The sequence below is a fragment of the Notamacropus eugenii genome, chromosome 4 (assembly GCF_028372415.1).
Source record: "Notamacropus eugenii isolate mMacEug1 chromosome 4, mMacEug1.pri_v2, whole genome shotgun sequence".
In the NCBI taxonomy this organism is placed as follows: Eukaryota; Metazoa; Chordata; class Mammalia; order Diprotodontia; family Macropodidae; genus Notamacropus; species Notamacropus eugenii.
In genome coordinates this window covers 6928637-7000725 of record NC_092875.1, presented here as the reverse complement: position 1 = coordinate 7000725, position 72089 = coordinate 6928637, and the positions used below count along the sequence as shown (strand labels likewise).

General features: G+C 42.2%; 1 long non-coding RNA gene and 1 gene segment (V, D, J or C); one reads left to right on the top strand and one right to left on the bottom strand.

The window, feature by feature from the left end:
• The first annotated feature begins 21617 nt into the window (after window positions 1–21617).
• Window positions 21618–48683, top strand: LOC140498869 (uncharacterized). Of its 7 annotated transcripts, XR_011965199.1 has the most exons (7): window positions 21618–25077; window positions 27896–28320; window positions 30546–30682; window positions 31061–31161; window positions 43356–43523; window positions 43923–44025; window positions 44756–48683. It is a non-coding gene; the product is annotated as an uncharacterized lncRNA (long non-coding RNA). The 7 variants fall into 7 exon arrangements; XR_011965201.1 differs by lacking the exon at window positions 27896–28320 and having other exon boundaries at window positions 21647–25077; XR_011965198.1 differs by lacking the exon at window positions 27896–28320 and having other exon boundaries at window positions 21647–25077; window positions 30543–30682.
• A 12679-nt stretch (window positions 48684–61362) lies between these two features.
• On the bottom strand, window positions 61363–62912 carry LOC140502140 (immunoglobulin lambda variable 2-14-like). The segment is given in 4 exon segments: window positions 61363–61509; window positions 61769–61947; window positions 62211–62534; window positions 62699–62912. Coding segments are annotated over 4 exon segments (696 nt in total).
• Window positions 62913–72089: the final 9177 nt, after the last annotated feature.

Below are 72089 nucleotides of genomic sequence, written 5' to 3'. Positions count from 1 at the left end.
AATGAGTATCAGTGATGAAGGGGCCAGAGGAGCATTTATAGATAGTGTGGACAGATTGAAATTTATAGCTACGAGAATCCTTTTGTACAGAAAACTTTTACAGATAGCAATACAGAAGGAGGTAAAAATACAACTGATCTGTTACCTTTGGCTCCAGAAGGGTGCAGTAGCCAGTATCCTACTGACTGCGTGTGGCCTAGGGGAGACAGACCCTGGCATTCAATTGGGGACTGTATAAGAAAGTTAAAGGAGAAGTCATTCCCCAATTGATAAATGGTCAAAGGATATGAACAGGGAATTTTCAGAGCAAAAATTTAAAACTCTCTATAATCATCTGAAAAAATGCTCTAAATCACTATTGATTAGAGAGATACAAATCAAAACAACTCTGAGGTGTCACATCACTTCTATCAGATTGACAAACATGATAAAACAGGAAGATGATAAGTGTTGAAGAAGAAGTGGGAGAGTTGGAATACCGGTGCATTGTTGGTGGAGCTGTGAGCTGATCCAACCATTCTGGAGAGCGATTTGTAACTACATCCAAAGGGTTACAAAAAATGGACATACCCTTTCACCCAGCAGTACATTTCTGGGACTCTATCCCAAAGAGATCATAGAAATGGGAAAGGGTGCCACATGTAACTTTAGCCAACATTTATAGCAACTATCTTTGTGTTGTCCAAAAGCTGGAAGTCAAGGGGATGCCCATCCATTGGGGAACGCCTGAACAAGTTGTGGTACATGAATGGAATGTAATACTATTGTGCTATGAGAAATGATGAGCAGGAAGACTTCAGAGAAGCCTGGAAAGACTTATATGAACTGATGCTGTGTGAAAGCAGCAGCACCAGGAGAAATTTGTTCACAGCAACAACCACAGTGTTTGAGGAATTTTTCTAGGAGACTTGGTACTTCATTGACATGCATGGACTTCGATAATTTTCAATGGACTCTTAAGGTAAAACACCTTCCACCTTCAGAGAAAGAACTATGGAATTGGATCTCAGGCAGAAACAGACCATTTTCTTTTGTATTATGTTATGTTTTGTCTTGTTTTATGGTTTCCCCCATTCAGTTTTATTCTTCTATGCAACATGCATTTAATAGGAAGGTACATGTCAGACCTATATAAGATTGTAGACTGTCTCAGGGAAGGAGTGGAGAGAGGGGGAAGAGTAAGGGGGAGGGAGTGGCAAAAAATCTAAGGTACATGGAAGTTATTGTGGAACACTGAAAACAAATAAAATAATTCAATTTAAAAAATAAATAAAGAAAAAGAAAGTTAAAGGAGGAGTTAATGATGATTGCTATAACGATCAGAAAAGGAGATGGGTACTGTGATACTGCCTTTGCAGTTTGCCCTAGGAATATAATACAGAAGACAGGTTCTCCTATTTGTAAGCATTAATTTATAAACACTTAATGATTTTTAATAAGCACTAAAAATTCGGGAAGTAGAGCACCCTCTCTCTGAGGTGCTGGACAAGATTTCACAGTTAAGTGACTTAAGGGACTGAGGAAAAGAGAAAATTCCTAAAGAGAGGAATAAATAGTGTTAGAAGTGAGCCCCTTTAACAAGCCCCCACAGTGAGAAAGATGCTCACCTTGAATAAAGAACAATGCTTGTTCTGAAATCAGGAAAACTTTAATTAATCTTTACATCCATTCCCCCCGAATGGACGGGTAGCCTCCCCAGCAAGGTTACAGGAGAAATACAACACATGCAGAAAGATGGAGTTTTTATACTGTTTTCTGAACTTTGGATCTCCCACAATACCGTCCCCTGGCTCCATGTGACTCCATGTTCTCATCTCTGATAGGCCATTCTTCACACAGCAACTTGGGACTGCACATTAGTTTCTGACTTCTATCCTGTCTATGTTAGGTCACAACCTTTGTCACCTAGGAATGTGTAAAAGAGAACTTTCTTGTCTCCCTCAAAATCCCCCTCTTTTTTTAATTAAAATTCCTATTTCCACACCTAAATCCAATCAATAGATACTTCCTCACATTCTTTCCCCTGTGTATTCTTCCCTTCATTTTTCTCTTCTTTATATAAGTACGGGAAGGGAGCAAAGTTGATCGACATTCACAAAGTACAAGGGGTCAGTCCCCTATCATCAGTACAGATACACAGACTCAAAAGGAACAGGTAAATTAATGAATTGTCCATTTAGAAGTTCCATCTAATACAACAGTCTGGGGAGGAGCATCATCTGATGCAGTTTTCTGGTCTGGATGCTCCTTCAAGTCGTCTTCAGCAAAGCATCTCTGTATCTTCTTTCCTTTATCTTTTTGCTGAAATTCAGGTGTCCACGCTCCTAGCAAACTGACCTTGATAAAATTTTAAATGACCATCCCTAAGTTTTATACACGTGTCACTCTTACAAAATCAAAATTGAAACTTTAGCCAATTGTGCTGTTTAAGAAATTCACATTAGAACCCAGTTTTTACACTTTACATTAATTCACTGTTCATTTCCAACATCAGGAGGATGATATTTCAGCAAACATTCAACAACAGGCTCCAGTACTTACATAAATACAACAAATAATCATTTATAACACAGTACATACAACATCATAAAACAATTCCACCTTCTGGTCACGTGATGCTTCTTTTAAAGCATTTTTATTTTAACATTTTCCAGCTGAGATAAAAATAATAATGACTATTCATGCTAATCTCATGAGCCCTTGACTGAATTGTCTCCATACTATCATTAAGAATTAAAGGCCCTAATTTATTTTTGTTAAGTCTGAAATTCTAAAACTAATAACTTAATTTTAGACTCAACATCAGATGTTCCGCTGCCAACAATCTATTATTTAATCAATCTGGTATTAATTTTACAAAACTTTTGATTTTAGGAATTTACCACTGAGTAGGGACATTTCAGGGAAACAGTATCCCCTTAACTTCATGTCAATTCCAGGAAGGAGTAGATTGTCATTTCGCATTCAGCCAGGCTTAAAGTCTTCCAGGTATCAGTGGGGAAATTAGGTCAGGAGAATCCTACTGCAGCCTAGGCTGAACAGATGTTTTCCTAACTTTCCCATGAGATCACATTTTTGCAGTTCATACCAGCATCTCACAGGATTACTGGCATCATGAATCAATGCCTCAGACTGCTTTTCTTCCTATCCATACCTGGGGGTAGACTCAGTAGAACAATCAGTTAACAGTCCCATAAAATCATAAAATAGCAAGCTCCAGCAACCAGTTTCAGACATGACTACAATTTCACATTGGCTAAGGAACTTCTTTTGAAGCAAGTCTTCAGTAGCTTACATGCCTTTCTATCCATGTTCTAGTTCCTGATTAAATAACAATCACAAAATCAAATTTACCATAAAAACCCTAAGTTATTGCTCTAATAGATATACACCTGTTTCCCAAACTACTCTACCCCTTTCTAATCCTGCTCAGTCTGAAAGAAGAGCTGCACATATAAGTTTAAACACCAATTTCAGCTTATGTTCATGAAATGAATTCAAATCAAAACAAACATCTAACTTCTCCATTAATGCAAAATATTACCAGAGGTTACCTGCCTCTAAGAAATTTAGACTGAAATTTTTTCCTCAAACTAAAAGCGTCTCTGATTTAGTGTCAGTAACTTGATTCAGTCAATTGTATTTACCCAATTTCTCTCTGTAACATGTAAAGACTTTATTCCAAGTTAGGACCTTTGTCCCTTAATCCAGTGGAGTTTTAGTCCCATTTGTCTAAAAGGTCCCTGGAAAATCTCATCCTAAAAAATTCTTGGTTTTCCCCACGTGAACTGGCTCTCCTGATGCCCATGAGATTTTCTATTACTATGCCCAAATCTGTGTTCTACTTCCCACTCTTAATCCTATCAATCCGAATCCCAGGTTACTGGCAACTCTCATCAAGACCATTCCTGGAACCTCCAGACTGCCTGGGACCACCCAGCCTCCTTCCCCAGAGTCCATCTGTAAGAAAGTTACATCTTGTTTTAGCATTACAAATGCTCAGATCCCCTAAAAATCCACCTAATATTGAGAAATCTCAACAAGGTTTTAGCTTCTTTGGTTGGAAGAAGGCTTGGGGTGAATTCATTTGAGCAGGACTCAGCATGTTATTTTGGGTTCCCAAGTACCCCTAACCTCAACAATTCCATACAATTACAGCTAACTCTAACTCCCAATCTTGTTCTAATGAACAATGATTCAACCTAACATTTATACCTTGGTTTTCTTTCCTTACCTAATCATTCCCATTACAATCAGAAAGAAAGTTCTGTTTCAGGGATTTTGTCTTTCACGAGATGATACCACAATACTCATTTGCCCAATTAATTGAATACAACAAGATTCCACTACTTGCATTTGTGCTTGCATCTTACACTATCTGCTTGGATTATAGAAACATGCCATGTAGATGAAAAGCAAGGACCTAATCACATATCATCTCCACCTTATAATCAGACTCAGAAATAGCCAAGGGGAAAACATCCCTTTTCAGAGGACATAAACAACTTTAGCAAAGTTCCAGGATGCAAAATGAACCCACATAAATCATCTGCATTTCTACATATGATTAAGAAAACCCAACAGAAAGACCTAGAAAGAGAAATGCCATTTAAAATTATAGTAGACACTATAAAATGTCTGGTAGTCTACCTGCGAAAGCAAACCCAAAGATCATAGGAACACAACTACAAAACACTTTCCCCACAAATAAAGTCAGATCTAAATAGCTGGAAAAACATCAGTTGCTTATGGGCATGCCAAGCTAATAAAATAAAAATGAAAATTCTACCTAAATTGATTTACTTATTCAGTCCTATGGCAATAAAAAACACAAAAAATTATTTCCATGAGCTGAAAATATAATATCAAAATTCATCTAAAAGAATTAAAGGTCCAGAATATGGAGGGAATTAATGAAAAGAAATGCTAGAGAAGGTGGTCTAGTCACACTAGACTGCAAATTGTATTATAAAGTAGCAATCATCAAAACCATTTGATATCAGCTAAGCGAAGGAGGGGTAGATCAGTGGAATAGGTTAGGTACACAAGACACAGAAGTCAATGACAAGAGAAGTCTACTATTTGATAAACCCGAGTACCCCAGTGTCTGAGATGAGAACTCACTGTTTGTCAAAAGCTCCTGGGAAAACTAGAAAATAGGATGGCAGAAACAGGGCATAGAACAATGTCTGACACCGTATACCTGAATAAAGTCCAAATAGGTACACAAAGTGGGTGTAAATGCTGATACTATATGCAAATAGGGAAGCAAGGAATAGTTTATTGGTCAAATTAATGGAAAATGGAGGAATTTATAACCAATCAAGAGACCGAAAACATTCTGAAATGAAAAATGGATAACTTGGATTACATTAAATTGAAAAGTTTTTGCACAAATAAAGCCAATGCATCCAAAATTAGGAGGGAAGCAGAAACCTGGGAAAGAATTTTTACTAGTATTTCTGATAAAGGTCTCATATCTCAAATCTGTAGAGCACTGAGTCAAATTTACAAGAATCGAAGTCATTCCTGAAATGATAACTGGTTAAAGAATATGAACAGGGAGTTTTCAGAGGAAAAAAATGAATGCTGTCTATAGTCACATGAAAAAATGCTCTAAATCACTATTGATTAGAGAGATGCAAATCAAAACAATTCTGAGGTACCACATCATACCTATCAGATTTGCTAAAATGACACAACCAGGAGATGATAAATGTTGGAGAAGATGTGGGAGAGTTGGAAAACTAATCCATTGTTGCTGTAGCTGTGAGCTCATCCACCTGGATGTGGAAAGCAGTTTGGAGCTATGTCCAAGGGGCTATAAAGTGACCCAGCTATATGTCTAGGACTGTATCCCAAAGAGATCATAAAAATGGGAAAAGGATCTCCATGTACAAAAATATTTAAAGCAGCTCTTTCTGTGGTGGCCAAGAATTGGAAATCTAGGGCATGCCCAACAATTGGGGAGGGGCTGAACAAGTTGTGGTATATGAATGTAATAGAATACTATTGTGCTATAAGAAATAATGAGCAGGAAGACTTCAGAGAGGCCTGAAAGGACTTATATGAACTGATACTGAGTGAAATGAGCAGAAGCAGGGGAACATTGTAACATTATAACATTGTAACATTGTAACAGTAACAGCCACAGTGTGAGAGGACTGTTTCTGATTAACTTGGCTCTTCACAGAAAACATGCCCAGAGGACTCTTGAAGCAAAATACCATCCACATCCAGAAAAAGAACTCTGGTATCAAAATACAAAATGAAGCAGACCATCTTTTCTGCTGTAATGCTTTGTGTTGTTTTGTTCTCCTCAAGGTTTCTCCCATTGGTTTTAATTCTTCTATGCCACATGACTAATGTGAAAATGTGTTCAATAAGAATGTTTTTGTAGAGCCCATAAAAAATTTCATGCCTTGTTGGGGAGAGATGGGGGAGGGAAGAGGAATGCCCCACCCCCAGGCAGAAAAGCAGGGAGGGAGAAGAGGGGGGAAGGGATCTGAGGGACCAGTTGGTTCTGTCTGGTGTTCACCAGCCATCACTCTGGCGCCTAGGAGGTAAGGCACAGGGGGAGCGGCCCTGGCAGGGTTTCTGTCTCACTTCCCCATCAGTCTATGTCAGGGTGAGAATCAGTATCATCATCCCCCACATGACAATAATAATCAGCCTCGTCCTCAGCCTGGAGCCCAGAGATACTCAGGGTGGCTGTGTTTCCTGACTTGGAGCCAGAGAATCTGTCAGGGATCCCTGAGGGTTTGCTGTTATCATAATATATCACCAGCTTTGAAGCCTGGTTATGTTTCTGCTGGTACCAGTGTATACAGTAGCTACTAATTCCATCCCCATTGCAGGAGATGGAGGCCGTCTCTCCCAGGCTTTTGGAGAAGGAAGGTGGCTGAGTTAGCACATAAGAGGCCCCAGAACCTGCAAGGGAAGGAAAAGAGAGATTGGGCAGAGGCAAGGGCTTCTCTCCACCAAGGGGATGCTGACCCCTCAAGAAGCTTCAAAATGAGATCAGGGCAGGACTAGGTCTGGCCTGAGACACTGTGTGTCCTGAGCAACAGGGAGGAGTCCCTGAGCAGCCTCACCTGTATAGACAGTCAGGAGGAAGAACAGTAGAAAGATCCAAGCCATGGTAAAGGTTCCTTCCAGAGTTCTGTGTCCTGAGGCTCCCCAGCTGGGGCTGGACTCCCAGGGCTCCCTTAAGACCAGCCCAGGTCCTGCTGGGAGGAGGCCCCCACATGTGAATCTGCCCCTGCTCTGGACATCTAAAGGAGGGGCCTCAGGTGATGACTGACTGACCCTGTGGGCTCTTGGGGCAGAGAATGCAGGTCATTCTTCTGGCAAGAGAGGGTCATGAGGACCCCTGAGGTCATTTCCTCCTCTGACATACTGGGAGTCATGTTCATTCATCCCTAGGCCTGTGTCTGACAAGCCATTACCTTGTCACTGTAACTGAACTGTTTTCTCCTTCTGGACCTTCCCTATGCCCTGGGGCCTTCTCCCCATGGGCCATCCCTCCCCAACCATGCTGTCCCTTCCCCACATTGGTGAGTTCCCCCAGGTCCTGCCAGTAACTTCTGCTGGCTTAAGCTGAATAAGTTCTGTCTTCTTGGGTTTTTCTGAAAGCCTCTAACTGTGTTCTGATTGGTAAGGGCCACCTGCAGTTTTTATTCAGTAACCTTAGGGACTAAGGACCTTTGTGAACATGTAAGCTGTCTTGTACGAGTTTCTGACCTTCTTTATCTGACTGGTAGGTCACAACTGATCAGGTATCATCACTGATAGTTTTGACTCCGTGGAAACAGAACTCCTTTCTCTATTTCTCACACTCTGTATAATGACATCATTTGCAAACTTGACTTTGTTTTGAGTGAGGGTGGGCTGTGCAGGCTAAGTGGTGCAGGAGTCAGGAGGAACTGAGTTCAAATCTCACCTCAGACACTTGACGCACACTAAGTGTGTGACCTTGGGCAAATCACTTAACCCCAATTGCCTCATCCTGGGTCATCTTCAGTCATTCTGATGAATGTCTGGTCACTGAATTCAGAGGGCTGTGGAGAAGTGAGGCTGCTGACCTGCAGAGCCCTCTCTCATTCAAAACAAGGTCAAGTGCAAGTCATGTCATTATTTCTCTGATGGCATGGTCTTCTTCAGCAATGAAGGATGAGCACACACACTCTGTATCTTGGTGAAAGGAGAGGACAGGCTTTGGGAATCCTAACCCAGTCCTTAGGACCTCACCCTAGCAGATTGCCTCCTTCTCATATTAGTTAGACTCTGTGGCTGCTGGATGGTCATCATGTCTCCAGGTGCAGAGTAAATGCTCAACAATGGCTTCGACTATTCTGCACAATATTAGTGTCTGAAAATGTTGTTCAAACAGGGTTCTAAGGGATTTCTGAAGTGTCCCCTACAAAGGTGGGCATTGGGTGGGGCAGCTCTGCATCTGCCCCCACCTCAGGTGGAGGGACTGGGAAGGCAGCATCAGTTGAGCTTTCCACAGGCCACATAGTGGGAGAACAGAGTACAGGGACCAAGATCTCCAAGGGGCATTTCCTGCACAAGTCAGCCCTAAATTCATTCCAATGTCTCCCTCTGGTGGCCTCAGGGCCAATGGCATCCCTAGGGAAGGCCAGGAGAAAAGTCCTTTTTTTTATTGCCTTTCCCCTTTGCATGCAAGGTCCTTGAAACTGGGGACAATTCTTTTCTTCCTCTTAAATTTATCTTTCCAACAACAGTTGGAAAAGTATGGTGGAAGGAAGAAAAGGACCCTTAAGTACATTAATGTTTAGAGACTTTTCATGGTTGCCAAAAATGGAATTAGAATATTAATTTCCAACATGGAATAGACACTAATTTATTAGAATATGAACCATTATTTAATTGAAAAAATTGTCCTACTATACAAATAGCCAGTTTTCAGAAGAAAAAATTGAAATCATCAATAGTCAGAGCAATGTCGGCTTGTGTTAAGTAAAATAACAATTAGGACAATGCTATTGTTCTCGGGAAAGATGGTGGAAGAGGTCAGAAATTTCCAGACTCTCCAGATTTCCTCCCCAAACGAGATGATAATAGCACCTTGGGCTGGACATAGAGCGGTAAAAATACAAAATACTCAAGGTAAAAGTGTGATCCTCCTGGGACACTCAGAGAACTGAAGAAAAATCCTCACATGAGGTTTGGTTCCTGTGAAGAATAAATATCTTCGGGCTAGGTCTGTTTAAACAACAAGCAGCAAGCCTTGGGTTGAGAGGCTGCCTCAGCCCCAGCCCCAGGAACTTTTATCCCTGGTACAGTGAGGGGAGTCCAAGCTAGAGAAGAGTGAGGGAACCTCTGCTGAGAGGGAAGGCCAGATGCAGCTGGGCTGTGGAGATGTGGCAGGGCATGCGAAGGAACCAGTACATGCTGTGGGTATGGAAGCAGTAGGGCAGGGACTCTGCTAGCTGTGGCCACTTACAGGGGCCTGGAGGTCTTGGTTTCTGTTCCAAGGTAGAGGAAAGAACTGAAGGAGGACCTGAATACAGAAGCACCATCCTAAATTCGCCAGGGCTGGAGGTAATTACAGAAACTTTGCTACTGCAAACAAAAAAAATGAGCAGGGAATAGATAAAGAATCCAAACACAGAGAATTACCATGGGGACAAAGAAAACTAGGGTTCTTCTTCAGAGACGGAAGCTAAAGCAAAGAAATGCTCCCCTCCTCCAAAGGGTAGCATAAAAAGGTCACCTGCCCACAAAGAGTCCATAGAGAAATTTTAGGAAGACTTTAAAAATCGCATGAGATTGAGGAAAATACTAAAAACCAAAAAAATAAAAACAAATTAAAAAAAGCAAGATTATGAAAAGAAAGTCAAACAATTAGAAAAGGAGATCTAGAATCTTAAGAAAGAAAACGTCTTTGATAATTAGAATATGGCAAGGGGAAAGTAATGAAGTTATAAAAGATAAAGAAATGATAACAAAATACATAGAATTAAAAATAGAAGAAAATTGAAATATCTCGTAAGAAAAACAACTGATCTGGAGAACAGATCAAGAAGAGAAAATATAAAAATAATTGGACTACTTGAATGCTGTGATCAAAAAAAGAATCTTGACACAATAAAACAAGAAACAAAGAAAATTATCCTGAAACATTAGGACAAGAGAGAACAGTAGCAACAGAAAAAATCCACCTATCACTACCTGAAAGAGATCCCATAAGGAAAACCCGCAGGAATATTACAGTGAAATTCTGAAACTCTCTCATCAAGGATAAATCATTACCAGCAACAAGAAAAGAAAAATTTCAGTATGGTTAAGCACCCACTCAACTCCTGCACTGAAAGCCAAGAGCAAAGTAAGAGGTTTGAAAATTGATTTCCAGAAATTGTCCAGGACTACTGCCCCCTATCCTGAACCTAGAACTCCATCATTCCTCAAGGTAATTTTTTTCTTCCCTCTCTTCCCTCCTCTCAGCCCCCAAACTGAACACATAGCAAGGGGGGTTGAGGTCCTTGAAACACCACTTGGAAAATGTTGTCCCATTTGATTGTCCACACAAAGCACTGCTTTTTTGCTGGAAAGAAATAGAAGAAATGAATCCATTGAAAGACCAAACTATATAATTTTTTATTTGAAACTCAGAAACACTCCAAAGAGACCTGAGAGGGAAAGCACTGCCCCTTCTGGCCTGCAGTAGACAGCTGTGTTGACTAGGGAGAGAGCCTATCCAGAGTCAGAGAGTCTCCATCGGAAACATGGCCTTTGTGACCATTTGCTGCACTTGGACCTAATCAAATGGGGAGAAATTCTGAGAATAGTAGGGAGGGTGCCCTCTTTCCCTATCCTACCGCTTTCTCCACCTCTTTCAAACCACAGTGGCCAGGGGATCAACAGAAGCAAATCTCTGAGACCAACTTCACTTATGAACAGAGGCAAGCAGCCTGCTAAGAAAGGATGGGTTGAACTACCCAACTTTGGCAAAAAGATTCCCTACCCAAGAGGCAGCTTCTTTTCCTCAACCTGGGTCCAAGAGCAGTCCCAATCCCACCTAGAACTGGCCAGCATCAGAAACATGAATTTTGCTCATTGGAGAGTTCTGAGGACTTGTGCTAAACCCTCAGCGTCCAAGAAAGCACCACCTCTCTCCAGTTCTGAGGAACACCATTGTTAATTGATGAACATATCAGTTGGTGCTAGCTCTTAAATTCCCAGGCTTGGTAGGCTAACCGGCAAGCTAACTTGGTAGGCTAACTTAGTAGGCAGATCAGGAGATTAACTCCTTAACTGATACAATTGGGATATAGTTCTCCCAACCCCCAGGATGGGGCAGCTGAACCAGAACGTGCAGAAGTTCTTTTTCTCAAAGAAATGACAAGAGTACCATGGTTACACAAGAAAGTCTCAGAGTTTAGTCCTGGATAAATTGCGTCATGTCTCATTAATTTCCTCTTGGCCTGATCTGCCATAGTGGTCTTGGCCAATGGGAGACCTGTGCTGGGAGCATTCATCTCTTGGTTCATAGCTCTATATGCAACTTCCATGACCTGGTTCACAGTTCTGAGAAAGTCTGGACAGCTTTTGTTTGGACAGCATAGCTCTGAAATGGAAGCCAGCTGAAGAACTGAGACAAAAAAAAATGGCAGGGGAAGGAAATTCAGATGGAGAAGCTCTGAAAAGTTCAGGAGGCAGCAAAGCACAAGAGAAGTGAAGTGCAACCAGACAAAAGGGGGATAAGGGAAAGCATTTCTGTATCTGTCATCTCACTGGGCAAAGGAGGGAGGAGACAAGAGACAATGTAAGCTCGAACCCAGGAGTGAGCTTTTTTCTCACTTTCCCATATTTTTCTTTTTTTCTTGTGCACAGTACCTAGTTATCACTATTCCACACCCAGAATAATAATCAGCCTCCTCTTCAGCCGTGCACCCAAGTCCCTCAACTCCTCCCTATTTCCAGGGCTTGTTAGAGAATTGAGCAGGGACCCCACAGATCAGGGACTAGAATCCTAAGCCAACAGGAGTAGCCTGGCAAAGTTTCTGTTGTATCAGGATGCAAAAGAATTCTCAATACTATCCTTAGTACAGTATAGGCTGGATGACCATTGCAGTCTTAGACCTAGAGGGTGGCTGAGTGAACACATAGAAAGTCATGGAACCTGGAAGAAAGGGAAAGAAGAGAAAGAGTGGACAATTTTCCAAGAAGACCCTGACCCTCCAGAAGCAACAGGGCAAACTTCGGGTCCCTGAAGGTGACTAAATTGGTGCTCTAGAACACTTGGCGCCTAGTGAAACTGCAAAGACACCTAGGCCATCCACAGCATCCCATGACATGACCAGTCCTCCTGACTTTTGTCCTGCCATTGGAAGAGAGAGTGAGACAACTCTGCCTCACGTTAATTCTAAGCTCCTGCGAGTCAAGATATTCACTTTGATGTCCCTGGTCCTCTTAAAGTCTAGGACAGCATCTCTCATATTCAGGGGCATCTTATCTCTTCCAATGTAAGAGAAGGTCCTTGAGGAAAGAGAGTGCATGCTTTGGTTACAGCAGCCTCAGCACCTGGCACTTAGTAGTGCATCCTTAAGAAAAGGTTATTGCTTGGTTGTTCTATCTATCATTTTTTTGTTTTTTGAAAAATTGATTAAGTTACTTTTAGTTTTCAACAGATACTTCCAGAAGACCTTGAGTTTCAAATTTTCTCCCCATCTTTCCCCTTTGTCCACCTCAAGACATGATGCATTCTGATTACCCCTTCCCCCAATCTGCCATCCCTTCTATCACCACCTTGTCTTATCTTCTTCCCTTCTATTTTCTTGGAGGGCAAGATAGATTTCTACACCATACTGCCTGCTTATTTTATTATCCAGTTGTATGGAAAACAATCTTTTAAAAAAAATACTCTTCCATCTCATTTAGGTGGTCGAATTTGTGGGCATTAAGTTGGCTATAGTAATTTCTAATTATTGCTTTAATTTCCTCCTCATTGGAGGTGAGTTCACCCCTTTCACTTTTGATATTAGTAATTTGATTTTTTTCTTTCTTTTTTTAATCAAATTGACCAAAGGTTTATCAATTTTATTAGCGTTTTCCAAAAGCTAACTATTGGTTTTATTTTTTAATTCAATAGTTTTCTTAATTTCAATTTTATTAGTCTCTCCATTGGTTTTCAGTATTTCTAATTTGGCATTTATTTGGGGATTTTCAATTTGTTCTTTTTCTGGCTTTTTCAGCTGCATGTCCAAGTCATTGATCTCCTCTTTGTCTATTTTATTTATGTAGGGATTCAAAGATATAAAACTTCCCCTAAGAACTGCTTTTGCAGTATCTCATAAGATTTAGTATGTTGTCTCAGGAGCTGCTGCGGCTGATATCTGGGGTTAACTGGCTGTCACTCGCTCGGCTCTGTTGGTCTCTCACCCTGGACTGCCACTCCACTGGTTCCACCTGCTGCTGTTTCAGGTTTCCCAGGGGCCTTCTAGCTCCACTGCACTGGACGTGCTGTGCTGTGGGCTGTGGGCTCACCCCCATGGAATAGATCCTTCCCGTGGACCTTCCAGTCTGTCCTGGGCTGTGAATCTGCCACAGTCTGTCTCCTACTGGATTCTACACCTCTGAAATTTTGCCATATTCTCTTTTTAGAGGTATCGGAAGGAGTTTGTCTAAGAGCTTAGGTGAGTAGCTGCTCACATTCTACCATCTTAGCTCTGCTCCCCAAAACAATTTTTAACATTTATTTTTAAATCTTTGAGTTCCAACTTTTCTCTCTCCCTATCTTCCTACTCATCCCTACTGAGAAGGCAAGCAATTCAATATTGGTTATACATGTGTAGTCATGTAAAACACTTCCATAATAGTCATGTTGTGAAAGACTAACCATATTTTCCTCCATCCTCTCCTGCCCCCTATTTATTCCATTCCCTCTTTTGACTTTATCCCTACTCAGAAGTGTTTACTTCTAATTACCTCCTCCTCCCATTTGCCCTCCCTTCTATCATCCTCCCATCCTTCCACTTATCCCCTTCCTCCCACCTTCCTGTAGTGTAAAATAGAGTCTCAAAACAAATTAAGCATGTTATTCCCTCCTTCAGCCAAATCTGAACAGAATAAAGTTCATTAATTCTCTCTCACGTTGCCCATCTTCCTTTCTGTTGTAAAAGCTTTCTATTACCTCCTTTATATGAGAGATTATTTACCCAATCCTATTCCTTCCTTTCTCCTTCTTCCAATATATTCCTCTCACCCCTTAATTTTATTTTTTTGGATATCATCCCTTCATACTCAACTCACCCCATGTCCTCTGTCTATAACATAATGCCTCCAACTACCCTAATATTGAGAAAAGTCTTAAGTGTTACAAATATGACCTTTTCATGTGGGAATGTAAACAGTTCAACTTTAGTAAGTCCCTTATAATTTGTCTTTCTTGTTTACCTTTTCATGCTTCTCTTGATTTTTGTGTTTGAAAGTCAAATTTCCTATTCATCTCTGGTCTTTTCATCAAGATTGCTTGAAAGTTATGTATTTCACTGAATGACTATTTTTCCCTTAAAGTATTATACTTAGTTTTGCTGGGTAGGTGATTCTTGTTTTTCATCTTAGCTTCTTTGACCTCTGGAATGTCATATTCCAAGTCCTTAGATCCCTTAGTGTAGAAGCTGATAAATTCTGTGTTATCTTGATTATATTTCCATGAGACTTGAATTGTTCCTTTCTGGCTGCTTGCAATATTTTCTTCTTGACCTGAGAATTCTAGAATTTGGCTGCAATATTCTTAAGAGTTTTTCTTTTCAGATCTCTTTCAGGTGGTGATCAGTCGATTCTTTCAATATTTATTTTGGTTCTAGAATCCTGGTTCTAGAATATCAGGGCAGTTTTCCTTGATGATTTCTTGAAAGATGATGTCTAGGCTCTTTTTATCATGACTTCAGGTAGTCCCATAATTTTTAAATTGTCTCTCTTGAATCAATTTTCCAGGTCAGTTGCTTTTCCAATGACATATTTCATATTGTCTCTATTTTTTGGTTTTGTTTTATAATTCCTTGATTTCTCATAGAGTCGTTAGCTTCCATCCACTCCATTCTAATTTTTAAAGAAATATTTTCTTCAGTTAGCTTTGTGCCTCCTTTTCCATTTGTTCTATTCTGCTTTTTAAGGAATTTTTCTCCTCATTGACTTTTTGGATCTCTTTCTTCCATTTGAGTTAATCTATTTTTAAAGTTGTTATTATCTTCAGCATTTCTTAGGTCTCCTTTAGCAAGCTGTTAACTCATTTTTCATGATTTTCTTGCATCATTCTCATTTCTCTTCCCAATTTTTCCTTCACCTCTCTTCCTTGATTTTCAGAATTTTTTTGAACTCTGCCATGGCTTGAGTCCAATTCACATTTTCTTGGAGGCTTTGGATGTAGGAGCTTTGACCTTGCTGTCTTCCTCCAATTGTATGCTTTGATCTTCCTCATCTGATAGGAAAGAAGAAAATACATTTTGATCAAAAAAGCAACCTTCTATAGCCTCATTTCCCCCCTTTTGAGGCCTTCCCCTAGCCAATTACTTGACTTTTGAATCCTTTGTCAAACAGAAAGTATACTACCTCAGGCTTCAGAGTTTTTGTGCAACTGTTCTCTGAGATACCTCTAGGGACCTGTAAGTTTTCAGTTCCTGACAGTGGCATAGTCAAGGGAGAGGTGTTTAGTCCTCTTTTGGCCTATGCTCTGGTCTGTGAGCAACAACAAGCACTCTTTTCCACCCTGAAACTGTGAGTAGGATTCCCTGTCTACAGCCACCACCAGCTCTGCCATACCAGCTCTTTTCCTCACCCGAGGACTGCCATTCAGGACTGAGACCCAGATCAGCAGCTTGATTCCCCTAGGATCTGTAGGCTGAGAGCTCCAGAAGCAGCTGTTGATTGAGCAGTGGCTGCTGCTGCTCTGGGGCTGAGCTAGCATCCACCATATTCTCCTCTCACCCAGTTGAAAGAGCGTTCTCACTGACCTTTGAAGTTGTCTTTGACATTTGTGGGTTGAGAAATACGGAAATTGCAGCAGTTGCCTGCGATTCAGTGCCCTGAAGCTTACTCCACTCCTGTCTGTGCCAGGCAGTTCACACTGGACTCTGCTGTGCTCCAACCCTGGTGCAACTGACCTTTCCTGTCTGCCTTCCAGGCTCTTTTGGGATGGAAATCTGTTTCATTCTATCATTCTGTCATGACTTCTGATGCTCTAGAATTTGTTTAGAGCTATTATTTATAGATATTTTAAGGGCTTTGTGGGGAGAGCTTGAGCAGATCTGTGTTTCTACACTGCCATCTTAATTCCACCTCAAGGAATTATTTTCTTTTTAAAAATTAATTAATTTATTTTTAGTTTTCATCAGACACTTCCACAAAATTTTAATTTCCAACTTTTCTCCCTTCCTCCCTTCTCACCTATCTACACTGAGAAGACATGCCATTCAATATAGGTTATACATATGTAGTTAGACGAAACACTTCCATAATAGTCATATTATGAAAGACTAACTAAATTTTCCTCCGTCTCTTCTTCCTCCCATTTATTCTATTCTCTCTTTTGACCCTATCCCTCCTCAAAACTGTTTACTTGCAATTACTCCCTCCTCCCATTTGCCCTCCATTCTATCATACCCTCAGCCTCCTGCTTATCCCCTTCCCACCCACTTTTCTGTGGTGGAAGTCAGATTTTCATAACAATTTGAGTGTGCATGTTATTCCCTCCTTAAGTCAAATGTGATGAGTAAGTTACACTCTTTACCTCTCACCTCCTCCTTCTTTCCCTCCACTGAAAAAGCTTTTTTGTTGGGGTGTAAGCTCAGTTTTCATGTGAACGGTTTTGGGCAGGTAAAAGTGAGGGCTTCTAAACCTCAGAGCTCTCACGAGGCCCCCGAGGGAACAGCTGGGAACTGAGGCATGAAACACGAGCTTTCCACCTCTTCTCAGTGGCAAACTTGCTGGGGAGAGCATTTCACCCTTGATATGGTTCCATGGTCTGAGCACACCTGTTTTTAATTGGCTAGGGGCTGCAAGCACCCGTGGTGTTCACGTGCAAACTATGAGGCTGGGAGAGTTTAAGTAGGGACAGGAAAGCCTGAGGGCCTTCTCCTTGCTGCAGGGTCCCCTCTGGGGGGTCCCTCCCCTCTTCCGCTCCCGTCCTCTTGCTGTATGATCCTTGCCCCCTGGAAGGAGGAGGATTCCTTTCTCCTGGGGAAGAATTTGCCCTGCATATGGATACATAACTAAAACCCTGAATAAATCCTAACCCTTGTCTGACTCTGGAAAGTCTCTTGTCTCGATACATTTATCCAGCTGGCCCCCAAAGACCTGCGAAAGGTAAGAAGACTCGGGTAGCCCATTGGCCTCTAGGCGGAACAATATTTCTTCCCTCTTTTGTATGAGATAATTTGCCCCATTCTATTTCTCCTTTTCTCCTCCCAATATAATCATTTCTCATCCCTTAATTTTTTGTTTTTCGATATCATCCCCATCTGTTCAATTCCCCCTGTGCCCTCTTTCTATATGTAGATAACCACTCCACCTACCCTAATACTGAGAAAAGTTTCAAGAGTTACAAATATGATCATTCCATGTGGGAATGTAAACAGTTCAACTTTACTATGCCTCTCATGATTTCTATTTCTTGTTTACTTTTTCATAATTCTCTTCAATCTCGTGTTTGAAAGTCATACTTTCTATTTAGCTCTGATAGGTTCAACAAGAATGCTTGAAAGTCCTCTATTTCACTGAATGAAATTTTTACCCTGAAGTATTATACTCAGTTTTTCTGGGTAGGTGATTCTTGGTTCTAATCCTTGCTCCTTTGACCTCTGGAATATTATATATCAAACCCTTAGACCCTTTACTGTAGAATCCACTACATCTTGTGTTATCCTGATTGTATTTTCACAATACTTAAATTGTTTTTTTCTGGCTGCTTACAATATTTTTTTCTTGACCTGGGAACTCTTGAATTTAGCTATAATATTCTTAGGAGTTTTCCTTTTGGGATCTCTTTCAGGAGGCAATGGGTAGACTCTTTCAATATCTATGTAACCCTCTGGTTCTACAATATCAGGACAGTTTTCCTTGATAACTTTTTGAAAGATGACATCTAGGCTGTTTTTTGATCATGGCTTTCAGAGAGTTCAGTAATTTTTAAATGGCCTGTCTTGGATCTATTTTCCAGGTCACTTGTTTTTCCAATGAGATATTTCACATTGTCTATTTTTCATTCCTGTGGTTATGTTTTATAATTTCTTGAATTTTCATAAAGCCATTAGCTTCCATGTGCTCCATTCTAATCTTTAAGGAATTATTTACTTCAGTGAGCTTTTGGAGCTCTTTTTCCATCTGGCCAATTCTGCTTCTTAGGGAATTCCTCTCCTCTTGGGCCCTTTTAATCTCTTTTGTCATTTGGGCTAGTCTATATTTTAAAGTGCTATTTTCTTCAGCATTTATTCGAGTCTCCTTTAGCAAGCAGTTGACATGATTTTCATGATTTTTTTTTGCATCACTCTCATTTCTCTTCCCAATTTTCCCTCTACTTCTCTTACTTGATTTTCAAAATTGTTTTTGAACTCTTCCACGGCCTGGGACCAATTCACATTTTTCTTGATGTCTTTAGATGTAGGAGCTTTGACTTTGTTGTCTTCTGTCTGTATACTTTGGTCTTCTTTGTCACCAAAGTAAGATTCTATAGTCTGATACTTTTTTCCAGTTTTTGCTCATTTTCCCAGCTATTTATTTGACTTTTGAGCTCTTTGTGAAGGTAGTTCCCTGCTTATAGTTAAGGTGTGGGGCTTTCCTGTCAGCTGCTCAATCCGCACCACTATCTATAGGCCCAGAGTTCCAGAAACAATCTTTTCCCCTACCGCTGTTGCTGCTGCCATAGTGTCCTCCTACTCAGGCTCCTCCTCCCCCTCTGCCACCCTGGGGTTGGTGTCCAACCATTCTACTTTCTCACACAGGTCCCACAGCATTTTTCCCCCACTTACCTTCCAATTTGTCTTTGGTGTTTTGGAGTCGCGAAGTCTTGAAAACACCACTTGTGCCTGAGATTGAGTTCCCTCAAGGCCTTCTCAGGTCCTGTCTGTGCCAGCATGGCCCACACTAGACTATGCTCTGCTCCCAGTGCGGGGAATAGGCACTTCCCAGCAACCTTCCAAGCTATCTTGGGCTGGTTATTTGCTTCACTCCATCATTCTGTGAATTTGGCAGCTCCAGAATTTGTTTAGATTCATATTTACAGGTATTTGGCTGGGTTTGGGGGTAGAATGCTTGAAAGTCCATTCTGCTACTCCACCATCTTCAAAGAATTATTTTCTTCAGTGAGTTTTTGGACCTCCTTTTTTCATCTGTCCAATTCTGCTTTTTAAGGCACTCTTCTACTAATTGGCTTTTTGTATCTTTTTTGCCATTTAGGCTACTCTATTTTTTAAGGTGATATTTTCTTCAGCAATTTTTTGAGTGTCTTTTAGGAAGCAGTTGACTTGTTTTTCATGATTTTCTTCATCACTCTGATTTCTCTTTCCAATTTTTCCTCTACTTCCTTAACTGATTTTCAAATTATTTTTGAGTTCTTCTATTTTCAGAGATGAATTCCTATTTTTCTTGGAGGCTTTGGATGTAGGAAGTTTGACTATATTGTTTTCTTCTCTTTGTTTATTTTCTTCTTCCTTCTCAACAAAGTAAGATTCTAATGTCTGATTCCTTTTTCTGGTTTTTGCTCATTTACCCATTTACTTGACTTTTGAACTCCTTGTCAAAGTAGTTCTCTGCTTCCCATGGGTGTGGAGGGATGCACAGTCAGGAGCTCAATACCCCCACAATCTGTGGGCCTAGAGCTCCAGAAGAGTTGCTGCCTTTTCCCCTGCTGCTGCTGCTGTGGGCTCCTCCATCCCTCTGGGTCCAAACCACTCTGCTCTCTCACATGAGTCCAACAGTTTTGTTTCACTGACCTTCCAATTTGCTCTCGGTGATTTGAACTAATGAAGTCCTGAAACAGCCACAGGTGCCAGAAATTCATTTCCTCCAAGGCATGCTCATGTCCTGTCCATTCTGGCACAGTCCATGCTGGATTATGCTCTGCTCCCAGTCTGGAGTGACTGGCCCTTCCCTTCTACCTTTCATGCTGTCCTGGGCTGGAAATTTTCTTCACCCAGTTATTTGCTGAGTTCTGTAGCCCCAGAACTCGATCATTGTCATTTCCTACAAGCATTTGGCTGGTCTTGGGGGAGAGCTCTGGAAGTCCCTGCTTCTACTCCACCATCTTGGCTCTGCCACTTACTGTTTGTTTTATTTTGTCCTTATTCTTCAATACATTTTTTAGTTTATAGGTCTGGCCATTTGAATTAATTGAGAGTTTACTCTCTGTTTAGTTTTCTTGATTTTTACTTTCCAGGGACTATTTTATGTTCCAAGTTTTTTAGGCCAAAGGTGGTTGTTTTGGGCAGAGAAAACAGAAGCCAAAGAATCTTTGAGCAGACCAGCCTTCTCTTTGTCTCAGGCACCTTTCTCTCACACCCCATTAGTACACATCGTCTGCCTTCAGTGTCCTCATTCTCCCAACATTGACTGAAGCTACACCATTTCTGTGATCTTGAACATCACTCACCATGCTCAGCTGTGGGTGGGAATTCTTCCTCATCCCAGTGAGATTGCCCCCCTAGAGCTGACCCTTCCTTTTATCTAGTTCCTGCAGCCATGGAATATCCTAGACCCAGATGCAAAGATTCTGGGAATGATCTTGGACTATGTAGCTTCATGAAGGAAAGGGTTGTTTTCAGGATTCTACAGACCTTTATGGGTAATTTTAAAAATTTCCTTTATTAGATTGTATTATTCAGGACTTATATGCATTCCTTCTACCATATAGATTAACTGAAGCATACCTTCTAATAATATCAACCTCACCCGATAAAAATCTGATGCATGGAATCAGAATTTTAATAGAGGATTATTTCATATTCCTCAGCTATGAAGTCAAGAAGGATTTTTGAGCTTCCCAAAGCTTTTTCACTATTTGTGGAAAGGATTCCACTACCTAAACTTATGAGTAAAAATTTCCCTAACCTAACTTCTTGGTTCTCTTTGAGACACAACTTATTTTCCCCTTATTAATTCATTGCAACATCTTTGACATGAAAACTTTCAGTTCCATGACAGGAGGATATTGCAAACTCATTTTTGAAACATGCAACTTTCCTTAGGGAGTTTATGGAACCCAGGACTGGCTCACTCTTTAGGAATCCATCAGTCAAAAAATCACCTTGACCATGTGCTAAATTCTAGATCATAGGCTGAAGATGCTCAGATGTGTTTCACTTGCAATCCCTGCCTAACACCACCCCTGTTTCTACAGCTGTAGTGTCCCTCCTTGTACCCTTGGTGACCTCAGGTTTCTTTGGTGAGGCTCAAACTTGAGATCACCAAGATCAGCACAAACCAAAGCTGTGCCACATGTCTCATGGAGTAATTAGTCATCACTAATTATAGTAATTAAAGCAGTTTACAGTCATACGAAAAAATAATCTGATTCATTACTGATTAGAGGAATGCCAATTACAAAAATTCTCAATTATTACCTCATACCGATTACATTAGATAATAGGACGGAAAAAGTAAGTTGGAAGAAATGTGGGAAAAATGAGGTATTAATGGACTGTTGCCAGGTTTGTGAATTGATAAAATCATTTTATGGAGCAATTTGAAACTGTCCTTAAAGGGGTATAAAGCCATGCATACCCTGTGACATAGCAATGCCACTATCAGGTCTCTATCCAAAAAGAGATAAAAAAAGAAAAGAAAAAGAACTTATATGTGTAAAAATATTTATAGCAACTCTTTTCTGGGGATAAAGAATTAGAAATTTATAGGATACACATCAATTAGAGAGTAGATGAATAAATTTTGGTATGTGATTATGATTGACCACTGTTGTACTATAAGAAATGATGAGCAGGGTGCTCTCAGAAAAACCTAGAAAGACTTAGATGGGTGACGCTAAGCAAAATGTAGTGGGTACAAAGTCACTGCAATATGGCAAAGTGATTAGCAGTGAATTCCTTAACTATTCTCAGCAACACAAAGATCCATGAAAACTCTGATGGACTTAGGATGAATAACCCTGTGCATCCTCAGAGAAAGAACTGATGGTGTCTGCACGTATGTTGAAGCAATTTTTTTTCACTTCATTTATTTTTCTTGGTTTTGTTTCTGCCTATGTTTTCCTTCACAACATGATTATTATGGATAATGTTTGAATGACTCCACAAATATGACCTATGTGGTATTGCTTGAGTTCTCAGTGAGGGGAAGTAGGAAGGGATAAAGGGGGAGAACTAAAAGTTTTAAAAGCAAATGCTAAAATCATAAAAAGGAAAAGAAAGAAATGGAAGCTGTGAACAGTCTTTTAAAGAAAGGCACTAAATCAGCAGTGATTAGACAAATGCAAATTGAGACAGCTTTGAGGCACCAACTCATACCCACCAGTTTCGGTCAGAGGACAAAACATATGATCAACGTGTGAAGGGCTATGGGAAAACAGGTATATAAAGTCATTGTTGATGTAGCTGTGAAACTGGTTTAATCATTCTGGAAAACAATTTAAAAGTATGCTCCCAAAGCTGCTGAATTGTCCTTTCACCCTGTAATACCACTTTAAAAGCTAGACCTCCAAGAGATTTCTTTTAAAAAAGAGTAAAAGGATTCAAATTTATAAAATTATTAATAGTAGCTCCTTTTTTTGGTGGCAAAGATTTAGACACTGAGGGGTTGCCCACCAACTGAGAAATGACTGAATAAGTTAACAAATATTAAAATAATGGAATTGAACTGTGTTATAAGAAATGAGAGAAGGGACAGTTTCTGTTTCCAGGAGCCGAGATGGTGGAGTGATCAGTAATTGCTATCTACCTCTCCTTGTTGACCATGAAGAGCCCAAAGAATATCTCCCTGGGAAAACTTTGGAACACTGGGAGCAGCAGAAGGGGTAAATAGACTCTTAGCTCATGAGGCTAGAAAGATCGCCAGGGAGGGTTCCTCTGGCTGTGGTTGAAGGTGACCAGTGCAGGATCAGAGCTGTCCCAGACAGCCCCACCTCAACAAACCAGGAGAAGATCCTGAGCTCCAAGGGCGTGAAGACAGCAACTGCCAACACCAGGACCCCAGATGTGACTCAGCAACCCAGGGGAATTGGGAAGACACTGACACAGGCAGCTGAGATTGGCTGTGCTCTAACTCAACAGAGGAGACCTCTGGTGTCCAGACCACCCCTCCCCCACACTTAACCAGCTAGCTACAGGGTAATTGCAGGGAAACTCAAAAAGACTTCACCTTGCCTCTGTTTTCCAATACCAGTCAGCTCAGCACCATGTAAGCTTCAGCATTGTAGCTTCCAGCTGAAAAAACCAGAGGCCACAACACACAAAACCTCAAGTTTTAGGCACTAGAACTGTGTGACAGAGCTCCCTGTGCCACAGAAGAAGAAATCTACTTTAAAAGCCAGGAGAAGGGTTATTATCATGAGTAAGAAGCAAAGCAGAAAAGAAAAGACCATAGACTCTTTCTATGGGCAAAAGGACCAAAACACAAACACCAAAGAGGTCAGCATTGGGACTGTACTCCCATATGAAACTTCAGAAGGCAACATGAACTGATCTGAAGCACAAAGAGCCTTCTTGGAAGAGCTCAGGAAACATTTTAAAACCTAAATTAGAGAAATAGAAGAAAAACTGACTGATGACTTTAAAAATATGAAAAAAGAAATCACAGAAGAATTAAAAAAGACAATTGGATAAATGCAAAAGGAAGTACAATACCTAACTGGTGAAAATAACTCCTTAAAGGAACAATTGGACTGATGGAAAAGGAGATGCAAAAGTTAACTGAAGAAAACGATTTGATAAAAAATAGAACGGGGTAAGTAGAAGCTAATGAATCTATGAGACATCAAGAACTGGTCAAACAGAATCTAAAGAACAACAAGATAGAAGGCAATGTAAAATATTTAATTGGAGAAAAGACTGACCTGGAAAATAGATCCAGGAGAGAAAAGCTAAGGATTATTGGCCTATCAGAAAGCCATGATGAGAAAACAAGCCTGGACTATATCATCCAAAAAATCATCAAGGGAAGTTTCCCAGAAGTCCTAGACCCAGAGGTCAAAGGAGTCATTGAAAGAATCCACTGTTCACTTCCTGAAAGGGACCCCTAACTAAAAACATCAAGAAATGTCATTGTCAAATTCCAGAACTATTAAGTGAAGGAGAAAATACTGTAGAAAGCCAGAAAGAAACAACTCAAATATCAAGGAACTACAGTTAAGATCACACAGGACCAGAAGGTATCTGCTCACCAAGAAAGTAACCTTCTATAGTCTTATTTTTTTTTCTTTTTTGGACGTTTTCCCAACCAGTTACTTGACTTTTGAGTCCTTTGTCAAGGGTAGGGTATACTCTGGGAATCTTTAAGTCCCCAGTTCCTCCAAGGTGGCACAATCAAGCGTGTACACTGATCTGGGAGCAGAAGAGATTTTTGTGCCCAGAATCTTAGCAGTTTCCTCTCGACAGACACCTGGCTTCCAGTTCCACGAAGCCAGCACTGGAGGCCGATTTTTAGATAAGCTGCATGGGCATGGCTGCCATTCAATGTGAGATAAAGATCAGCTCCCTCAGGGTCTCTATACAAGGTTGAGGTAAGAATAGGCTGCTCAATGCCCCCAGGAGTTTGATGATCCAACAATGGATGTGGGCTGCTGTAGGGGCTGCATTGGGAACTGCTGCTGCTTGCTTGATGTGGCCTTTGAGGCCACTGTCTGAGGCTGGAGCTATGAGAAGGCCCTTCTCCCTTCCAGGCCAACTGAAAAAACCCTGTCACTAAACTTTGCACCTGTGGGTTGATGGATGTGCCAATCCCCTGCTTCAGCAACTGGGGATTCCCTGCTGCTGTGACTGGAGATTCTGCTCCCGAGGTGTCCTCCACTGAGAGCCACACTGCATGTCCAAGGCTGGCCTGGGCTCTGCTCTGCATCTAGTGCAACAGACGTTTCATGTGGGCCTTTCAGAGAGTCCCTCTCTACAGGTATTTTACAGGCTGTGTGGGGAGAGCCTGCGTATGTGTGTCTTTCTACTCCACCATCTTGTCTCCACTTAGTATATTTTTTGTTTTAGCTTTTGAGTAGGCAGTTTGAAATTCTCAAGAGTACCTTACTCTGTGCTTCATTTTCTTGATTATTAACTCTCCAAGGACTATTTTCTGTCTCAATATTTTCAGGTCAAACTTCTTTGTTCTGGGGAGAGAAAACAGAAGCCAAAGCAGACCAGCCTCCTCTTTGTCTTAGGCACTGTCCTCTCACCCCACCCAAACCCCATCAATATACAACCTCTGTCATCAGTGCTCTCATTCCATCCCCCAACAATGACAGAAACTACTTTACCTCTGTTGTCTGGAACATTCCAAACCAGCTTCAGCTGTGCCAGAAAATGATTCCTGGCCCCAGTGAGATTACCCACTCAACAGCTGACCCTTCCTGATGTCTTTCCTGCAACGAGGGAATTCCCCAGACCCTCTCCCAGAGATTCAGGGAATGATCTTGAACAGTTTACCTTAATGAGGGAAGGGGCTGTTTGAGGATTCTATAAACTTTTATGGGAAATTCTTATTTTTCTTCATTGGATTCTATTATTCAGCACTTAGACCCATTCCTCCTACCATTTAGATTAACTGAAGCATATCTTCTATTAATATTAGCCTCATCTGACTAAAATCTAATGCACGAAATCATGGTTTTAGGGGAAGACTATTTGATGTTCCTCAGCTAAGAAGCCAAGAAGTGTTTTGAGATTACCAAAGAGGTTTCACTACTTGTGGAAAAGATTCTAATACCTAAAAACATGAGTACGGATTTCCCTAACCTACCTTTTTGATTCTCTTTAGGACATTTAACGTATTTTCCCCATTAATCCATTACAACTTCTTTAAAATGAAAACTTTCAGTTCTGTGAAGGGAGGATTCTGCAAACACAGTGTTTAAATGTGCAACTTCCCCCGAGAGTTTATGGGACTCAGAAGTGGCTGAATCATTAGGTATTCATCAGTTAATCAGTTAAACACACCTACTATGTGCTGGGTTATGGACCAGGCACTGGAAATGCTCAGATGTAACTCTCTTTCAGTCCCTGCCTAACACCACCCCCATTTCTCCAGCCTCAGTATCTCTCCTTGTACCCTTGGTGATCCCAGAATTCTTTAGTACGGCTCAAACTGGAGACCATCCAGTTCAGCTTAGACCAAAGATTCATTCACAGAGTGTCTCACAGAATAATTAGGTATCACTTGCTAAATTCTCATTTTTAAAGAATTATTTTCCTAAGCAAGCTTTTGTACTTACTTTTTCATTTCCCCATGCTATTTTTTTAGGGAGTTATTTTCCTCCACAAATTGTTGTATCTGCTTTTCTGTGCTATTGACTCTTTTACTCATTTTTTTCTTCTACTACTCTCCTTTCTTTTCTCAGCATTTCTTCTATATCTCTAATTTGTAAAATCCATTCTAAAGTCTTCCAGGAACTCCTTGTTGGCCTGAGACCAAATTCGATTTTTCTTTCAGGATTCGCATGTAACTATTTTGATACAACTGTCCTCATCTAAGTTTAGGCATTGATCCTCCCTATTGCCATAATAACTTTTTAAAGTCCAGCTTTTTTTCTTTTCTTTTCTTTTTTTGCTCATATTTTTGCAGTCTTTTGGGACTTGGTGTTTTCAGTGGGAGCTGGCCTCTGGTCCTGCACAGTCCTAAGCTTTTAGTGTTGGGGCTTTGGGTCTTACTGCAGGCGTTCACTGGGCATCTGGGCTAAGCTGTCTGCTGTCTCTGGAGGGTAGACTTCCCTTCTAGATTGTACCTGGAGTGGGACCTCCCTGCGGGTCTCACCAAGGCCTGGGCTTAACTGTTGACCTGCAGGGGTTGCAACAGAGACATAGACTGTTTTTGGCCAGTCCTGAGGTGGGACTACATTACTGTTGATCAGGGGGGTCAAGGCCTCCCTGGTGTCTTGTGCTATGGGTAGTATCACTGGGGAGTGGCTTTATGGGCTGCTCAAACTGCTCTCTTTACTGGGGGCTGCTGGATTTCAGGACGGTGGGGTCTTGCTGGGGGAGTGCCCCAGACTTGGGGCCTTTTTTTTTGTAGGCCCCCTGCTGTGAGCATGGCTGCTATTTCTGCTACTTCTTCTCTTGGACTCTTCTCTCCCCATAGTACAATGCTACAAACCTTTCCAGCCTGGCTGCTAAGCTGCTTCCCTGCTCTTAGATCAATCTGAGTCAGTTTTCTATTTTTTTTTTTTGTAGGAATTTTGGGAGGGCTTCAGGGGCTGGGACATGTCAAAATTGACTTTGGGGGCAAAGCAGAACTAAAGTACTGAGAAGGGAGCAAATTGAGGGAGGGAGCAGATGAAGGCATGGGGAGGGAGAAGGAGCCTCAGCCAGGGAGGGCCAGGGAGGGGTAGGGGCTCCCCAGGCAGAAGAGCAGGGAGGGATCAGGGGGAGGGATACGAGAGTAAAGCTCTTCCTGTCCTGTGCTAACCAGGAAACTCTCTGGAGCCCAGAGGGGAGGGCTCAGGGAGAACAGGCCTGGCAGGGTTTTTGTCTCACTTCCCTCTCAGTCTGTGTCACTGTGTACATCAGCACTACTATCCCACACCTGACAGTAATAATCAGCCTCATCCTCAGCCTGCAGCCCAGAGATGCTCAGGGTGGCTGTGTTCCCTGAGTTAGAGCCAGAGAATCTCTCAGGGATCCCCGAGGGCCTGCTGTTATCACTATAAATCACCAGCTTAGGGGCCTGGCCAGGTTTCTGCTGGTACCAGTCTACAGATTTTCTACCAATTCTATCCCCAACACAGGTGATGGAGGCCGTCTCTCTCAGGCTCTTGGACTCTGAAGGTGGCTGAGTCAGCACATAGGAGGCCCCAGAACCTGCAAGGAAGGAAAGAAGAGATTTTTCAGATGCAGGGAACTCTTCCCCTCCAAGGAGATGCTGACTCCTCAAGCAGCTCAGGGCAGGACTAGGCCTGGCCTGAGACACTGTGGAGTCTGAACCACAGAGAGGAAACACTGGGCAACTCCACCTGTATAGACAGTCAGGAGTGAGAGGAGGAGAGATATCCAAGCCATGGTAGAGCTTCCTCCCAGAACTCTGTGTCCTCAGGCTCCCCTGCTGGGGCTTGGCTCTCCCAGGGCTCCCTTAAGACCAGCCCAGGCCCTGCAAGGAGGAGGCCCCCACATGCAAATCTGCTACTGCTCTGAACACCTGAAGGAGTGGCCTCAGGTGATGAATGACTGACCCTGTGGGCCCTGGGGCAGAAGGGGCAGGTCATTTCTCTGGTAGGGGAGGGGTCATCATGAGGCCTGAGATAATTTCCTCCTCTGAGATTCCAGGATTCTGGAAGTCAAATTCATTTTTCCCCAGGCCGGTGTCTGGAGCTCCAAGATCTTGTCACTCTAAATGAACTGCTTTCTGCTGCTGGGCCTTCCCTGTACCCTGTGGTCTTCTCCCCATGGATCTTCTCTCACCCATGCCACCACCTTCTCCCTATTGGTGAATTCCCCCATGCCCTGCTTGGAGAAAGCCAGGCTACATTCCCTCCAGCTGTGCCTCTGACTCTGGAGGATTCAGACACACCATGGAATGAGGACTTCTCTCCTCCAGCACTGTGAGTCCGTTTCAGGGGACGTTGTCTCCATTAGGATCTGAACTCCATCAGGGCAGAGACTGTCTGTTTATCTGCTTTGGAATACTCAGCATTTAGCACAGGGCCTGGCACAGAGGAAGGAAATAAGTAAGAAATGCTTCTTGCCTTGCCTGACCTCCAATTCAGAGCTACCTCTTCACCGTTATTGGAGCAGCTTTTCCCCCCACATCCTCAGGGCTCCTGCTGCTCTGGCCTCCCAAGAAGCTAAAGAAGAAGAAAGCCAGGCACATCCTCACTCTGGGCCTCACTTTCCCATTGGTAAAACGAGGTCCACTGAAAAAGGGGGTCTTTAACCTCCCATCCAGTTGTGGCCTCCAGCCATCAAGACTCAAGGCCCTGTTTTCATGCAGATATTCCAAACCTTGAGGCCCTTAGAGAACAAAAGTTGTGGGCAAAGTTTCAGAAAATTTAATTTTTTCATTTACATTTCAAAATTTATTTTCTATTTAAGAAAACAGGAGATTGGCTGGCAAGCTCTTTCTCAGTTTCAGGTTATTTTCTTGAACTGCCCCATCCCCTGGTTTCTTAGAATGATGCTTCATGCCAGAAGGGGAATGGGAGATCTTTCTGGACAGCCAAAGCCCCATCTTTGGATTGGGGAGGCCACCCAGACCCCAGTCCTGTGACACATGTTGAGCCTCAGAGGGCCTGGGGACATCCTCTGAGCCTCAGCTCATCCTGGGGTTCAACCCTCCTGAGAGTCCTCTCTGGGTTGGATTTCCCTTCTCTTTCCATCCTGAAGCAGGGAAGGATTGAGATGTGTGTGCATGGAGAAGGAATTCCTCAGGGAGGTTATCACTGATCTTGGAAGCAAGGGTGGATCTTGAACAACTTTGGGCTTTGTCTGAGAAGGAAAAAAAGAAAGAGAGAAAGAGAGAACCAGTCTTGCCTCTTCTTTGATGTCAGCTCATCCTCCCCTCCAGCCTGAACCCTGATCCTCTCTCTCCTTTGGTCTCTGTCTTTCCTCCTTTCCCTTGTCCTATGATTTCCTCCCCACTGGGCCCAGATGACTCTGGAGGAGAGAGTGAGGCTGGCAACTTCACACAGCCCTGCCTCACTTAAAGCCCATTCACTTGCAATTCAAGGCATCACCTTCCTGATGTCATTCTTTCTCTTCTAGAACCAAAAACAAACAACAACAATTCCCAGCCTTAGCTCCTTCTGGGCCTTAGACCCCTGGACATTGTCCCCCCTGTGCCAGGCCACAGTTCTCTACCCATCCTGCCACTTGGTGGTGTAGTGGTTAGGATGGGGTACAAGCCCAAGCCAAGACCTTTTCCCCTTCGATCAGGAGGGCATTTGACCCATTGGTCTGAAGGGCCCTAGAAAGTCTGGTCTTGGAGGAGCTCCTTGGATTCCCCTTCCATTTCTCCCAGCCCAGATACTCCCTATTTAGGAGTTTTTTAAATTTACTCCCAATTTAGCATTGATCCTAACATCCTTTTGATATTCCCGACTACTTAGCATTCTCCTGAAGTCCAAGGTGCCCAGCCTGGATTGTGGATTGTCTAGACTACCAGCCAGTCCCATCAAGATTCTCCCTGGGTTTGATCTATCAAGACCATCCCTGGGTCCCCAGACTACTTGGCAATACCTGGATTCTTCCCCCAGTCTTTTCTGTATTTAGGTTGCATCTAACCTCCAAGAAGAGGCTTAGGTTGAATACAGCACAGACTCTGTCTAGCTGAGATTCTATCTGACCAACTTATCAATATGAACGTTACAAAAGCTTATTCTTCTTAAGAGTCAACCCAGTTTGCCAAGTCTTTAATAAATTTTGTTTTCCTTTGGCTTTAAGAAGGCTTGTGACAAATTCATTCAAGCAGAACCTGGCATGTCCCAGAATCCCGAACCGCAATAGGTGGAAATTATGATTTGAAGTCAAGAAGACTTATTTTCAGTTCCTGTGTCTGAAGCTTATGACCTGTGTGACACTGGGTAAGTCACCTAACCTTTGTGGGCCTCTGCTCTCAGGTGTGTGTAAAACAGGAGCATAATTGCCCCCATCTCCCAGGGCATGTAGTGAGACCTAAATGACCTAACACATGTCGTTGTGTTACCAGTCCCAAAGTTCCCAGTAAATACTCCATATTGGCCATCCCTCTGGGCCTGAGCCCACTCCCACACACAGGCAGATCACAAAGATCTGGGAATTGAGGGAGACGTGGGGAGGAGAAGTGGAGAGACCTTTCCTAGGGCTTCTTACTCCAGCCACCTCTTCTTTCTGAGGCCTTTCCTCATGCCCCAACCCCCAGCTGAGAGGGCCCCTCCTTCCTAACCTCCCTGGCATTTCTCTGTATTGTTCTTCCCTTTCAGGGGCATCTGGGATCCTCCCATAGAAGGGAAGAGTCTTGAGAACAGAGACTGCTGCTGTTTTTGATTGTGGCCTCTGCACCTGGCACTGTGTCTGGCACAGGGTAAGTGCTGAACAGTGGCTCATCATTGGATTGATTGGCACCTTTTTAGTACCTGAGGAAGTTGTTCATACTCTGGGGCCTAAGGAAATTCTGAAGTGTCCCCCAAAAAGTGGAACATTGGGAAGGGCAGCTCTGCATATGCCCCAGCTCAGGGGGTGGGCCTGGGAAGGCAGCATTAGCTCAGCTTCCCCCATGTCACAGGGCAGGAGACTAGGAGCCCCAGGGGGCATTTCCAGCCCAACTCAGCCCCAAACTCATTCCAAAGTCTCCCTCTGGTGGCCACAAGGTGAATGGCAGCCCCAGGGAAGGTCAGGGAAAAGGTCCTTCATTGTTGCCTTCCCATTTTGGAAGGGAAGGTCCTTCAGAACAGGGACTGTCCTTCCTCTTGCATGAATCTTTATTCGCAGCTCTTAATCCATTGGAAAGATGAAAAGGACCTTTATGTTCATTAGTGTTCAACCAAAAGATAACCAAAAATGGGATTAGATACTGTAGATCACTTCCCAAACCATTTTGAATCCCCAGAACCTGAGAAAAAACAAAAACCTGCATTGGCCAATCAAGAGACAGACATTTTGACCCAAGCTGAGCTGACGGGCAACCACAAGCTCTCTTATCCTTCACGGTCCACGGGCATGCAAATCTTTCCTTTCCTCAGTCTCCTCAGTCCCTGTGGGCTGGTCTTTGGCTCCTACTAGAGCACAGACTGAAGGGACACTGGGGCATTAGCTCCTTGCTCAGTTGGGGAAGACCCCAGCTTGTCCAACAGTGACCTCCAGTGACCAAGGCTAGTAAATGCTACTTCTTCAGAGAAGTATGTTCCTGTAATACTCGTCTTCCTGTGGGAGTGTAACACCAGGTAATGTTACTTAGGAAAAAACAATAATAGCCCAGAAGAATCCATCACCTTGGGCTTTTCGAGCCTGAAACAGCTAGAGGTTCCTGGAGGAGGTCAAATGAGCTGGGATCTCATCTCCTAGAAGACTGGAGAATTTTAGCCCTTTTTTGACTCACACCTTGGGAATCAATGAGTTTGGTGAAAGGCTGACAAAGATTTTCAGGGTTAAAATAATAAAAAGGCATTGAGATCCAGTGGTAAAGGTGGAGTTGAATGAATTTTCAAGAGATCTCTTTGGCCTGGTTTGTGGTTTGCCTTTAGACAGTTCAAGATGTGGATTAAGAAGGAAGAAAAGATCAGAGGAGGGAGGACAAAAGCATGTGAATAGGTGGAGTAAGAATAGTGGAGAGTTCAAATGTCTTTAGAATCCAGGATCCCCAGTTCCCTGTTGAAAGATTTAATTTCAGTAGGATCTGTGCTCCAAGAGAGACGTGTTCTTCAAGATAATGAAGGACACTGAGAACATACAGTGTAAAGGAGCCTCTCAGGGACTGGAAAGGATTGTTCCTCTCTGCAAGAAAGAAGGGAAGGTCTGTGTGCTGCCAATTACACTGGGGAAGAGGCAGCCCCCCATGCATTCTGGACTGCCAGGCTGATCCAGAGCCTGAGACTTGGCCCCACCAGATGGCACGGAATTAGGAGGGCATCTCTGTCTACATGGAAGCAAAAGCAAAGGGTCCAACCTCCCCCAGATACGGATCTCTGAAAAACTGAAACACAGTGTGAAGGAAATACATTTCAAACTGCCTAATGACAGCCTGAAATTAAAAGAAAAAATACTACCCTCCAGCCCTTGGTGAATCCCTACAATTGTAGAAAATTTGAGAATCCCTTTTGAACATTCACAGTGCATACAAATACTCTGAAATAGGGATGGGGAACCTGTGGCCTCATAGTGACATGTGACCCTCTAGGTCCTTGGGTGAAGACTTTTAAGTAAATTTTACAGAACTAATCCTTTTATTAAGGGGATCTATTCATGAAGTTTGGATGAAGTCAAGGGACCATACCTGAGAACCTAGAGGGCCATATGTGAACTTGACTCCACAGCTTCACCATCCCTGCTCTGCACTAACCCTCCTCCTCCTCCTCCATCTCCCTTGGCCCCCTTCACGTCCCAGTTTAAATCCCACCCAGGACAGGAAGGATTTCCTGATCTTTCTTAACTCTAATGCCTTCCATCTCTTGGTTATTTCCCTTGTTTCCTGTCTATAATGTATTTGTACATAGTTGTTGGTACTTTGTCTCCTCATTAGACTGTGATCTCCTGCGCAGCAGACTCTGTTTTTTGACTTTCTTTATATTCCCAGGGAATAGCAACCAGTAGGCTTTTAATGACAGTTTATTGACTGACTGATTGAAACTTTTTCTCTTAGGAGGCAATCCCCTAAGGTTCCAAGTTCTCTGTTGAACTGCACTCCTAGACCCACAGATCATGGGATCTTACTGGGGCATTTTCTTAAGTAGTAGTAGGAAAATGATAGTTGAAGGCTAAGGCACTGACTGAGAAGACCTCAAGTCCTATAGCAGTATAACATCTCCCACAAAAACCTGGGGCTCACTTTGCCACAAATTCCTTCAGCTTGGTGAGAAGAGTCCACTTCCCAGTCATGTAACCATGAAGTAGAAGGACTAGACATTTCCTCTAACTCCTATGACCTCTCAAGTTTCTCCAAAACAGAAATGATTTGACAAAATAAAGCAACTTCAGCTATCTCCATGGTTTAGAAATCTACAACCAAAAGAGAAGTAAAAGAAAAACAATGAACTGACATTTATTCTGAACTCACTTCTTTCTTCTCCACCTACCATGTTACCAGCAGCCAGGCTGCATGAGCTGGCAGAAGGACCCAGTATAGGAGCTTGTAACAAATGCTAGCTCTTTGCTCTGATTTCTCCTCTTTCTTTTCAGTGCCATGGAGATGGCTATAGGCTGAAGAAGTGTGTTGAGGCCATGTCACACTCCACTATGCCTGAGGAAAATAGCTCAGCCTCCAGTTCAGGTCAGTTGAGCCTGTCTGAAAATCACTTGGGGCAGAGACCAAACTCTGAATTCCCCAACATGGGAAAAGGTTGAAATGCTTTGATATGAATCCCCTAGGAAAACCACCTTCCAATGGAAGGAAATCAGAAAGTGAGCAAGAGGGAATATAAGGGAAAAAAAGATAGAAATCTATAAAGAGAACATCCAAACATGATGAACATGAGTAGAAATCTTGATAGGTAAAGCATTAATAATAGGATTAAATATAACATCCAGAACTACCAAATGAGTTCAGATATCTATGAGTAAATCCTGTAAAACAAAGAAAAAAATCAACTTACAGAAAAACAAAAGCAAAAATGCATCTAATTAAAAGACATAAGGAACCAAAATTATATCTTGCTAAAACGTTCCATAGACAATGAAGTAATATCACCACTAAACATCCATGCACAGAGAAGTATACCATCCCAGATTTTTTGAGGAGAAGTTAAGTGAGTTGTAGGAAGAAATAGATGGCAAATATGTACGAGTGGGGTTAAGTAAAAAAGACCCAGTCGTCAATGACTATAACTACTGTTTGATAAACCGAAGACTCCAGTTTCTGGATAAGAAAATACTATTTGAGAAAAATGACTGGGAAAATGGAAAATAGCTTGGTAGAAACTAGGCAGAGACGAACATCTCACACCCTACAACAACATAGGGTTCAAATGGATACATGATTCAGACGTAAGGGCTGATACCATAAGCAAATTAGGAGACCAAGGAATAGTTTAACTGTCAGATCTTCAGAGAAGTCGTGAATTCACAACCAAATAACAGACAGAAGACATTATGGAATGCAAAATGGATAATTTTGATTACATTAAATTATAGTTTCTGCATGATCAGCACCATCGTCATCAATATTAGAAGGAAAACAGAAAGCTGTGAATAATTTTTACAACCAGTGTATCTGTTACAGGTCTGATTCCTAAACTAAATAGAGAAGTGAGTGAAACTTATAAGAATTCAAGTCATTTCCCAGTTGATAAAGGATTAGAGGATACGAACAGGCAGTTTTTAGATAAAAAAATTAAATCTCCCTATAGTCATATGAAAAATTGCTATTAATAACTATTGTTTGAAGGAATGCAAATTAAAACATATTTAGGTACCATGTCACACCTATCAGATTGGATAATATGACAGAAAAGGAAAATCATAAATGTCGGGAATGATGTTGAAAATTTGAACACTAATGCCTCTTTAGTGGAGTTTTGAACTGATGCAACCAGTCTGGAGAGTACTTTGAAATGATGTCCAAAGGGCTATCCAACCTTTCAATCCAGAAACACCACTGTTATGTCTGTATCCCAAAGAGATCTTAAAAAATAAAAAGCACCACATGTACAGAATTATTGATAGCCGTTCTTTTTTGTAGTGGCAAAGAATTGGAAATTGAGTATAAACACATCTGCTGAGGAATGACTGATTGTGGTATATGAATATGATGAAATACTACTGTTCTACAAGAAATGAGGAGGAGGCAGATTTCAGAAAAGCCCGGAACAACTTATATGAACTGATGCTGAGTGAAGTGAGCAGAACCAGGTAGATGCTGCACACAGCAACACCAACACTGAGCCGTGATGAACTGTGACAGACTTAGCTCCTCTCAGCAATGCAGTGATCTAGGACAGTTCCAAAGGACCCACCATGGAAAATTCCAGCTCCATTGAGACACAGAGCTATGGAGTCTGAGTACAGATGGAAGCGCAATCTTTCAACTTCTCTGCTTGTTTTTTGTTTTATCGTTCCTGTCTTTTCTTGCTTCTGTTCAGATTCTTCAGTGTTGAAATGTGTTTAATATGATTGCACATGTAAGACCTACATCAGAATGTATGCCATCTCAGAGCGGGGGAAATTTAGAACTTAAAATCTTATAAAGTTGAATGTTTAAACATAAAGTAAATTTTTATAAAGAGAAAAAAAGAAAACAAAAAAATTTTTGAAAGATGTCATCCACACTTTTTTTTCCCATCATGGCTTTCAAGGTAGACCAGTAGTTCTAATGTTATCTCTCTTGTATCTATTTCCTAGGACTGTTTATTTTTTTCCCAAATGAGGAACTTCATATTTTCCCTTTTTTCTTTTTTTTTAATTTAGTATTTTTTATCTTACCTTGATATCTCACAGAGTCATTCTTCTCTGCTTGTTCAGTTCAGACTTTAAGGAATTCTTTTCTTCAGTGAGCTTTTGTCCTTCCTTTTCCATTTGGTCCATGCTATTTTGTAGGGAGTTATTGTCCTTGGGAAATTTTTCTATATCTTTTTTCCAGGCAACTGACTCTTCTTTTTTTCATGTTTCTTTTGTATTACTCTCATTCCTTTCCCCAGTTTGTTTTTACTTTGTTAATTAATATTTAAAAATACTTTTTAAGGTTTTCCAGTAATTTCTTTCAGTTCTAAGACCAAATTTTGTGTTTCTCTGAGGCTTCATTTGTAGCCATTTTGGCACTACTGTCCTCTTCTAAGTTTCTGCCTTGATCCTCCTTATCATCGCAGTGACTTTCCATAGTCAAGCTCCGTTTGTCATTCTCTCATTTTTTCTGCCTTTTTTTTGTGACTTGGTGTTTTTATGTGAGAGTCTGACTCTGGTCTTGCACTGTCCCAAATTGTTAGTGCTGGGGTTCTTACTGTTGGCTTTCACTGGGCTTCAGGAAGGGTAGATTTTCCATCTGACTTGTACTGGGTGATTGGGTCTCCCTGCTGGTCTCCTTGGGTGTGGGGTTTAGCTTTTGGCCTGAACCAGGGTTGGGTCTAACTCCTGGGTTACTATGGAAACAGAGCTTCTCTGCTGGTAGGACACAGGATTGATGTCTGTTTGGCAGCCAAGGGGTGGGGTATCACTACTGGTCAACAGTAGGATCACAGACTCCCTGATGACTTGTCCTGGGGCTGTGGTCATTGGGGGTTTAGTGCTTGCTGACCTGCACAGACTGCTCCCTTGCCTTGGGGGCTGCTGGCTTGCAGGACAGTCTGTCCTCACTGATGCCTTGTCCCAGGCTTGGAGCCTTGCTGCAGGCCCCCTGCTGTGATGCTGGTGCTTCTGCCCTTGGTCCTCATTCCTCTTCCAGCCCAGTGAGAAAGACCATTCCTGCCAGGCTGGTTAACTACTTCCCTGCTCTGACATCAATTCTGAGGATGCTTTCTGGTGATTGGAGGGGAGTCTGGGAGCAGGATTCCTTCCTGACTCCACCATATTGACACAGGAACAACGTTCAAAACTGGGAAGAGGTCACAATATACTTTTGAGGGGAGCAGAAGAACTGAAGTAATGAAAGGGGAGTGGGCTTGGGCAGGGTGAAGGAGCATTAGAAGAAGAGGGTCAGAGAGGGGGAGAGGGCCTCCAGGCAGAAGAGCAAGGTGGGAAGAGGGGAGGAAGGTGCCCGTGGGAGAAGCTGTTTCTGTCCTGTGCTCACCAGGCACCTCTTGAGAGCCCATAGGGGAGGGCAAAGGGGAAACAGGCCTGGGAGGTCTTTTTGTCTCACTTCCCCCTCAGTCTGTGTGTTATGGTGCGCCACTATCCCACACCTGAATAATCAGCCTCATCCTCCCCTTGGACCCAAGAGATGTTCAGGGTGGCTGTGTTCCCTGAGCTGGAGCCAGAGAATCTGTCAGGGATCAGCTTCCTGTTAGTGTGATAAATAAGCAGCTTAGGAGCCTTGCCAGGTTTCTCTTGATACCACTGAACAAGTTTACCACTCATTCCATCCCCATCACACGAGATAGAGGCCATCTCTCCCAGGCTCTTGGACCCTGAGGGTGACCGAGTCAGCACAAAGGAGGCCCCAGAACCGGCAACCTATATTAAATTGATTGGCTTCTCAGTGGGAGCAGATGTGGGTGGAGGAAGGGAGAGAAGTTGGAACTCAAAGTTTTCAAAGTGTGTGTAAAAATGGTTTTTACATGCAACTGGGAAATAAGACATAGAGGTAAAGAGGTATAGAAATCTATCTTATCCTGCCAGAAAATAAAGGGGAAGGAGATAAGAGAAGAGGTGGGATGCGATAGAAGGGAGGGCAGATTAGGGGACAGGGTGATCAGAATGTGCACTGTCTTAGAGTGGGAGGAGGGAAGAGAAGGGAAGAAAATTGAGAACTCAAAATGTTATGCAACTGAATATTGAAAACTAAAAATAAATAAATTCATTAAAAAATTTCAAACCTCAAAGCAAACCAGTGACAGTTCCAAGAGCTTTTATCTCAAATGGGAAGTTTCACCAACCACAACTTAGGATTTTTTTAATGTATAAATGATTTATTTTTAGGTCTTAACATTCATTTTCACAAAAATTTGAATTCAAAGTTGCATCCACTCCTTCCTCCAGTCTGTCCTCCCTTCTATTGCCCACCCTTCTTCCATTCCCTTTCCTTTCTCTTTTTTTGTAAGGCAGATTATATTTCTGTTCTCCATTGCCTATATAGATTAATTTCCAGTTGCATGCTCAAACAATTTTTAAAGTTCATTTTTAAAGTTTTGAGTTCTATATTCTCTCCCTCCCTCCCCATTCACCCTCATGGGGAAAACAAGGAATTCAGTATAGGTTATACATATGTAACAATGCAAAGTACTTCCTTAATGGTTATGTTGTAAAAGACTAACCACATTTCCCTCTGTCCTATCCAGCCCTTCATTTATTCCATTCTCTTCTTTCACCTGTCCTCCCTCAGTAGTGTTTGCTTCTGATTATTCTTTTCCCCAATTTACTGTCCCTTCTATTATCTTCCATCTCCTATCCTCTTCCCCCTTGCCTTCCTGCAGGGTAAAATAGGGCAAAATAGATTCCCATATCCAGTGGAGTGTGTGTTATTCCCTACTTAAACCAAATCCCATGAGAGTAAGGCTAAATTATTTCCTTTCTTCTCCCCCTTCCTTCCCCTCCATTGTAAAAGCTATTTCTTCCCTCTTTTATGTGAGGTGATTTGCTACACTCTGCCTCTCTCTTTCTCTTGCTCCTAGTACATTCCATCCAACAGTAAATTTTTCTTTTAGTTATTCTCCCTTCATATTCAGGTCACTCTGTGCCCTCTGTCTATGTATGTATATAAGTATGTATGTTCGTATGCATACACAAACACAGTCATGTACATATACATACTTACACACATATAAAAACACATGCACACATACCCATACCCACATACACACACCCACACACACACAAACACACACATATATATATATATATGTATGTATGTATGTATGTATTCCCTCTAACTACCCTAATACTGAAAAATGTCTCATGAGTTACAAATAGCATCTTTCCATGTAGGAATGCAAGCAGTTCAATGTTAATTAATTCCTGAAGACTTCTCTTTCCTCTTTACCTTTTCATGTTTCTCTTGATTCTTTTATTTGAAAATCAAGTTTTCTATTCAGCTCTGGTCTTTTCAAGAAGAATCCTTTGAAGTCCTCTATTTCAAGGAAATTCCATTTTCTCCCCTGAAGAATTATACTCACTTTTGCTAGGTCGGTGATTCTTGGTTTTAATCTTATCTCCTTTGACCTCTGGAATATCATAATCCAAGCCCTTTGATCCCTTAGTGTAGTGCCAGGCCTAGAGGCCTGAGGGCTACCCGAGTCTTACCTTACCTATCGCAGGTCTTTGGCTGGCCAAACCGGATAAATGTATGAGAGAAGAGACTTTCCAGAGTTGAACAAGGGTTAGGCTTTATTCAGGGTCTTGGTTACATGTGCAGGCGGAACTCTCCCTTAGGAGAGAGGGGAATCTCCCAAGGAGGCAAAGATCTTACAGTAAGAGAATAGAAGTGGAAGTGGAAGTGGGGAGAGAGGGGAGAGGGAAGAGAGAAGAGAGAAGAGAAGAGAGAAGGAAGAGGGGCCTTCTGTCCTCTAAGGGCCCCTCAGCGCTAAGAGCGCCTTCAGGCTTTCCTGACCCTACTTAAGCTCTCCTGCCTCATAGTTTGCACCTGAATACCGTGCCTGTTAGACAACAATAGGTGTGCTCAGACCCCAGGCCAATCTCGAGGTTGGGGATGCTCTCTCCCAGCACGTTTCCCACGGGAAGAGGTGGAAATGCACAAGATAGCCCAGTCTCACACCTCAATTCCCAGCTGTTCCCTGGGGGGCCTCCTGAGAACTCTAAGGTTTAGAAGTCCTCACCTTTACCTGCCCGAGACTGTCCACATGGAACTGAGCTTACACCCCCAACAGTGTAGAAGCTGTTAATTCTGTGTTATCCTGATTGTATTTACACAGTACTTGAATTGTTTCTTTCTGGCTGCTTATAATATTTTCTCCTTGTCCTGGGAACTCTGGAATTTCACTATAATATTCTTAGGAACTTACTTTTGGGATCTCTTTCAGGAGTCATAAGTGAATTCTTTCTATTTCAATTTTACCTTTTGGTTCCAGAGTATCAGGGCAATTTTCCTTGATAATTTCTTGGAAGATGATGTCTAGGCTGTTTGTTCCATCATGGTTTTGAGGTAGACCGATAATTTAAAAATTATCTTTCCTGGATCTATTTTCCACATCAGTTCTTTTTCCAATGAGATATTTCACATTGCCTTCCATTTTTTTCATCCTTTTGGTTTTGTTTTGTAATTCCTTGATTTCCCATAAAGTCATTGCTTCCATCTGCTCCATTCTAATTTTTACAGAACTATTTTCTTCAGTGAGCTTTTGAACCTCCTTTTCCATTTGATCCATTCTGCTTTTTAAGGCATTTTTCTCATTCCCCTTTTTGGGCCTTTTTTGCCATTTGGGTTACTCTATTTTTAAAGTTGTTATTTTCTTCACTATTTCCTTGGATCTCCTTTAGCAAGTTGTTGACTTGCTTTTCATGATTTTCCTGCATCACTCTCATTTCTCTTCCCAATTTTTCCTTCACCTCTCTTACTTGATTGTCAAAATCCTTTTTGAACTCTTCCATGGCATAAGACAATTGCATATTTTTGTTTAGAGGTTTTGAATGTAGAATCCTTGACTTTGATGTCTTCGCCTGACGGTATGCATTCTTTCCTCACCCAAAAGAATGGAAGAAAATGCCTTTCAACCAAGAAAGTAATCTTCTATATTCTTATTTTTTTCCCTTTTTGGGTCATTTTCTCAGCCAGTTATTTGACTTTTGAGTCCCTTTTCATGTGAAGGGTATACCTTGGAGATCTGTAAATTCTCAGTTCCTCCATGGTGGCACAATCAAGTAGGGGAGTTTACTCCTCTCTTGGTCTGCACTCTTGTCTGTGAGCAACAGCAAGCACTCTGTTCTGCCAAGTATCTGAGAGCAAGTTTCCCTCTCCACTTTCACCACCAGCTGAGGTGAAGAAGGGAAGAATTTATGACCAAATGAGAGAGAACATTATGAAATGAAAAATGGATAATTTGATTACATTAAACTAAAAAGGTTTTGCTCAAATAAAATCATTGTCACCGATATTTTAAGGAAAGCAGAAAGCTGGGAAAAAATTTTTACCTCCATGGTTTCCGATAAAGGCCACATTTGTCAAATGAATAAAGAACTGTGATAAATTTATAATAATTCAAGTCTTTTCCCCAACTGATAAATTGTCAAAGACTATGCACACACAGTTTTGTGATCAAGAAATTTGAACTATCTATAATCATATGTAAAAGAAATGCAAAAATCACTATTGATTAGAGAAATTCAAATTAAAACAACTCTAAGGTAATAATATCTCTCACCTAAGAAATTGGTTAATATGGTCAAAAAGGAAAATTCTAAGTGTTGGAGAAGATGTGGGAAATTTGGAACACTAATTCATTCTTGGTAGAGTTGTGAACTGATGCAACCTTTCTGGAGACCAATTTGGAACGATACACAAGAGGCTCGAAAACTGCGCGCATATGATCCAGTAATAACACTTCTGGGTCTGTATCCCAAGAAAATCATAGAAATGGAAAAGGGACCCACATGTACACAAATATTTTTGGCAGCTCTTTTTGTGCTAGCTGCTGATGCACCTCTTGGCCCTCACTCCCCTTTCAGCTTAGTGAGACAAACTTTTCCTGCCTGGACAGCTGCTTCCTTGTTCCTAGGTCAATTCTGAGGTTGTTTTGTAGTGTGTTTTATTTTTTTCTTTGGGAGTGCTTCAGGGGTTTCCTTCCTTACTCTTCCCTCCTTGTACCTGAACAAAATTTAAAGTTGGGGAGAGGCCAGAATAGGTTTTAAGGAGGTCAGCAGAACTTACAAAATGAGAGGGGAGCAGGTGGAGGGAAGGAGCAGATGAGGTGGGGAGGGAGAAATAACCTTAGAGGGGCATGATCAGTGGGAGAAGGTTCCTCCCTCCCCCATCCCCAGACAGAAGAGCAGGAAAGCAGGAGGGGAGAAAGGGGCCTGAGGAAGAATCTGTTTCTGTCCTGAGCTCACCAGGAACTTCTCTGGAGCACAGAGGGAAGGGCAAGAGAGAGCAGGCCTAGGAGGGCTTTTTGTCTCATTTCCCCCTCTGGGTCTGTGTCACTGTGCACAGCACCACTATCCCACACCTGAAAATAATAATCATCTTCATCCTCAGCCTGGAGCCCAGAGACTGTCAAGGTGGTTGCCTTCCCTGACTGGGAGCCAGAGAATCTGTCAGGGATCCCTGAGGGCCTGCTACTAGTGCCATAAATCACCAGCTTAGGTGCTTGTCCAGATATCTGCTGGTACAAGTTGATAATCCTTTAACATAAACTTTAGATTTTGTGAATGCCAGAGTTTGAATTAAGAAGAGCCTGGATCTAATAATCTCCCTTGCTATCTTAAGTAAACTCATAGAAAGCCTTTTGTCAGCAAAGAAAATAGGGTTGACTTAATAACTTCCTTAGAAGACCCTATTCCTGGCCTCTTAGTGATAAGGAAAAACACAGATATCCTGATTTGTAATTTCAATTGCAACTTTGCTAAAGGTACCCTTTCCTGGGTCAGCAATTTCAAGGACCTTTTTAGGACATCATGCCTGTCATCAGAGTGGTGGGATTTTTTCCTTATCATGTATCACAGAGACATATACTATAGAGAGGAAATTCACACAGCTTATAATCATAAATCCCAACTGACACTACTTTGTTAATTGTCCTTTATTACTAAATTTATGATTTGTTCAAGTAAGACAGTTCCTTTCTCAAGGCAAAATGTATTTAAGACAGACTTTTTCTGTACCAGGTAGTCAGATTAACCTCTGACACCGTAGCACTATGACTGCTACCTTTAAGAGGGAATTAATTAATAAGTCACACATGCCTTTAGTCTATTGTCTTTTCTTTAACCAAGTTTTCAGGTTAACACAGTATATATTTCCCAGCACAGGAGATGGAGACCATCTCTCCCAGGCTCTTGGACACTGAAGGAGGCTGAGTCAGCACATAGGAGGCTCCAGAATCTGCAAGGCAAGGAAAGAAGAGATTGTGCAGAGGCAGGGTCTTCTCTCCCCCAAGGGGATGCTGACCCCTCAAGCAGTTTCAAGATGAGCACAGGGTAGGTCTAGACCTGTGCTCACTGAGACACTGTGGGACCTGATCCACAAGGAGGAGACCCAGGGCAGCCTCACCTGTGCAGAGAGTCAGGAGGGAGAACAGCAGAGTAATCCAAGCCATGGTAAAAGTTGAGCCCAGTGCTCTGTGTGCTGAGGCTCCCCAGATGGGGCTGGGCTCCCCCAGGGCTGTCTTCAGATCAGCCCAGGCCCTCCACATGCAAATCTGCTCCTGCTCTGGACACCAGAAGGAGGGGCCTCAGGTGATGACTGACTGACCCTATGGGCTGCTGAGACAGAGGGGGCAGGTCTTTCTTCTGTCAGGGGAGGGTCATCATGGGCCCTGAGGTCATTTCTTCCTCTAAGATTCTGGGATTCTAAGAGTCAGGTTCGTTTCTCCCCAGGCCTGTATCTGATGCTCCAAGACCTTGTCACTGTAACTGAACTGCTCCTGGACCTTCCCTGTACTCTGAAGTCTTCTGCCCATGGATCCTCTCTCCCCCATTGGTGAGTTCCCCCAGGCCCTGCTTGGAATCAGCCAGACTTCATCACTTCCAACTGTGCCTGGGACTCTGGAGGATTCAGACACACAAGGAATGGTGCCTTCTCTACCCCATCACTGGAGGCCCCTTTCAGTGATGTCTTCTCCATTAGGACTTGAGCTCCATCAGGGCAGGGACTGTCTGTTTATCTCCCATAGAATCTCCAGCACTTAGCACAGGGCCTGGCCCACAGGAAGGTATTGAAAATTGCTTGTTGCGTTGCCTGACCTTCAATCCAGAACTGCCTCAGGACCATCCAAAGGATCAATTAGAACAGTGAGGGAACCCACCTTCTGCCCCCAGTTACCCATGCCTCTTGTTGCTCAGGCCTCCCAAGAGGCTGCAGAGGAAGGAAGCCAGGCACATGCTTGTTCTGGGCCGCAGTTCTCCCTTATTAAAATGATGGTGATGCCTCTCTTCCAGCTTTTTCACTTACCTGACAAAGAGGGTCTCAAGATTGTGAGCAAATTCCCCAGAGAATGAGAGCCTTAGGAAGTCAAAGGTGGGGTGAGATTTAAGAAAATATATTTCTTTGTTTATTTAAATTTAGTAAATAAATAGTCAAGAGCACAGGAGATCTGCAGGTGAGCACTCTCTCAGTGTTCTGGGTATCCTCTCACTCTGTCCTATCCCCGGGCTTCTGGGAATGATGCTTCAAGCCAGATCGCAAATAGGAGTTCTCTCTGTGCCCCTAGAGACTCATCATTGGAAGCAGGGAGACCACCTAGACCGCAGACCTGTGAAACCTATTGAGCCTCAGAAGGTATGGGGATGGCCTTCCAGCCACAATTTGTTCTGGGGCTCAGTCCCCCTGAGATCCTCCTCCCTGAGCCAATCTCCCTTTTCCATCCTGAAACAGGGAAGCATGGAGATGCATGTGAATGGAGAAGGAACTCCACACATAGGTTACACTTGATCTTGTAAGCAAGTGTGGATTTTGGACACTGTTCTTTGACTGAGCAGGAAAAAAGAAGGGCACTGTGATCCTCTCCCTGCTTTGTCCTCTATCTTTTGCCCTTTTCCCTTGTCCTTTGCTTTCCTTCCCAGACACATCTAATTCAGGGACTCAGCCCTCCTGACATTATCCCCACTGTGCTAGCCTCACTTTTCTACCCATCCTGCAGCTTGGTGGTGCAGTGGTAATAGCTTAGAACTTGGGACAAGAAGCCCTGTTTTCACTTCTTGTCTCTGAAGTTTGTGAGCTCTGTGACCCTGAGCAAGTCAACCTAACCTGTCTGGCTCTCTGTTTCCATGTATGTGTAAAATGGGAACATAATAGCCCCTACTTCCCAGGGCAGGTAGTGAGGTCTAAATGACCTAACACATGTCATTGTGTTGCAGACCACATAGTGCCCATTAAATACTCCATGCTGGCTGTCCCTCTGGGCCTGGGCCCACTCCCACACTCAGGCAGATCAAAAGATTTAGTAATGGAGGGAGATATGGAGAGGGAGTGGAGGGGGTGTGGAGCGGGTCTTTTCTAGGGGTTCTTTCTCCAACCTCCTCTACTGCCTGAGGCCTTTCCTCGTCCCCCAACCCCCAGCTGAGAAGGCTCCTCCTCCCTCAACACCCTAGCATTTCTCTGTGTTGTCCTTCCCCATGCAGGGGCATCTGAGTTCCTCCCATGAAAGGGAGGGGCATGAGAACAGAGACTGCTGCTGTTTGTTACTGTGCCCCCTGCACCTGGCACTGTGCCTAGCCCAGGGTAATGCTGAACAATGGCTAGTTGTTGGACTAGTCTGAACATTTTTAATAACTGAGGATATTTTTCACACTCTGGGTCCTAAGGGAATTCTGAAGTGTCCCATAAAAAGTGGGGCATTGGGAGGGGCAGCTCTGCGTCTGTCCCCAGCTCAGGGGAGGGGTTGGGAAGGCAGCACCAGCTGAGCCTCCCTCAGGGCACAGGGCAGGAGACTAGGAGCCCCAGGGGGCATTTGTAGCCCATCTCAGACCCAAACTCATCCCATTGTCTCCCTCTGGTGGTCACAGGGACAATAGCCATCCAAGAGAAGGTCAGGAGGAAGGTCCTGTTTTTATTTACGTTCTCCTTTGGAATGGGGGCTCCATGGAAACAGGAACTGTCTTTTTTTGGCTTGAATTTATGTTCCCAGATGTTAGCCCAGTGCCTAGGGCAGAGTCCGCACCTCATGAGTGCTTGGCACCTTGTCATTTTGAAGGAATAGTGCCCCTGGGACCTGAGCACACCAGCCCATGTGTGAACATGCTCAGTGCACTGGGCACCCAGGAACTTTGTAGTGGTGGGCCTGCTGGGGAACGACAGTGGCACCTTGGGTTAAGCAGGGAGCAAATCCACAGAAGGAGGAAAGATCAGGGTGAGGAAAATCATAGAGGAGGAATCATCTTCAGGAAGTACCCTGCCTGAGCTGTCCAGTTGAAGTCCAGGAGAATGGAAGGAGCAGAGAACAAACATGGTGGTGAACCACAGGAACTTGAAGTACCAAAGAAATGGACCAACCCAAGAAGAAAATGGCCCATAGAAATAAATGTTTAGGGAAGCTCTTTTTGTCATGGCTAAGAATTGGAAATCAAAGGGATGCCCATCAGTGGGGGAATGGCCAAACAAGCTGTGGCATATGATTGTGATGGAATATTATTGTGCTCTAAGAAATGAAAAGCAGGATGATTTCTGAAAAACCTGGAAAGACATGAACTGATGTAAAGTGAAGGGTAAAAGCTTTTGAGACTTGAGCACTGTAGGAACTGAGTGTGCGTCTTTTCTTTCATGACGGCATATAAAACATGTGTTTGCCATTTTTGCCCTTTTACATTGTCAGCCTGAAAGTTTGGCTAAAAGAGGGAAACAGAGTAGGTGGTAGATCAATTCATATTGCTTATTCCCCTAAAGCTAGCAAAGCCAGTGCACATGCATGTGCATGGAGCAAGATATTAATTCTGTCTGATTAAATGAATGAGAACTTTATCCTAACTCAGGATGTCTGTCACTGAAATTTATCCTCTCCATATATGTTTAACCATAGCATGAGAAAGGAGTTTTCCCCACTGAATAAATTGTAAATACGATAAAATAAGAACGTTGACAAAGTGTCAATTGAAATTACAACACAGGGTATTTGTGTGCCTTTACCATTAATATAGCAAAACATATTATATGTCCATAAAATACTAAGATAAGAAAATTCCATTATTCAAGATTGTTGGGGGTGTAAGCTCAGTTCCATGTGGACAGTCTCGGGCAGGTAAAGGTGAGGACTTCTAAACCTTAGAGTTCTCATGAGGCCCCCCAGGGAACAGCAGGGAATTGAGGTGTGAGACTGGGCTATCTCGTGCATTTCCGCCTCTTCCCGTGGGAAAAGTGCTGGGAGAGAGCATCCCCCGACCTCGAGATTGGCCTGGGGTCTGAGCACACCTATTGTTGTCTAATAGGCATGGTATTCAGGTGCAAACTATGAGGCAGGAGAGCTTAAGTAGGGTCAGGAAAGCCTGAAGGCGCTCTTAGCGCTGAGGGGCCCTTAGAAGACAGAAGGCCCCTCTTCCCTCTGTCCTCTCTTCTTTCTTCCCGCTCCCCTCTCTCCCTCTTCCACTTCTGCTTCCATTCTCTTACTGTAAGATCTTTGCCTCCTTGGGAGATTTCTCTCTCTCCTCAGGAAGAGTTCCCCCTGCACATGTAACCAAGACCCTGAATAAAGCCAAACCCTTGTTCGACTCTGGAAAGTCTCTTCTCTCATACATTTATCCGGTTTGGCCAGCCAAAGACCTGCGACAGGTAAGGTAAGACTCGGGTAGCTCTTAGGCCTCTAGGCCTGGCACAAGATAAAGTCTTGGGTTTAGGCTCCTTATTGTTAATGGACACAAACAGAGAATGCTCTTTGCTTCTTCTGGCTTTGTAGTTATTGACACCGGAAGAGGCATTCCCTGGATTTACTCAGAGAACAAAGAAGGGCATGTCTACTAGGCCAAGGTTCATCTTCTTGTTCACTAGTTCAACCTTTGACCCCTAATGGGGTTCAAATGATCTGGAGTGACCATCAGCATTTATTTGCAATATGTCTGTGTCCTGTGTTGACCTGAAAACTTTGTTAAGAAAAGGCAACATGGCTAAATGCATACATTTTATGATTTAATTAATTAATCAATTCCCTATTAAAGAAAACGGTAACATAATGCATTATGGAGCCAGAAATGTTCTGGCTACCCAGTGCAGAAATCTTCTGGTTTATATACATTTTGTCATGAGAAAGAAACTCTCCTAATTAAGCAAACCATAAATTCAGTAAGACAGGACAATTAACAAAGCAATGTTGGTCAGGCCTTGGGATTCCAGCTGGGTAAGAAAATCCCACCAGGCTTCCTGTCCTAAACAGGCCTTTGAAGTTGTTATCTTAACAGAGTTTGACAAAAGCTGAAGTTACAACCCAAGGTATCTGTGTTTTCCTTTCTTCACACTAGGATGCTAGAAGAAGGGTCTGATAAGGGAGTAAGGGAGTCCCATTTTCTTGACATCAAAAAGAAGAAGGGTCTGATAAGGGAGTAAGGGAGTCCCATTTGCTTGACATCAAAAGGCATCCTCTAAACAAAGGAGACTATTAGGCCCAGACTCTTCTTAATTCAAACTTTGGCCTTTATTAAAGTCTAAAATTTATATTAAACATTATCACCTGTTAATACTATGGATTTTTATAAAGTTTATAAATGATGTTGAAAAAACATACATTCTTTAGGAGTCCAACTGAGAAAGTGTTATCAGATTTTAGTTCTAATTTACAAGACTTTTTTCCATTTTCTGTTTTTCCTTTCTTCATCTTTCTGTTGGTGTTATCTAATTCTGAGAAAGGGATCTTAAAGTCTCCTACTTTTATTAAGTCACTATTTGGGAAATTCTATTAATTTTTGCTTTATAGATTTACCCATTTAGACTTTTGGATTGTACAAAGTTAATGCTGGCATTTGATTGTGGTGTCTGATTCCTTTTAGCCAAATTTAATTTGTTTTTCTCTGATTATATTGTGATTATCTTTCTTTCACCTGAGAGCATGATTGAATCTTCTGTTTTCTAGACTCACGTCATACATGGTGAAGCATGTCCTAGCTTTTTATAGTGTATTCATTTCTTTTTTAGTCATGCTTAGCTTTATTTATAGATGCACAGTGTGCTTAGCATAATGCCTGGTACATAGGAGGCACTTCTTAAGTGTTTATTGATTGATTACTGACTGATTGATAAGCTTTTTTAAGTCAACATGTTGGTGCTTTTTCTTTTCTTAATCAATGCATCGCTCCTTATCATATCACTGAATATTTTAATTCATTGAAATTTAAAATTATAACAATTGGGTGCATATTTTCCACTATTATTGCATTTAATATTTTTCAGAATTATGGGTTTTTTTCTTCCCCATAAGTTTCTGAAAAAATGCTTTACCTCACAATTATTATTCCAGAATCTACTTTGAGGAGACATTAGTCTTCAGACACTCTTCTCACTCTCCATTGTTTTCCTTCTACCATTAAATGTTCCCCAAGTTTTAGAGTATTCCCCCATGATTGCTTATGCTTTCTTCCTTGTACTAAGTTATCCAATTTTTCCACCCCTTTTTTCCTCTTTCTTTGTTCCCTCTCAGTTATGTACTTAATTCAAAATACCTCTGATCACTTTCCATCCTCCTTTTGTTCAGCTGCATATTCTTGAAAAACAAATTCCCCACTAGCTGTGCCCACCTCCATGTTTCTCTCACCATTTTAAGTTCTTCTGTCTATCAAGAAGTGACTGACACATCTAATCTTCTCTCTTTGGGACTCCTAGTTTTATCATTATGTTGGTCTGAATTCTGAAATCTTTCAAAGTCACTTTTCTCTACAATATTTTAATTACTCTATAGATTGTTCTCTATCTATTCTTCACTTTGCTGCACTTCAGTACATAAATGTCTTCACACTTTCCTCCAAATGTCTTCACACTTTCCTCTAGTTCTCCATCCCCTCCTTCTTAGAGCATAATGAGACTTCATTCCATTCACCTGCCACCATTTATCTAGAGATTTTCCAATGAAAGGACAATTGTCATATGTTTCCTCATACTCAGTAGACAGTCAGGTACACAGGAAGCACCTTCTGAATAGTCAGATTCAATTGATTGCCAAGATATCTGTGAACAGGGATTATCTGATTAAACCCCTCAATGATGTGATTTAACTGACTGAATTATTGTGTTGTTCTTGTGTTTGTCCTTCATTTTCAAAGAGGACCTTGACATCAGAGAAATGAGGACATGACTTGCCCTTGACTTTGTTTTCAGTGAGGGAGAGCTGTGTAAGGGCAAGAGCCTCACTTTCTTCTACTGAGTCATCTGGATCCAGTGACCAGATATTCATCAAGATGACTGGATATGGCCCAGGATGTAATGGGAGACCTTGGATTCTTTGGCCTTGGGTCTATTCAGGTACTCAGGGTGAGATGAAGCCCATATAGTCAATGGACATGTTTGAAAAGTAGTCAGGGAGTGGCACCTTTAAAACAAAATAAGGAAATCAAGCGGGAAGGGAAGAGAAACAGTTACAACTAATAATCACGAGTTAGCCTAGAGGGGTGGAGGACACAGTACTTAAGTGGAGTTTGGGCAGGAAGGCAGTCTATGGGCTTCAGAGTGCAGTAGGTTTAAGGTTTAAGGTCATCAGGGGAAAGGACAGCAGAGGAGAGGACAGGATAGGGCAGGACAGGAGAGTCTAGATTATCCACATTACCAACAGTAATTGCTGGTGCTTTTAGATAAATACTTTCTATCAATTTAAGGTAAAATCTATTTTATGACTGTCTATTTTTTAGTAGAAATGAGTGTTGTATTTTAACCAAAGCTTTTCCCACACGTATGGATACAATCTCATGATTGTATGAAGAACCAGAGGCCACAACACACAAAGCCTCAAGTTTTAGGCACAAGAACTGTGGTACAGAGCTCCCTGTGCCACAGAAGCAGAGATCTACTTTGAAATCCAGGAAAAGAGTTATTATCATCAGTAAGAAGCAAAGCAGAAAAGAAAAGACTTAGAATCTTTCTATGGGCACAAGGACCAAAACACAAATACCAAAAAGGTTAGCATTGAGACTGTACCGCAATCTGCAACTTCAGAAGGGAATATGATCTGGTCGGAAGCACAAAGAACTTTCTTGGAAGAGTTCTGGAAGCATTTGAAAACCCAAATGAGAGAAATAGAAGAAAAACTGGCCAATGATTTTAAAAATATGAAAAAAGAATTTACTGAAGAGAACAGCTCCTTAAAAAGGAAAATTGAACAAATGAAAAAAAAAGTATAAAACCAACTAGTGAAAATAACTCCTTAAAAGGAACAATTGGACAGAAGGAAAAGGAGATGCAAAAGTTAATTGAAGAAAACAATCTGATAAAAAATAGAATGGGAGAAGTAAAAGCAAAGGAATCTCTGCGACATCAAGAATCAGTCAAACGTAATCTAAAGAGTGAAAAGACAGAAGAAAATGTCAAAGATCTAATTTGAAAAACAGCTGACCTGGAAAAAATCCAGGACAGAAAAATCTAAGGATTATTGGTCTACCAGAAAACCATGATGAAAAAAAGAGCCTGGACAATATTATTCAAGAAATCATGAAGGAAAATTGCCCAGAAGTCCTAGACCCAGAGGGCAAAATGGGCATCGAAAGAATCCAGCATTCACCTCCTGAAAGGGACCCCAAACTAAAAACAACACGGAATATTGTTGTCAGCCAGAACTATCACATAAAGGAGAAAATACTGCAGGCAACCAGAAAGAAACAATTCAAATATTGAGAAACTACAGTCAGGATCACACAGGATCTTGTAGCTTCTATGTTAAAAGATCAAAGGAACTGGAAAGTAATATATTGTAAGGCAAAGGAGCTGGGACTACAACCAAGGATCAAGTACCCAGCAAAGTTGAGGATAATATTTCAGGAAAGGACATAGACATTCAGTGAAGTAAGGGACTTCCCATACCTTCCTGATGAAAAGGCCAGAACTCAATCGAAAATGAGATCTTCAAATGCAGGTCTCAAGAGAGGCATAAAAAGGTAAATAGGAGAAAAAAAAACTTGTCATTCAATATGCGGAATCTGTTTGCATTCCTACAAGGGAAGATGATACTTGTCAATCTTGAGAATTGTACGTTTATTATGAAATGTAAAAGGGATAACTATAGACAGCAGGAGCGGGTTTAAATTCAATGATGTGATGACAACAAATGTGATTCAAGGGTGTGAAAAGACTGCAATGGGAGATGTGAAAAGGAGGAGGCAGAAAAAAAATAAATTTCATCACAGGAACAGGCACAAGAATATATTACATTAGAGGGAAAGAGGGGAAGGAGATGAGTATTATTTCAGATATAGTCTCACTGATTTGATTCAAGGAGGGTAAAACAAAGTATAAAGACAAAGATCTGGGAATGGAGTGAGAGGTGGGGAGGGGGAGTGTAGGGGGCCTTTTCTAGAGGTTCTGGTTTCAAGCTTCTCTTCTGTCAAAGACCTTTCCTCATCCTCCCAACACTTCCCTCCACCTCTACGTACCTAGGATGTCTCTGTGTTGTCTTTTTTCACTCAGGGGCATCTGGGTTCCTCTAATAGAAAGGAAGGAGCCCTGAGAACAGATTGCTGCTGTTTGTTGCTGTGCCCCCTGCACCTGGCATAGTGCCTGGCCCACGGTGAGTTCTGAGCAACGGCTCATAGTTGGATTTGTCTGAATAGGTGAGGATGTTGTTTTAGCAGCTGAGGATGTTGTTCACACTCTGGGGCCTAAGAGAGTTCTGAAATGCCCCCTAAAAAGGTGGAACATTGGGAGGGACAGTTCTGCATCTACCCTCTGCTCAGGGGGAGGGGCTGGGAAGGTAGCATCTGCTGAGCCCTCCCCTCCCCACCAGGCCACAGGGCAGGAGACCAAGAGCTCTGGAGCCAAGGGCCCCAGGGGTCATTTCCAGCCTAATTCAGCCCCAAACTCATTCCAATGCCTCCCTCTGGTGCCCAAAGGGAAATGGGAGCCCCAAGGATTGTCAGGAGGAAGGTCCTTTATTTTTTTGGCTTTAATTTTGGAATGGAAAGTCCTTGGAAACAAGAACAGTCTTTCCTTTTGCTAAAATTTATATTATTAGTAATTAGCATAGTCGAGGGAGGAAAAGAACTCTTATCTTCATCATTGTTTAGAGAGACTCTTCATAGAGTCAAAAATGGGATCAGAATCTCATTTTCCAGATTCATGGAATAGATTCACATCAGAATAGGAAGGGTTCCCTGGTTCAAAAAATTGTCATAATACTTGAATTGCCATTTTTTAGAGGAAGAAACCTAGTTGATTAGTAGTCATAAACGTAAGCTTGAGTTTTGCAAAAAAAAAAAAAAAAATAGAAAAAGCTGCTGCTCTCTGGGAAGATGGTAGAATAGGTCAGAAAATCCCAAGCTCTCTAAATTTTCTCAGCAAGTGAGATAATAATTGTAGGCTCACCGGGAACATAGAGAAGTAAAAATAAATAAAAATAGGGTAAGAAATGTGGTCCTCCTGGGACAATCTGAGAAAATATGAAGAAACACCCCAGAAGAAATTTCATCCCTGTGGTGAGGTCTGCTTTAACAACCAGCAGCAAGCCCTAGCATTAGCTGGGTTGGGACACTGCCTCAGCCCCAGCCACAGGAACTTTTCCCCCTGGAACAGTGAGGGGACTAGAGTGTCTGAGCTGGAGAAGAAGGAGGGAACATTTGCTGACAAGGAATGCCAGACCATGCTGTGATTGGAGACATGTCTTGTTATAAGGAATCAACACATTCTGTGAGTGCAAAAGCAGTGGGGCAGGAACTCAGTTACCTCTGGGCACTTACAGGAGTCTGCAGGTCTTGGTTTTGGCTCCAGGACAGAGGGGAAAACTGAAGGAGGAGCTGAGGCCAGAGGCACCATCCCCAATGCGCCAAGACTAGAGCTGATTACGAAAACATAGCTGGTACAGAGTAAAAAACAAAGGAGAACATTCAACTATGGAGAATTACTATGGGGAAAGAGAATACTGGCGTTCCTTTACTGAAGGAAAGAAAAATCATTTTACCGCAATGTCAAACGGTCACTTACCTAAAAAGAATTCATAGCAGAACTTTAAAAAGACTTCCAAATTCAAAAGAGAGAGACTGAACTAAAAAAAAAAAAAACAAAACCCAAGAATAATCTAAGAAAAACAAGATTATGAAAAGAAAACCAACCAATTAGACAAGGAGATGCAGAATATTGAAGAACAAAATGAGCCTTTGAAAATTAGAAGTGGATCAGGAGAAGCTAATGAAATTATGATACATATATAATGAAACAAAATATAAAGAATGAAAAAATGGAAGAGGATGAGAAATATTTCAGAAGAAAAACAACGGATCTGGAGAGCAGACCAAGGAGAGAAAACATAAGAATAACTGGACTACATGAAAGCTATGATACCAAGATGAATCTTGACAGTAACATAAAAATAATTAAAGAAAATTTCCCTGAAGCATTAGAGCAAGAGGGGAAAGTAGAAACAGATAAAAAAAAAATCTACCAATCACCACCCAAAACGGATCCTATATGGAAAACCCAAAAAAATATTATAGTAAAATTCTGAAACCCCAGCTCAAGTATGAAATTTTACAAGCAACAATAAAAACATAATTTCAATAATTTGCCACAATTATAATCACATAAAACCTAGCAGTGGTGACACTGAAAGACCATAGGTCTTGGAGCCCAGTATATATTGAAGAGAAAATGAACTGAGATTTTAGCTGAAAATGTCATACCCAGCAATGCTGAGTATAATCCTGCGTGAATGAAACATGGACATTTAATGAAATGTCAGACTTTCCAGACCTTGTTAAAAAAGAAAACAGACCTGAACTTAAGAGAAGATTTGACATACAAGAGCCAAGAGAGATACAAGATACATACCAAACACTAATAACGAGGGACTTAATAAGGACAGACAGTTCATCTTTTAGGAACATTTATAAAATGAATGTCTAAGATTGTCATTAGCAATTGGGGAGTTAGTTCGAAATATTGGTGGTAGATGTGAGCATGATATGACTTCAAAAAGTAAACCATTCAGGGACACCTAAAAAGAGTCATTATCTTATACAAAAGAAGTACCAACAGAGAGGAATTCGATGGGGGAGGAAGGCTGGTAGTCCTGGAAACCTACTTTCATTGGGAATGGGTTCAAGAGGGAACAATACATATAATATATATCTAAAAGAGTGTAAAAGTCTTCTAAATTCAGTAAGAAATAAAATGCTAAAGGGATGGAGGGTAACACAGGAAAATAGAGGGATCTTTAGATGGCAGGATGAGGGAACAGATTAAATGGGAGCAGACAAGGTTGTTTAGATGAATAGAAATGAGGATAAGGGAGGGTGTCATGGGAGGGTAGGTCAAGTAATTTGAGGGCAAGGCAAGGGACAGGAGCAAAGTAGAGGAAGCATGGGAAATAAGTGATACAAAATAAATAAATAGACAAATAAATTAATAAATTAATTAACAAAATCCAAAAATAAAGATCATCAGGAGAATTTGTCAGGGAAAAAGGAGCAGGGGTAGTGGTTGTGATCTTGGAGTAATTTAAGGATAAAATAGATTTAACCAAAAGACAATAATATGGAAGCTATTCTCCGTGTTAGCCATGTTTATCAATGTTGTTCTGGACCGTGTGAAACAACTAGACAATATAAGGTGGGAACATTGCTGTGTTGTAGGAGATGATGAGTTGGTGGACTTAGAAAAATAAGGAAAGACTTGTACAGCTGGTTGTCCTTTGCTCTTGAAAAAGTCCAAAATGACATCACCATGATAAAGTGAAATTTCAGGGTGTCTGATTGTGGCTTATCAGACCAATATGAGCTTGGAATGCTCTACCACAGGTTGGGCACAGATAGTTCATGTGAATATTTGGAGTGGATACTCCCAATTTGTACGTTCTATGTTTCCTTTGTGCTGTCTCAATTCTGCTTTGCGCAGCACCCTTTCTGATGTGGGCATGCCATGCTGAGTTGTCCTGTGCCATCTTCTCCCATGTTCCACAATCAAATCCAAATGTCTTTTAAAGAGACCTTGAGAGTGTCCTTGTATTGCTTCTTGTGACCACCATGTGATTGCCTGCCCCATGTGAACTCTCCATAAAATAGTCTTCTTGGCAAGTGTACATTTTGCATTCAAACAGCATGGCCAGCCCATCAGATTTGCTCTCTCTGAAGCAAACTATGAATGCTTGTCAGTTCATCTCAAGCAAGGCCTTCAGTGTTTGGTACCTTATCCTGCCAAGTGATCTTCAGAATCTTCTTCCTAAGACAGTTCAAATGGAAGAGATTCCATTTCCTGGCATGGTGCTGCTCACAGAGCTGAGAAGTGTGTGGGTTGTGATTGATCTTGAACCTTCCTGAATCCATGTCCAGTAAATACTTCACTCCGTGGAAGATATTTAGAAAACTGACATTTATTTTCAAAGGATGATTTAAAATTATAGTCTCTCCTCAGAAAAACTTTTTGCCTTCCTGAAGAAACTCTAAGAAAATTTAGAGGAAAACAGGACTCCAGAAACACTAAGTGAGAACACGTTTTGACTGAGAAGTGAGAGATTTGGAAGACGGGAGAGAGAAGTAAAAGAAACCCCACAAAGGGGCCCAGAATTAGCTGCTACTCATCCATCTCCCACATCCAATGTTCCTCCAGTTCATTACCTCATGTCTCATGAAGCAGCCTCCTACCTATTCTTCCAATGAATAAGAGGAGAAAACGTCAGATAACAGTGTGAATGAGAATTCTATGACACTTTGGGATCTTTCAGAAAGAGGCCACTCTTCATCCTCATGACTAGCCAGGAAAATCAATGCTCCAAGCTCCAACAGAATTTTTATGACATCATCCTTATCCCAGGGACTGAACCTCCAGAAATACAGACTCCCTGATAACTCTAGAGCATGTGAAATCATATCATAACCAGTGCAGGAACACATTTATATCTTAGTTCTCCATTGGAGTCTGACACTGGCAAGCACTGCTGAACCATAGAACACAATAATAGTCTGCTTCATGTTCAGTTTGGGCCACAGTGATGGTGAGGACAGCTTTGTTCCCCAGGAGGGAGCTTGAGAGACCAGCAGGGATTCCAGTACACCTGGTGGTAATGCCACATATGAGTCCCCCAGGAACATGTCTGATCTCTGCTATACCCAGACAGCAGGTTTACTGGTGGTGACAGGTCTGCTGACAGAGCTATAGGAATTGTGACTGACCCTCTTGGGGACACAGAGAATGATGACTCCCGACTCACCACAGGCTGAGAACTGGCCCCTGAAATCAAAAACAAATGAAGAGCATTGCTCTGAAGTTTTCCTCTTTCTGCCCCATAATGAGCCCAGAGGATTTGACCTGACTCATGCCCAGAGTGAGCAGCAGGATGAGAGAGGGCACCCAGGTCATAGTGAAGATTTGCTTGTGAGTTCTTCTAAGGACCACACAGCTAGGACTGGCACCCACAGGCTCTCTTATCCTTCACAGTCCACAGGCACACAGATCTTTTCCTTCCTCCATCTGTCTTCTGTGCCTGTGGGCTGGTCTTTAAGTTCCACCAGAGCAGAGGTTGAAGGATCTCTGGGCCATTAGCTACTTCCTCAGTTGGGAAAGACCCCAGCTTGTCCAACAGTGATCTCTACTGCAAAGACCAATAAAAGTGGTTTCTCCAATGCTACTAATTCCCGATAATGCATAAGGTACCATGTTTTTCAGACAGACACATGTACATATGAGAATGTAATACCAAAAACTTCCATTGGCAATAAACCTCTCGTTATCTCCCACAATTCCCCCAATAAGGGGTCTTCCCTGAGGATAACTTTTTTCAGGGCTTGTCCCTGGGATAATTTCTTAGTATTTACTTTTTCCAACTACTGTCCTAGCCCATGAGAGAGGAGAGGCTCAATGAGAACATGCAGAATCTTCTTTTCTCAAAGACTGACAAGAGGAACATGGTTACATAAGAGAGGCCCAGAGTTCAGTCCTGGATAAATGATGACACCTCTAAGGAATTTCCTCAGCTTCACCCTCTTGGTCTCACATCTGCTCTAGCATTCTTGGCCAATAGGAGACCTGGGCTGGGAGCATTCACCTCTTGGGTCATAGTTCCATATGTAGATTCCATTTCCATTCCAAACTGTAAGAAATTGCATCTGTTTGGACAACATAGCCATGAAATGGGAGCCAGCTGAAGGAGGCAACCAAAGAATGGCTCCCAAAGGAAATTCAGATGGAGAAGCTCTGAAAATTTCAAGGGACATCAAAGTAAAAGAGAAGTGCTGAAGTCAGAGAAAAGGGGGATAAAGGAGAGTATTTCGATGTCTATCACCTCACTGAGCCAGGAAGGGAGGTGGCAGTGTGAGCTTGGACCCAGGTGTGTTCTTTTCTCGCTTTCTCATATTTTTCTTTTTCTTTTGTCATTGTGAACATAGTTATCACTCTTGCATGCCCAAGAGTAGTAATCAGCCTCATCCTCAGTCATGAACCTGAGTCCCTGAGCCCCTCCCTCTTTCCACAGATGGAATTAGAGAATCGGTCAGGGATCCCCAGGAACTAGTCCCTAGAATCCTAAGTCAACAGGAGAGACCTTACAAAATTGCTGCTGATACCAGGATATAAAGCAGTTCTCAATACCATCCTCAATACAGTACATACTGGCTGAAGTCTAAGACCCAGAGGTGGCTAAAGGAACACACAGAAAGCCATAGAACCTGGAAGGAAGGGAAAGAGGAAGCAGAGTAGTCTATTTCCCAAAAAGATCTTGACCCTGCAAATGCAACAGGGTTCACTTGTCCCTGAAGGGGGCTGAATTGGTGCTGGGGAACACTCAGAGACTGGTAAAATGGCAGACATCTAGGTCATCCACCACATCTCATGACACTGACTGTCATCCTGACTTTTGTCCTTCCACTGGAAGAGACTAAAACAACTCTGTGCACCTGTGCCTAACTTAAATTCTATTTTCCTGCAAGTCAAGAGTACGCATGGTGGCACTGAACCTCTTAGAATCTAGGACACCATCTGTAGTGGTAATTTAAAGGGAAAAACCTTTCCTACTCATTAATAGGCTCATTTGACCTGCATAAATCACATGGAAGTTTAAGTCACAAGTGGTGGGAGGAGCTTGCTGAAGTGGTTGAACAGGAAGGGTGGAGCAGAGCTGGGAGCAAGTTGGTGAGAGCAGTTAGAGAAGAAGAGAGAGGACACAGGCAGGTACAGATAGTCTTCTGAGCATTTTCTTGAGGGAAGGCTGTGGTGGAGGGTGTGTGTGTGTCAGGGCTTGGGAATGACTTTGTTCTCTGCAGTGCCAATGTGTACTGACTTCTTGGTTCCTGTGATGGATTTGGCTTCCTGGTATTGGAATAAATGTTTTTCTTTTTTCTTCTGTGTGGAGAGTCTGTTATACTTTGTGATTCAGAACTTCACCATCATGTTCATAGTCACCACCAGTGCTGTGAATATTGCCTTGGCGATAAAGAATTTCCCAAGGGCATCGTATCCCTTCCAATCAAAAGGAAGAGATTGGTTTACTTTTGTTACTGTAGGTTCACCATCTGGCACTTAGGAGAAGTCCTTAAAAATGGTTATTATTTGTTGTCCTTATTCTTTAGAACATTTTTGTAGCTTAAGAGTCAGGCAATTTGTATTCATCAAGAGCAGCTTACTCTCTGCTCAGTTTTCTAGATTCTTAACTCTCAATGGACTATTTTGTGTTCCAATATTTTCAGGCCAAAGGTGTTTGATGGGGACAGAGAAAACAGAAGCCAAAGAATCTTTGAGGAGATCAGCCTTCTATTTTTCTGAGGGACCTCACTCCCACCCCACCCATCCCCCATCAGGATACATCCTCTGCCTTCAGTATTCTCATTCTTTCGGCCAAAAGTGACAGAAACTATGCCCTCTCCATTGTCTGGAACATTCCTCATTAGTCTCAGCTGTGTCTGGGATTCCTGTGTCAGTGAAATTGTTCTGTAGAACTGACCCTTCCTTCTATGTCTTTCCTGTGGCCAGGGAATTTCCCAGACCCTCTTGTAGAGATTCAGGGAATGATCTTGAACTACGTAGCTTCATGATGGAAGGGGTTGTTTTGAGGATTCTCTAACCTTTTGGGGGGAATTATTATTTTCTTTCACTGAATTCTACTATTGAGGACTTACATTCTTTCCTCCTAACATTTAGATTAACTGAAACGTCTTCCATTAATATAAGCCTCGTCTGACTAAAATATGATGCATGGAATCATAGTTTTAAGAGAGGACTATTTGACCTCCCTCAGCTAGGAGGCCAAGAAAGATTTTCAGCTTCCCAAAGACATTTTACTATTTGTGGAAAAGATTCCACTACCTAACCATATGAATAAGGATTTCCTTAACCTAGATTCTTGGTTGTCTTTGGGTTACATCACCTGTTTTTCCCCTATTAATCTAATGCAACGTCTTTAAAATGAAAGCTTTCAGTTCTGTGAAGGTAGGATTCTGCAAATTCAGTGTTTAAACTGTAATTTTCTCCCGGGAGTTTGTGGAACTCGGGACAGGCTGACTCTTTGGGAATCCATCTGTTAATTAGTAACCTTGACCAAGCACCTACTACGTTCTAGTATCTGGGCCAGGGACTGGAGATACTCAGATGGGTCTCTCTTTCAATCCCTGCCTAAGAGCACCCCTGTTTCTCCAGCCCCAGTGTCCCTCATTCTACCCTTGGTAATCCCAGATTTCTTTAGTGAGGCTCAAACTTGAGATCACCAAGTTCAGTACAGACCAGAGCTTCATTCACAGAATGTCTCATACAGTAATTAGTCATCATTTATTAAATTCTAATTTTTAAGGAATTATTTTCTTCAGCAAGCTTTTGTACTTCCTTTCCCATTTTGTCAGTCCTATGTTTTTTTTTGGAATTCTTTTGCTCTGCACATTTTTGTGTATCTTATGCCATGAAATGGACTCTTTTACTAACAACTTTCTGCTACTACTCTCATTTATTTCCCCAATATTTCTTCTAATTCTCTAACTTATTAAATCCATTCTAAGCTCTTCTAGGAATTCCTGTTGGACCTGAGATCAAATTAGATTTTTCCTTGAATCCTTGCATATTGCCATTTTTATGCTATTGTCCTCACCTAAGTAAATGCCTTGACGCTTCATATTACAAGGATCTCTTTCTGTACTCAAGGTTTTTTGGTTGTTTGCTCATATTTTCTGTCTTTTTTGGGACATGGTGTTTTAAAGTGAGAGTTGGGCTCTGGTTGTGCACTGCCCTATGCTTTTAGTGTTGGGGCTTTGGGTCTTGCTGCTGTCCTTCCCTGGCAATCTGGGCTAAGCTGCCTGCTGTCTCTGGAGGGCAGATTTCCCTGGTAGTTTGGCAGTGGGATGTCCCTGTGGGTCTGACCTGGGACTGGGCTTTGCTATTTACCTGCAAGGGTTGCAATGGAAACATAGGCTTATTTGGCCAGTCCTACTTCACTCCTGGTGATCACTGGGGTCAAGGCCTCCCTGGTGGCTTTTGGTAAGGGTAGGCTCATTGGGGTGTGGCCTTGTGAGCTGCACAGATTGCTGCCTTTACTGGGAGACTGCTGAATTGCAGGAGGGTGGATTGCCCCAGACTTGCAGCCTTACTGCAGGCCTCCTGCTGTGGACTCTGCTGGTTCTGCTCTTAGACCCTATTCTCCTACCAGCCCAGTGTGATAAACTTTTTCTGCCTGGCTGCTAAGCTGCTTCCCTGCTCCCAGATCAGACTGAGTCAGTTTTTTTACTTCTTTTGGAGGGAACTTGGTGAGGGCTTCAGAAGGGTTCCTCTTCTCCATCCTGGCACCAAAACAGCCTCCAAAGCTTGGAAGAGGCGGAAAGAGCCCTTCGGGGGGCAGCACAACTCAAAGCATGAGAGGGGAGCATGTGGAGGCAGGGAAAGAGGGAGCAGGTGAGGGTGTGAGGAAGGGGAGACTTAGAGGGAGAGGGTCATTGGGGGAGGGTTTCCCAGGGAGAAGAGCAGGGAGGGAGAAGGGGAGGAAGGGGCCAGAAAGTGAAGTTGTTTCTGTCCTGTGCTCACCAAGCACCTCTCTGGAGCCTAGAGGGGAGGGCACAGGGGGAGAAGGCCTGGCAGGGTTTTTGTCTCACTTTCCCCACAGTCTGTGTCACTGTGTACATCAGGACCACTATCCCACACCTGACAGTAATAATCAGCCTCATCCTCAGCCTGGAGCCCAGAGATGCTCAGGGTGGCCGTGTTCCTTGACTTGGAGCCAGAGAATCTGTCAGGGATTCCCGAGGGCCTGCTGTTATCATAATATATCACCAGCTTAGGGGCCTGACCAGGTTTCTGCTGGTACCAGTATACACTGTAGCTACGAAGTCCGTTCCCAGCACAGGAGATGGAGGCTGTCCCTCCCAGGGTTTTGGACACTGAAGGAGGCTGAGTCAGCACATAGGAGGCCCCAGAACCTGCAAGGGAAGGAAAGAAGAGATTGGTCACAGGCAGGGGTCTATCTCCCCAGAGGGGACACTGTCCCCTGAAGCAGCTTCAGGATGAACTCAAGTCAGTAGTATGCCTGACCTCAGACTCTGTGGGGCCTGAGCCACAGGGAGGAGTCCCTGGGCATCCTCACCTGTGTAGACAGTCAGGAGGGAGAACAGCAGAGAAATCCAAGCCATGGTTAAGAGCCTCTGTGTCCTAAGGATCCCCAGATGGGGCTGGGCTCCCCCAGGGCTCACTTAAGACCAGCCCAGGCCCTGCTGGGAGGAGGCCCCCACATGCAAATCTGCTCCTGCTCTGGACACCTGAAAGAGAGGCCTCAGGTGGTGACTGACTGACTCTGTGGGTTCCTGAGGCACAGGGGGCAGGTCCTTTCTCTGGCAGAGGAGGGTAATAAAAGCCCCTGAGGTAATTTCCTCCTCTGAGATTCTGGGATTCTTGGAGTCAGGTTCCTTCCTACTCAGGACTATGTATGATGCTGCAGGACCTTGTCACTGTAACTGAACTGTTTTGTCCTCCTACACCTTCCCTGTACCCTGGAGCCTTCTCCCCATGGACCCGCCCCCATGCTGCCCCTTCCCCCATTGGTGAGTTCCCCCAGGCACTGCTTGGGGACAGCCAGACTTCCTCCCCTCCAGATGTGGTTGGGACTCTGGAGGATTCAGGAGCATAGGGAGTGGGGCCTTCTCTCCCCCATCACTGTTGGCTCCTTTCAGCAGGTGTTTTCCAATTAGGATGTGAGCTCCATCAAGGCAGGGACTCTATTTATCTGCACTGGAGTCCCCAGCCCTAAGCACAGGGCCTGACACATGAAGGAATTAAGAAATACCTGTTGCCTTGCCTGGCGTCTAATCCAGAGCTTCCTCATGACCATCCAAATAAGAGCCATAACAGTGAGTGGACCCAGCTTCTGCCCCCACATCCCGGGGTCTTCTGCTACTCAGGCCTCCCAAGAGGAGGAAGGAAGTCAGGCACATCCTCACTCTGGGGTCCACTTCTCCATTGATAAAAGGACAGGGATTGGACTGAAGTGTCTCTAACTTCCCTAACAGCTCTGGCCTTAAATGATCAAGCCCAAAAGTCCTGTTTTCATCTGGAATTCACCACAGACTCCAAACACTGAGGCCCTTGGGGAGCCAAAATTAAGGGCCTAAGGGATTTGGGAAGTGTCTCCTAAAAAGGTGGGGCATTGGGAAGGGTAGCTCTGCATCTTCCCCCAACTCAAGAGGAGAGACTGGGACCGCAGAGGCAGGTGCACCTCCCCAGGACACAGGGCAGGAGACCAGGAGCTCAGGGGCCAAGAACCCCAGGGGGCATTGACAGCTCAACTCAGAACTTCCAAGGACCACACAGCTGGGGCTGGTACCCACAGGCTCTCTTATCCTTCACAGGCCACAGGCATGCAAAACTTCCCCTACCTCAATCTCTCCTGAGTGCCTGTGGGCTGGTCTTTGGCTTCCACCAGAGCAGAGGCTGAAGGGACTCTGGGGCATAAGCTCCTGGCTCAGTTGGGAAAAACTGCATCTTATCCAACAGTGCCCTCTACAGGCACAGGCCGGTAAGTACAGCTTCTTCAGGGAAGTACATTGCTGTTACTTTCAACGTCCTATGGGAGTGTAACACCAGGTAATATTACCCTGGAAAAAAAAAAATAACGGCATAGGAGAATCCAGCAGCCTGGGTTTTCAAGGCTGAGACAGCTGGAGATTCCTGGAGGACTTCAAATGAGCTAGGATTTCACCTCCTAGAACACTGTGAAGAATCTTAACACCTTTTTGACAAAGATATTGGGAACCAATGAGCCTGGTGAATGACTCAAAAAGACTCTCAGGGCTAAAAAACAACCAACACTGGAGTCCAGTGGTAAGGACAAAGTTGAATGAGTTTTCAGGAGATCTCATTGATGTGGTTTGTGGTTTCCAGTTAGACAATACAGATTAGGATTATCAGAGGAGAGGGGACAGAAGCTTGTGTGTTAGTGGAGTAACAACAGTGGAAAGTGCAAATGTCTTTAGAATCCAGAGTTCCCAGTCCCTGAGAACATGGTTGTGGTGAAGGAAATGATGAATTTGTAGACTTGGAAAAATACGGACAAACTAAGATTTATGAAAGAAGATGTTATTCATCCTCAGAGAAACAGAGGGTAGATAAGTACAGTATAGTCTTACATAGTTGCACCTGAATGCAAACATTTATACATGAGTATGATGGCAGATATCTGAGTATATGTATGTGTAAGTATATGTCTGTGCACAGGTGCCTGCCTTTATGTGTATTTGTATATCTTTCTGTGTATGTGGTAGTATGTGTATATATAAGCATATATGTATATATGTTTATGTATATGTACATATATACTTGTCTGCATTTAATTATGCCTTCTGGGGTGGGAGGGTGAAAAGAACAAATTAAAAAGCTCACAGCTGAGAACACAAGAAAAATTCCAAGGGAACAAAGAAAAGATGGACAGCTCTCAGTGCAGTACATAGCATTTATTATACAGGCTTTCCTGAAATGGAAATTTCTTGCTGCATATTTAGAATCCTCCCCCACATTCTGCTGTGCACATTACAATTATTTTTACTTTCCTCATTTTTTATTGTTTTCACTTTGGCTTTTAAATTTGTTTCTTTTTCTTTGCTTAGTTTGTATTTAAAAAAATTAGAAACATTAAGTTCCTATTCTCTCATTGAGACCTTCTTCAATCAGCTGCTTCCGTGTCTGTTTCTATCTGATATTTTGCCCTTTTTGTCTGAAAGAGCTCTTTTTGAGAGATATTTACAAGCATCATGTCATTTTATCTTCACAACTACCATAAGAGGTAAATGTACGTGTAGGGGACAGGATTTGAACCTGGATCTTCCTGGATCCAGGCCCATTACTTTATCCACTACATCACCTAAGTACAATGTGACATTCACAGAGCCCACCTCAGCCCTGAATACCCTGGCACAATACTGAATGGCACAATACCACAGACTCTTCACATGGAAGGCAGAATCAAAGTATTTATTCAGACACCAGAAAGACAAATCCATCACAGTGACAAAAATCTATACACAATAACAATGCAGAGAACAACACCATTCCCAAGCCTCCCCCTGCTAGGCTTCCCAACACCAGGTCCATTGAACAAATCACAAGCAGGCTCTCTTAAACACAATCACAATCTCTCACTTACACTAGCCAGAAACCTGATCACCTGCATCCTTCCTAGCTCTGACTGCTCTCATGACTGTAATGGCAATTTAAATGGAAAGGTCTTTGTCATTCATTAATGGGCCCATATGACCTCTTTAAATCACCTGGAGGCATGAGACACATGTGGTGGGAGGAGCTTGCTGAACAAGTGGAACAGGAAAGTTGGAGTAGAACCGGGAAGAAGTGAGTGAACAAGGTGAAGGCAGAGAAGAGGGGACACAGGTAGGCAGGCAGACATGGCAAGACTCTGTCTTTTGAGTGTTTACTGGTGAGAAGGTCTTGGCACAGGGTTGGTGGAGGCTTGGGAATGGCTTTGCTTACAGTGGTGATTATGTTCTTCTTGTAAATTCTTGGTCATCATTACAGATTTTGCTTTCTGGTTCTGGAATTTGGCTTCCTAGTGTCTAAATAAATATTTTTCTTCTGCTTTGTATATGGAGTATCTTTATACATTATGATTGACAACTGTGCCAGCATATTCCTAGTCACCACCAGCGCTGTGAATATTGCCTTGGTGATATATTTGTTGTCATGAACAGGATCTCAGAGTATAAAATCTCTATTTGGAGGCAGAAAAGAAGTAGAGGAAGAAACTAGTATCCCAGGTTGGGATGACTGAATGTATTTTTTCACTCACTAGAGCATGGGTTAAAAGCATTGGACCCTGTGATAACCGGGAAGCAAGGATACAGGAGGGGGAACCAGGAGACTTGGAAAGGTGTTTGCAAGGAATTCCAAGTAGCCTAGAGAAGGAGTGGAAGGTGTAAGTAGGAGAGGATGAATTTTATTAACAGGTTATAGTATTATGTGTAAAAACAGAGAGGAGCTACTGAAGGAAAGCATTCAGATGGAAAAAGAGTTATCCACTTTGCATGGAATTCTCAGCTTTCAGGCTCTCCTTTAAAAGATCAGGCTGGGGTAAGGGGCCTGTCAAATGGAAGAAAAGACTGTTCATTTAGCTCAGAAGAAGCTGAAGGTTGACAAAAGAAATGCGCATTCTGACCTTTGTACGGGATCAGTCTAGTTGCCACTGTGTCATAAGGAAGTCAGAGCAAGGAAGTGAAATAATGTTAGAAGGAAAAGTTTCTCAGGCAGAAGCATGCCCAATAAGGAGGCAGAAACAGCAGAACCAAGGAGGTGGCACAGTGTTTAGGGAAGTGATTGAGGATTTAACTCCGCAGGAGGTCACAGATATTTGGAGTCAGTTCTCCCAGTGGATGGGAGAAGCATTAATATCTTGGAGAATGAGTATCAGTGATGAAGGGGCCAGAGGAGCATTTCTAGATAGTGCGGACAGATTGAAATTTATAGCTACGAGAATCCTTTTGTACAGAAAACTTTTACAGATTGCAATACAGAAGGAGGTAAAAATACAACTGATCTGTTACCTTCGGCTGCAGTAGCCAGTATCCTACTGACTGCGTGTGGCCTAGGGGAGACAGACCCTGGCATTCAATTGGGGACTGTATAAGAAAGTTAAAGGAGAAGTCATTCCCCAATTGATAAATGGTCAAAGGATATGAACAGGGAATTTTCAGAGCAAAAAATTAAAACTCTCTATAATCATCTGAAAAAATGCTCTAAATCACTATTGATTAGAGAGATCCAAATCAAAACAACTCTGAGGTGTCACATCACTTCTATCAGATTGAAAAACATGATAAAACAGGAAGATGATAAGTGTTGAAGAAGAAGTGGGAGAGTTGGAATACCGGTGCATTGTTGGTGGAGCTGTGAGCTGATCCAACCATTCTGGAGAGCGATTTGTAACTACATCCAAAGGGTTACAAAAAATGGACATACCCTTTGACCCAGCAGTACATTTCTGGGACTCTATCCCAAAGAGATCATAGAAATGGGAAAGGGTGCCACATGTACAAAAACATTTATAGCAACTATCTTTGTGGTGTCCAAAAGCTGGAAGTCAAGGGGATGCCCATCCATTGGGGAACGCCTGAACAAGTTGTGGTACGTGAATGGAATGCAATACTATTGTGCTATGAGAAATGATGAGCAGGAAGACTTCAGAGAAGCCTGGAAAGACTTATATGAACTGATGCTGTGTGAAAGCAGCAGCACCAGGAGAAATTTGTTCACAGCAACAACCACAGTGTTTGAGGAATTTTTCTGGTGGACTTGGTACTTCGTTGACATGCATGGACTTCGATAATTTTCAATGGACTCTTGAGGTAAAACACCTTCCACCTTCAGAGAAAGAACTATGGAATTGGATCTCAGGCAGAAACAGACCATTTTCTTTTGTATTATGTTATGTTTTGTCTTGTTTTATGGTTTCCCCCATTCAGTTTAATTCTTCTATGCAACATGCATTTAATAGGAAGGTACATGTCAGACCTATATAAGATTGTAGACTGTCTCAGGCAAGGAGTGGAGAGAGGGGAAGAGTAAGGGGGAGGGAGTGGCAAAAAATCTAAGGTACATGGAAGTGATTGTGGAACACTGAAAACAAATAAAATAATTCAATTTAAAAAATAAATAAAGAAAAAGAAAGTTAAAGGAGGAGTTAATGATGATTGCTATAACGATCAGAAAAGGAGATGGGTACTGTGATACTGCCTTTGCAGTTTGCCCTAGGAATATAATACAGAAGACAGGTTCTCCTATTTGTAAGCATTAATTTATAAACACTTAATGATTTTTAATAAGCACTAAAAATTCGGGAAGTAGAGCACCCTCTCTCTGAGGTGCTGGACAAGATTTCACAGTTAAGTGACTTAAGGGACTGAGGAAAAGAGAAAATTCCTAAAGAGAGGAATAAATAGTGTTAGAAGTGAGCCCCTTTAACAAGCCCCCACAGTGAGAAACATGCTCACCTTGAATAAAGAACAATGCCTGTTCTGAAATCAGGAAAACTTTAATTAATCTTTACATCCATTCCCCCCAAATGGACGGGTAGCCTCCCCAGCAAGGTTACAGGACAAATACAACACATGCAGAAAGATGGAGTTTTTATACTGTTTTCTGAACTTTGGGTCTCCCACAATACCGTCCCCTGGCTCCATGTGACTCCATGTTCTCATCTCTGATAGGCCATTCTTCACACAGCAACTTGGGACTGCACATTAGTTTCTGACTTCTATCCTGTCTATGTTAGGTCACAACCTTTGTCACCTAGGAATGTGGAAAAGAGAACTTTCTTGTCTCCCTCAAAATCCCCCTCCTTTTTTAATTAAAATTCCTATTTCCACACCTAAATCCAATCAATAGATACTTCCTCACATTCTTTCCCCTGTGAATTCTTCCCTTCATTTTTCTCTCCTTTATATAAGTACGGGAAGGGAGCAAAGTTGATCGACATTCACAAAGTACAAGGGGTCAGTCCCCTATCATCAGTACAGATACACAGACTCAAAAGGAACAGGTAAATTAATGAATTGTCCATTTAGAAGTTCCATCTAATACAACAGTCTGGGGAGGAGCATCATCTGATGCAGTTTTCTGGTCTGGATGCTCCTTCAAGTCGTCTTCAGCAAAGCATCTCTGCATCTTCTTTCCTTTATCTTTTTGCTGAAATTCAGGTGTCCACGCTCCTAGCAAACTGACCTTGATAAAATTTTAAATGACCATCCCTAAGTTTTATACACGTGTCACTCTTACAAAATCAAAATTGAAACTTTAGCCAATTGTGCTGTTTAAGAAATTCACATTAGAACCCAGTTTTTACACTTTACATTAATTCACTGTTCATTTCCAACATCAGGAGGATGATATTTCAGCAAACATTCAATAACAGGCTCCAGTACTTACATAAATACAATAAATAATCATTTATAACACAGTACATACAACATCATAAAGCAATTCTACCTCCTGGTCACATGATGCTTCTTTTAAAGCATTTACAATATAGACCACAAAGCATTTTTATTTTAACATTTTCCAGCTGAGATAAAAATAATAATGACTATTCATGCTAATCTCATGAGCCCTTGACTGAATTGTCTCCATACTATCATTAAGAATTAAAGGCCCTAATTTATTTTTGTTAAGTCTGAAATTCTAAAACTAATAACTTAATTTTAGACTCAACATCAGATGTTCCGCTACCAACAATCTATTATTTAATCAATCTGGTATTAATTTTACAAAACTTTTGATTTTAGGAATTTACCACTGAGTAGGGACATTTCAGGGAAACAGTGTCCCCTTAACTTCATGTCAATTCCAGGAAGGAGTAGATTGTCATTTCGCATTCAGCCAGGCTTAAAGTCTTCCAGGTATCAGTGGGGAAATTAGGTCAGGAGAATCCTACTGCAGCCTAGGCTGAACAGATGTTTTCCTAACTTTCCCATGAGATCACATTTTTGCAGTTCATATCAGCATCTCACAGGATTACTGGCATCATGAATCAATGCCTCAGACTGCTTTTCTTTCTATCCATACCTGGGGGTAGACTCAGTAGAACAATCAGTTAACAGTCCCATAAAATCATAAAATAGCAAGCTCCAGCAACCAGTTTCAGACATGACTACAATTTCACGTTGGCTAAGGAACTTCTTTTGAAGCAAGTCTTCAGTAGCTTACATGCCTTTCTATCCATGTTCTAGTTCCTGATTAAATAACAATCACAAAATCAAATTTACCATAAAAACCCTAAGTTATTGCTCTAATAGATATACACCTGTTTCCCAAACTACTCTACCCCTTTCTAATCCTGCTCAGTCTGAAAGAAGAGCTGCACATATAAGTTTAAACACCAATTTCAGCTTATGTTCATGAAATGAATTCAAATCAAAACAAACATCTAACTTCTCCATTAATGCAAAATATTACCAGAGTTTACCTGCCTCTAAGAAATTTAGACTGAAATTTTTTCCTCAAACTAAAAGCGTCTCTGATTTAGTGTCAGTAAGTTGATTCAGTCAATTGTATTTACCCTATTTCTCTCTGTAACATGTAAAGACTTTATTCCAAGTTAGGACATTTGTCCCTTAATCCAGTGGAGTTTTGGTCCCATTTGTCTAAAAGGTCCCTGGAAAATCTCATCCTAAAAAATTCTTGGTTTTCCCCACGTGAACTGGCTCTCCTGATGCCCATGAGATTTTCTATTACTATGCCCAAATCTGCGTTCTACTTCCCACTCTTAATCCTATCAATCCGAATCCCAGGTTACTGGCAACTCTCATCAAGACCATTCCTGGAACCTCCAGACTGCCTGGGACCACCCAGCCTCCTTCCCCAGAGTCCATCTGTAAGAAAGTTACATCTTGTTTTAGCATTACAAATGCTCAGATCCCCTAAAAATCCACCTAATATTGAGAAATCTCAACAAGGTTTTAGCTTCTTTGGTTGGAAGAAGGCTTGGGGTGAATTCATTTGAGCAGGACTCAGCATGTTATTTTGGGTTCCCAAGTACCCCTAACCTCAACAATTCCATACAATTACAGCTAACTCTAACTCCCAATCTTGTTCTAATGAACAATGATTCAACCTAACATTTATACCTTGGTTTTCTTTCCTTACCTAATCATTCCCATTACAATCAGAAAGAAAGTTCTGTTTCAGGGATTTTGTCTTTCACGAGATGATACCACAATACTCATTTGCCCAATTAATTGAATACAACAAGATTCCACTACTTGCATTTGTGCTTGCATCTTACACTATCTGCTTGGATTATAGAAACATGCCATGTAGATGAAAAGCAAGGACCTAATCAGATATCATCTCCACCTTATAATCAGACTCAGAAATAGCCAAGGGGAAAACATCGCTTTTCAGAGGAAATAAACAACTTTAGCAAAGTTCCAGGATGCAAAATGAACCCACATAAATCATCTGCATTTCTACATATGATTAACAAAACCCAACAGAAAGACATAGAAAGAGAAATGCCATTTAAAATTATAGTAGACACTATAAAATATCTGGTAGTCTACCTGCGAAAGGAAACCCAAAGATCATAGGAGCACAACTACAAAACACTTTCCCCACAAATAAAGTCAGATCTAAATAGCTGGAAAAACATCAGTTGCTTATGGGTATGCCAAGCTAATAAAATAAAAATGAAAATTCTACCTAAATTGATTTACTTATTCAGTCCTATGGCAATAAAAAACACAAAAAATTATTTCCATGAGCTGAAAATATAATGTCAAAATTCATCTAAAAGAATTAATGGTCCAGAATATGGAGGGAATTAATGAAAAGAAATACTAGAGAAGGTGGTCTAGTCACACTAGACTGCAAATTGTATTATAAAGTAGCAATCATCAAAACCATTTGATATCAGCTAAGCGAAGGAGGGGTAGATCAGTGGAATAGGTTAGGTACACAAGACACAGAAGTCAATGACAAGAGAA